The sequence below is a fragment of the Onychostoma macrolepis genome, chromosome 14 (assembly GCF_012432095.1).
Source record: "Onychostoma macrolepis isolate SWU-2019 chromosome 14, ASM1243209v1, whole genome shotgun sequence".
Taxonomy (NCBI): Eukaryota; Metazoa; Chordata; class Actinopteri; order Cypriniformes; family Cyprinidae; genus Onychostoma; species Onychostoma macrolepis.
The window spans coordinates 2,962,788-3,034,876 of NC_081168.1; the positions used below are offsets into that span (position 1 = coordinate 2,962,788).

General features: G+C 35.4%; 1 protein-coding gene across 4 annotated transcripts; it reads left to right on the forward strand.

Moving 5' to 3' along the window:
• Window positions 1–12,108: 12,108 nt before the first annotated feature.
• Window positions 12,109–47,043, forward strand: LOC131553787 (solute carrier family 4 member 11-like). 4 transcript variants are annotated; one of them, XM_058798674.1, is made up of 20 exons: window positions 12,115–12,206; window positions 25,231–25,281; window positions 25,986–26,096; window positions 26,679–26,722; window positions 27,834–28,053; window positions 28,223–28,304; window positions 29,412–29,535; window positions 29,748–29,951; window positions 31,575–31,659; window positions 31,773–31,898; window positions 33,513–33,626; window positions 33,718–33,850; window positions 35,294–35,367; window positions 40,617–40,818; window positions 41,951–42,057; window positions 44,022–44,187; window positions 44,442–44,615; window positions 44,748–44,943; window positions 46,199–46,368; window positions 46,767–47,043. In XM_058798674.1, the coding sequence occupies exons 1-20, from the start codon at window positions 12,164–12,166 to the stop codon at window positions 46,831–46,833; spliced, it is 2,493 nt and encodes an 830-aa protein (XP_058654657.1). In that variant the 5' UTR covers window positions 12,115–12,163; the 3' UTR covers window positions 46,834–47,043. The 4 variants fall into 4 exon arrangements, with proteins under 4 accessions (XP_058654659.1, XP_058654657.1, XP_058654658.1 ...); XM_058798675.1 differs by lacking the exon at window positions 12,115–12,206 and adding an exon at window positions 19,705–19,836; XM_058798676.1 differs by lacking the exon at window positions 25,986–26,096 and having other exon boundaries at window positions 12,109–12,206.
• The last annotated feature ends 25,046 nt before the right edge of the window (window positions 47,044–72,089 follow it).

The window sequence follows — 72,089 nt, forward strand, 5'->3', positions numbered from 1 at the left end:
TCTTCCATGTTTTTAATTTATGAATTAAAGTTACCCTGTATGTTATGCCTTATTCAAATACATTATCCCTTAAATATCATGCATACATTTTTATTCATATTGCGTATTCTTTCCAACTTAAATGAGGCTGAGAATTTTGTAATAATGACTCCCTAAAGCAGAAGCTTCCTGAAGGCACCACGAGTGCAATCACATGCATCTACTTAATTAAAGCAGTGCTTTATTCAGCTGTCTATTTAAATATATTTACATAAAATACTGTCAGTTAGGTATACATTTGTTCCAATAGAATTCTTATATACATTTATTTTTAATTGCCCAAAATACCCCAATTAGTAGCATATACAGTACAGCAATACAAAAATATAATTATTTTATTTTATTACTTTTGTTACGGTTATGATCTTTATAATATTTATTTATATGTAAAATGCACCAAACAACCACTATATCAAAGATTCTTACAACCTTTTGAATCTTCTTCTACTCAAAACTTGTTTGAATTTGATTCAGTGTACAACAAATTGTTCCCTTTTCATGAAAATTTGTGTTTTAATGTGTCTATTTTATTAAAGAAATACAACTCATTCTCACTCCCAAGGCGTCAAAAACTGAAGCATGGTCAAACGCCTTTCGTGTCACTATGAAGACGCCAAAAGTGCCCCTAGGCGTCAGTATATGACAAAATAGGATCTCCATTGCTTTCAATTGCTTGCTTTATGCGTCAGGTCAAGACGCTTATGGAAAATGACAACACGTTCTCCTCCGTTGTTTTCAGTTGTTTGTCTTGGTTTAATGGTTTGCATGCATTTGTAAAAAATCGAAATAATTTTATATACATTTATACTTTTATTGGGGCACCTAACCCCACCCCTACCCTAAACCTACCCACTTCTGAACAACATAAAACACGTAACAGGCAAATATAAGTGCAGTCACAGGTATTTACTGCAAAAACTGACCATAAACAAGCAGTATAAAAGCATTACAAACAAGTCGTGTTGCATTCCAAGTCTTCTGAAGCCATACAAAGTCTTTATGCGAAGAAGAGAGTAAAACACAAGGTTTTAATCGTTGAAAATGATCCCGCTCTGTTAACGTGCTCGCATCTCATTCAAAAAAAGATACTCCAGTCCCGTAGCATAACGCATTCGGTCACGAGACACACAAGAGCCAATAGCATTTCACAACCAAGGCTGACGTAAGGCTTCTTCTGTCGGCATTTTTTGAATTTTTGTGACAGAGTCAGACTGCAGCACACAGGATTAACGGCGGACGGAGACGGCGATCGCGTCTATTCCTCTCACAAATCAAATGTTTTGCCTCGGAAGACTTGGAATATTAATATTTTTTAAATAAATTATGACGGTAGTTGTATCTGCCTGTTATATCTTGTGTTTTATTGACAAATGGTAGGTTTAGGGGCAGGGGTTGGGTTATGTGCTCATAAATGTGTAAATAATGCAATATAAATAAAACTGTTGTGGCTGTTTATATTGAAAAATCACACCCCAACATATATGCAATAATGGCAATGTTATTACCCAATATATAATTTAACTATGACGATAAAATTCCCAGTATGGCGTCGGCATATTGACGCTAAGGGTTTCCTATTTAAAGCAACGGAGGACCCTGCAAGTCGAAAAATGACGCTAAGGGGTACCTTGAGCGACAAAAAGCAACGCCAAGTGCTCCTGACCAAGCTTCAATATGTGACGAGTTGGGTGTGAGAATGGGTTGAGAAATAAGATATGAGAAGCTGTGCTCTATATAAAGTTGGTCCTAGTTAGGGGTGTACAATATTCAATTAAGTTTCCCAGAGTCAGTAAAGACCCAAAATCCAACGAATTCTCAGTTTCTTCCAAAATCTAATTTTGTCAAATCAAATAGTTTCTTTCTTTAGTCTCTTTAACTTCAAATCAGTCTGTTTCCTTTTCCATAAGTCAATTAAGAAAAGTGAAAAATACAGTTCAACAATAAATCCACGCCACGTGGATGGGCAGTAGAGCAAAAAAAAAAAAAGAAGAAGGTAAAAATAGGTCCGTTAGACAGTCCAGGAAGACAAATTTCCCAGTACTTTCAACCGAGAAAATTAAGAAAAAAAAAAATAAGCTGAGACCCCACCTCGTATGGCAGTAAAGTTTATTTAGTCAATTGAGTGTCCAGTTTCGTGAGGGCTCGCCATCAACTGATTTCCAGAACTTTCAGTTCCACCACAACAAAAAACCTGACCCTCGAGGCATCCTAGGATTGTGTGGTGTATAGTGTAAATGCAGAGTGTATAGTGTGCCATTTGGGACACAACAATAGTTACAATAGGGCTTCATGACATACCCTAGCCTATATGCTTTTGGTATTTTGTTACATATGCGCTTTAGATCCTTTCTCGTGTTCTGGTTCCACCACACTGAAGGTCATCAGGAAGGACATCGTATTTTTGGAGGCCTCGCTCAGGCTGGCAGCAAGGTGGAGCTCTGGTCCTTTGCCTGTAAACGCCTTCCCTTCCCAAACCCCGCTCTCACTGAGCTGGAGATCCACACTCTGATCTCCTTCCACACTCACTCTTCGGGCCCCTGGGACTTGTACACGGAATTTCACCCAGGACGAGGCCTCTAGCCGTCCCACAAGAGGTTCATACAGCACACTGCCCTTCTTCCAGTCTCTGTACATGCGTGGAAATGGAGGCCACTTGTTCACAGAGGTGTTCTTCAGGATGTAATGACACAGGAAGGTGAATTCTTGTTTGAAGGACGTTTTTCCAAAGAGACTAAGCTTGTAGACTCCAGACTCAGGTAGGCTGATGCTTATGGTGACTTTGCTCCCATTGTGAGTGAAGAGGATGTGGTTTGAAAGAAGACTTGCTGGTTGATCACCCTGTTCTTTATTTAAATTGCACAGGAGATCTATATCTTGAGGGTTTTGGAAGGTGATGTCGCACTTTCCTTGCTGTGTGTAAACCAGAGCTTCTGTATGACTGAACTCGAAGAGGCCGGCCTCCAGAGTCTGGATACCAGGACCGCAGGAACTGCTGAGGCCACTGGGAAAAAGCTCATTCAGGCTGACCGCACCAGCTGTGCAGTGCAGAAGAAAGTTGCCTGCATTCTCGAAGCTGTCTGCTTCATTCGCCCAGTCCCTTACAAACACAGACAGACGGTAGTAACCATAGTAAGGACAGAGGACGTTACATGTGAGTTGGTCAGGCTCAGGCTGAATGGCCAAGCATTTCCTGGCTAAAGTCTTATCTAGGTTCTTATGGCTCAGTTCACACAACACCATAAGTGGTCTTGTAGTCTTTAAGACTAACCTAAAGGATCCAGACCCTAGCGAAATGATGTCATTCCCATAATTGCAAGGCTCGAGTCCTAAACTCTTCGCGTCTGGTTGCAGACCCCAGCACACATGGGGATTCTCGGGCAGCTCTTCTAAGATCTTAGGTGATGGACATTTCAGCTGGAAGGAACAGATAAAGGAGATTGTTTTGGGTGTTTTTCCAGCAAAAAGCTGGAGCTCATACGTGCCAGGCTTTGGGGGCATGAGACGTAGCTTCATGCTGTTCTGCGTGCTGGTGAGAAAGCCCATGGAGTTGCTCAGCTCTTGTTGTTTTTCGCCGCTGAGCTGGGAAATCCCATAGGTGAAATGGACGAGCTGAGGGAAACTCATCGATACCGTCGCCTCGCCGTTCTCTGGGACATGAAGATGGAAAAGGTGTCAATTATTTACAGCAGTATATCAATTGATGGATCAATGACATGAAAGTCATCTAGTAGTTCATTCAAGAATATATTAAAGATGTAATTGATACCTTTTTTATAATGACCGTGTTTGTATTTCTGAAGTCAAATGTTTTTATTTGGGTACATATAGTGTAGAATATTAGGGTCAACAACTGTCCTATGATCATAGCAAAAAATAATTGGAACGAATGAAAAGTGTAGTTTAAGAAAAAAAGGAGGAAATTATGTCATAGAGAGGAACCCTGCAGACCTCAGGCCAGTTGTTCAAAAATCTTAATCTGGATTTGGAAATCCCATGTTTTGCTGTCCAAGATCAGCTAATCCATTTTATTTTTCTGCTGGTCTTTCAAAGCAAAATTGGATTGGGTCACAATGATCCAGATGCACACTTTTTCTACATTACAACTACATTTGACTGGTTCATCTCTGATGATTGTGCCAATGTAGTCTACAAACACACTGTATTTAATATCAAGATTGGATTTTGTGATCTCATCCAATTTCAGAATCCTTTTTTTTTTCTTTTGAACAACCCGTTTTCAAGATTTGATACAATTCAACAGCCAAAATACAATCAGATTATTTTTGAACAACTGGCCCCTCATGATTATTTGATATTTTATGACAAGGCAAGGTTAATTCAGATTGTGAAATGTTTTGTTGTGTGGACTAAAAACTTGGTTAAATTGATTTAATTTATGAATTATTATTTTTAATATATTTTTACAAATGTTTATTAATTTATTTCTAATGAATTATTACTCATTATTACGCATTTATTGAGAATTATATGAAACAAACGTGATTGCAAAGAGCTAATGCCTAAGATAATAGCATGTGTGTTTTAAACTTGAGTTACCTGTAACTATAAGGAAGTGTTTCGGGTGAATGAGGGTTAAGTTCAGTCTGTAGAAGTCAGGACTTTTGTGCACCCCCTTCTCAAACTCTTCAATGTTAATGGGGCTTTCCAACAGCAGCCACTCCTCCTCTTCAGGATAGTGATTGGTGATGAAGTTCTCAGGGTCGGTTAGGAAGTAGAACTCTTCATATCTGAAGTTTTAATCATTTTCAATATGTAATTTTCAAGGTCAGTGTATTTAGTGTTGTATATAACTGTATGGCCGAAAAATATATATTGCATGCAATTTTATGTCAGTAATTTTTACTTAATTTTATGAATATTATGTTGTGCATGATAATATACAGTAACAGTGATCTGTTCTGTAGTCCAGTCTTACCTCTTTATAAAGGCTTTTTTGTCTCTGTCCACATATCCAGCGCCCCAGCAGGCATCCAACAGGTACCATTGTCCATCCAGACACACTGCATTCCAGCTGTGGGTGGTTTCAGTGTTCCGGAAACTCTTACCGTGCTGGTAAGTACCACCTTTACTATAGCCCGACAGCTTTCTGCACTCAATGCCAGCTTCCCTGAACAGATAGTGTGATTAGGCAACCACTTCATAAAAATTCAGTGTGACTGCATGGAAAAAGGGTTCAGTTCTGTAGTTCAGTGTGTGTGTTAGACAGAGACCACCACGTTGGGCACTTGCGTCACAATTTTATTGAACAAAAATCTTCCGCTTTAGGAGCAATTGGCCATTATCCATTAAATTTGTTTACCCAGCCCAATATCAACCATAAATGTTAAGGTTACACTTTGATTATTTCTTCTTTTAATCCTGTCCAATTTATCAAGTTGTGCTGTTCTTGTTTTCCCAAAAAACATCACATCTACCTGTATTATGTTTACCTATTACACATTTAGTCACCTCCTTTTTTCTATATCATCCTAAATTATATGTCTCTTTGATTGATGTATTAAGCTGTTCCTATAAGATTGTTTAATTTCTCTCTGTTGATTTCATCTGCATCTCTTTTTTAATATTTGATTCAAATTTATTTATTTAAACTGTTTGATAATCTCTGGAATGTGTCTACACTTATGGAGCCCTGAAGCAAAAGATTTCCATCAGAAAAAAAAGAGACTTTTGTGAGCGCATTACTTTTTTTGTGCATAGATGGAGGAAACTATATAAAATTGTCGAGCACCGCAATGATTGTTTCTCATTAGCAGACGGCTATCAAATAATGCAGGTGCTTGTCTCAGAATTCTGTTTTCAGAGCCACTTTTTACATATACATTTGATCATTTAACAGACACTTTTATCCAAAGCGACTTATACATGACTTATGTGTTATAAAAATCAGTACTACAAATTATACATTTGTAATCAGATTTAATCTATTTGATGTAAGCAGTGCAGTGTAGTAACTAATTACATGTAATCATATTCCAAAAACTAAGTACTTGTAATTGGATTGTTACATTTTAAACTATTCATAATCAGACAACAATTACTTTTTTATTGATTACATGATTGTATATCATTCACACAAGTCTGTCTTTGGAAGGTTTTATCTTTTAAACACATTAAAATGCACAAATTGATGTATTTATTTTTTTCTGTAGAAGAGTGCTTTTTTACTATATTTCTATCTTACCATTTTGTTTGATATTTTGTTATTTATTGCAATAACTTTCATAAATAGTGTGGAATCACCAGACTCTTTTCGGATAAATTGCTTGGGTTACCTGCACATCTGTAAACAGACGCTGGAATAACCAGAGCACACAGCTCGTCCAGTCAAAATGACCTGCTCAGGAGAGAAAACCTTCTCAGAGAACCCCAGAAGGCCCTGCACATCATACTCTGTAAGCAAAACACAGTATCTGTTACCAGTAACTTGTCAAAAGCACAAGTTTTTTTTCCAACTTTACAATAACCATTCAGACTACATGGAGTATTTTTTTAAAATTTATTTTAAAGCATCACCTAATGGCAGTTCCAACACATCTTACTGTCTATTTCTGCACTGCAACAATGATTCATGATTTTTATAAGGGAAATGGTTCTTATAAGAGAAGCCAACATTTTCTAAGAATATACAAGACATCATGCACTGTAGACTTACCATTAAGGTTGCAAAGGGGTGAACATTTTCAGTAAATGTCCATCATCTTTTCAAAAGTGTCTGAAAATTTTCAACATTTTCTAAAAGTTTCAAAATAAATAAATAAATAAAATCTTGTTAAATTTTCTAAAGATTCTTGAAAATTTCCAGAAATCTGCTGGAAAATTTCAGCGCCTTTGCAACCCTACTTACAGTATGTCTGATGTTGAGTCCAATAAGTAAGGGCCAATATGCATGTGCTAAACAAATGTGCATGTGCCACGCAAACCAGCAAAAAATAAAGAAGCAAACATGTAGGCCTAGTAGAAAATGTATCTGTATCTAAGTTGATTATTAGCCTACCCTTGAGAGAGAGCTGGTTGCTGGTTGGTGAGCACGCTGTGCTTATTCCAGAACGTGCATGATGTATTATTATAGGTGATATTACTCTTGCCAAGCTCTGATTTCTGAGAAATGCATGGAGAGGCAACAGCAATGATTTGATTTGCGTTCTTTACATTCATTCACTTTATACACTCATTATTGCGTGTCTATCTATAATATTGCGCTGATCCCCTGGCTCACCTGTTATCTAGCAAACACCAAACTGTGCCAGCCTCACCCGAATATTCAGGCAGAATTATTCCTTGTCCGTTATTCGTATTTGAAGCCATTATCCATGCCATAAGGTATTTGGCTTCGGGCACACCCCTAATTATTACATTACATATTTAAATTTTACATGCAACATAGATAAAGTCATAGAAAGTAACAGATACACGCAATATTGTAATCCTAAAATTCACCTTGTAGGCCTACTTGCAAACTCTGTGCATGCATTATAGTTAATAATTGATTGTTTCCGACAGCGCAGACTAGTGGTTGAAGTAGCCGATCACTCGACTATTCGACTAGTCTATGCAAGCCCTAAGATACACCAAGCTTTTATTGGTCAGAAGAAAAAGTCAATCAAAACAGTGAATCTCAAAAAAGAAACAAACCCTTGATTGCAGATGTGTAAGTTATTTTTTGTGCTTGAATATGTGTGTGTGAGAGAAAGACAGAAACTGACCAATGTAGTGACAAAGCCAGATCCAGATGGCACGCAGTTTGTCTAAATCACTGCTTGCCCCCTCTGTGATTGTCTGGGTGATTGCTTGCACCGAAAAGATCTTCCTGATTCTGAGCTGCAAATTACAAATCCAAATAAACATGAATCAAGCTACTCTCTCCTCCAAAAACAAAGACATACTCGTAAGACATCTGAGCTCTCTCACCTCTCTTCCAGCATTGATTGCGTGTGTGTCAATCTTGTGGAAGACCTCAGGGTTCGGTATTAGGTCCTTTTTAAGTTTTCTTCTGGGCCCGTTTAATGTTCGTTTTTTTGAGGAAGTGGTTGATGATTTCCTTGAGTCTTTCTCTTGGGTCATTGTGTTCTTCCTCTTCAATCTATAAGTACCATTTTCTTTGCTTTCTCTGCGTTTAGCCAGTGACCTCTGTTCATCGCTATCCGTCATGTCCCCCTTTTCAGACACAGAGCTCTTGATTGGCTCTTTTGCATTGACTGATTGAGGTCTTGCTGTCATTTTACCTGTTTTCCCATCAGTGATTGATGACTCACTGGTCTTAAAATTCCACTCTTTAAGCACGACAGCATCTTCCTTTGGGATACCTTCAGCCTGTTCTTGTTTGGATTGAGTCGTCTTCGCAGTTTCCTTGCAGTCTTGTTTGCTTGGTTGCTCATGTTTCGGGTTTGGCTGTGAGGTTAGAGTTTGAACAGGGGGCTCCCCTGATGCCTTGGAGCTGCTGTTGGTCATTTTGTGGCTGTGGTGGTCACTGCGTTTAGTGTAGAAGCAATTAAAGCACTTCATCTTTAAACACATCTTTAAACACATCTCGTCCTTTACTGTTTAGGCTTTAGACCTGAATGATGATACCACAAATTGTGGAGCTTGTTGACCAGAGGTGTGCTTTTACTTTTCGTTGCAATAACCTGATGGATGATGAATGGGGAAAAAATAAATACAAATAAATTCCTAAACAAAATCAACTGCTGATTCCAATAAGTTGTTTAAATAAATCACCTGTTGAGTATTTGCAGGTACGAGTTTAAATCTTCTCAACTAATTTTTATTTTTTAAAGTAAATGCTTACATTAAAATAATCTTATTTGTTTAAATGCTTTTAAGTCATCCTGCGGCCCCCCTTGGAAGTTTGCTGAGGCCCCCTGTTTATGAACCACTGCTCTAAAGCATCATACAAGGAAGTTTTGCACAGGCAAGCATTCACAAAGAAGAGACTGTATAGTTTAATATAGTAAAAAAAAAAAAAAGTAAAAAAAGAACAAATAAAAAAATGTAATTTACAGTCAGAAACCGTGAACTGATATTGCCAGAATTCCCTGCGTGACACTTCACATTTGTACCTGTGTACATTAGGGTTTTACGTTACGTTCTTATGTTGTTCAGTGAATGTTTATTGCTTTATTCAAGTGTCATGTGTGTTACCAGAATAGTGTTTTGTGTTTCTGTGAATTGCTCCCACACCTTAAGTATATTAGCAGTTCATCACTACTTGTAATGAACTTTGATTCTTTACGTGGCATTCTCTGTTACCACTTGTGTTATTATGGTGGTTGTCAGTGTATGTTAAAGGGACAAAACAGACTTTAGTAGCAGTGTGCATTGTTCAGTTCACATGTTTACATGCAGATTTTCTTGTTTATAAATTGCAGTTTCATACTGTAAAATTTACAGTTTGATAGATTAGATTTTCTATATTTTTACAAGATTATTCTGCCAATCACAGCTGCCAAAATAATTTTGTAAAAACTACTTTTTTTTTTTTTGTTAAGTGAAAGAATAAAACCCCAAAATACTTAACTAAAGCTCAAACACAATACAATATACAGAAAAATATGCTCTGCCACATGCAATTTATAAAACACAAAATAATAAGAAACCATCAAATATATTTTCACATATACATTAATAAACATCTTAACAACAGTATAGTTCTTTAACTGGCATGGATGGCCAGTATAACTAATAAATGACAGAGAACAGCAGAAATCCTCCTTACCTTTCCACAAGGAAACAGAACTGTTGCTAAAGAACAGCTCCACCCTTGTAAAGGAGGATCACACAACAATAAAACACAGCTTCCTCATAACGCTGGGAGGACATATTACATCTTTTCCACATCATATGCATAATTATTACTGAGGGCATATTTTAAAGGTTTTAAAACAGCCAAGCAACCCAAAATAATCTGTTTGGTTCAAAATAAAAACAATAGTTGAAATTATATCCAGTGTAATTACCAAAAGGCCTTAGAGTCATGTAGATGGCAAATAGAAGAGATCCCTAAAAGCATTACTATCCCACAACCCTTGTCCCTGTACCACACTGACAGATGCTTTTAGAAATGTGTGCCATTATGCTCTTGTTCTGAGAATCACAGCTCTGTGGTAATCACATCTTTTCACGAAGGCACTTTAATAACTTCATCTTCCTCAGTGCATAATGAATAAATGCACTTCTTACAGGTATGGCAATTACCGGACCAGAGAAAGTGACTTAGGTGGCGTGCACCCAGAATAGTATATCATTTCATGTATTTACAACTGAGAAATTGGTTTTAGCAACTATTGGCAAAAACCTTTAATATTAAAGGGAACACGTTTCTGAGTATACATAAATGTGTAATTAGTTGTTTAGTAAAAGACATGATGCAAATATAGAGTTCAGATGTCAAAGCCACCCTGCCATCCCTGTTTTTTAATGCATCTAAACCCGAAGCGTGAGGTGAAAGTGAAACATCCTTATCAAATACTGATGATTTCTGATGCTACATGTTTTACTCCAGTGAATATTTCTCAGGATGGGTTAATGTTTGAAAGTCAAAAACCCTGTTAAGCATTGAAATGTTATTGCATTGGCATGCTGTATGGGGTAAGTTACAATCAAACCTCCCATTAAATAATTAATTCAGGCTTTTCAGCTAAGTTTAAAATGGATATGAAACAAAAGAATTCATGAAACAGGAAAAAGTTTAAAGGTAACATACAACAATATCAAATTCACTACTTTATGGTTACTGAGATTACTGACTTGTGATGACAACCCAGAGTCTCACCTTTACCCTGTTGCAAATAAATAAAAAAGATAAAGAACTGACATGCAGGATATATAGTGGCCATAAAAATATGCTGTATACAAAAATTGCTTCTTTCTGAAGTCACTTTGAATTAAAGCTTCTGACTAACTAATAAATGTAAAAAAGGGAGGAAAATGTAAATGTGATGCTCAAATACACTGCATGTATTTTGTGTCCTGTTCTTTTGAATCAGTGTAATGAAATGGCTTTGTGTGTAACTTTGTGCTCTTCCATGAAAGACTGTTATATACACACTGCACTGGGCTGGGATGTGTAGCACTGGCAATATGAGCAGATGACATACCTAAAAAATACTAGGTCTGAGGTTCACACATATGGAGTCGAGACACTGAATAATTATTTCAGATTGCACACAATTTCTAATAATTTTGTAAAATTTACACTTGAAGCACAAGATGTTTTTTTGCATAATTTTCAAATCTTGCTGGAGAACACGATCATCAGGTTTTGTACAGCTCCTGTGCTGCTGTCATTAAAGGAATAGTTCACCCAAAAATTACAATTAGCTGAAAATGTTCTCACACTCAGGCAAACCGAGATGTAGATGAGTTTGTTTCTTCATCAGAACGGATTTGGAGAAATGCAGCATGTCATCACTTGCTCACCAGTGGATCCTCTGCAGTGAATGGGTGCCGTCAGAATGAGAGTCCAAACAGCTGATAAAAACATCCACAAGTAATCCACACCACTCCAGTCCATCAATTAATGTCTTGAGAAGTAAAAAGCTGCATGTTTGTAGCTTCAAATCATAAGAAAGAAACCAAATATATTTTGAAAAATGGTTACTTTCCACTTAAATTCATGCTAATAAAAATTCATGCTAAATAGAATGTCAAGACTGCATATATGAACAAGATTTCCTATTACGTTCAAAACCGTAATGAGAAAATCAAAAGAATCAGACTATTTTAACTGCAATATCAAATTGCACCTGTTAATAGTTGCATGTTTATATCTAAAATTATAATTATTGCATAAATTAAATGCTGTGAAAAAAATATGTAAAACAGAACACAAGAAGTATAGTATTATTATTATTTTTACCTGTATTTTGAATTTTTGCAATTCATTGCGTTGTGTTTTAGGGTTAATGGAAATGTCCGTAAAATTAATGGATAATGTCCCAGCAGAAAATGACCAGTACATTTCCCCTTGCACTGCTCTGTCTTGTATTTCTACGCTTCTGTTAAAAGTTTAACAAATGTGGCAGTGTAGCTAAGTATTTAAGGTAGTCTGTTAACCTGCAGGACAGTTCATTTCCCCCTCACACAGATTCAGATCCTCTTCTCAAGAATGGCAGAAATGGCAGAAGTCACAGTGAACCGTTTGACTGCAGGTAGGAGACACCTGCATCCTAGTTCTTAAAGGTGGTTGCTGATAGCTGTCTTTGTATGAAAAAACTAAAATAAAATTATATATATATATATATATATATATATATATATATATACTGTATACAGTATGTGTGTGTGTGTGTGTGTGTGTGTGTGTGTGTGTGTATATATATATATATATATATATATATTGATTTATATTTATATTTAAAGGTTCTGGGAGATCTATACTATATGTTCATGTTTTCATGGTACACTGAAAAAAAATGATTAATGGAATTCACTAAATTTTTTTAAGGTAAGTGGTTGCAATCAGTTTATTTGAGCTACATTTAAATAAACAAATTTAGCTGACTAACTTTCAACATTTTTTTTTTTAACTTAAATGTAGCTAAAATAAATTGCTTGCAACCACTTACCTTAAAAAAAAAAAAAAAAAAGTAGTATAATTTTTTTTCAGTGTACAAGCGTATTACTTTTTTTCCAAAGCACAACAAAAAGTAAAAATGAATGCACATTTTCATAATAACATTCATTATATGTAAATATATCCTGTGTTTTTTTTTTTTTTTAGTTAGCTTTATTTATTTATTTGGTGCAGTGGTAATGGTTGACTGCAGTGTATGTGCATTACCTGTGCTTTTTCTAGACTCAATTCATAGACATGATTCATTCTTTTCACATCTTTGCTTGAGAATTGAATTTTATACATTTTCATTTGTCTTTACATTGTGAGTCATGGTTTACGGTATCTGTCTGACTGTAAACCCTAACAAATTGATTTTTTTTTTTACATTTGCGTAAAAATTGTTCCCTCAAATAAACTGTGTCTTGCAAGGAGTGTAGATAATCTAAATGGTCTCTGAGGGCTATTTATTTTCATTAATGAAACCACTTGGGTTTAAAAACTGATATTTTACAAGGGAAATCAGACCATATTTTAACAGGTAGAATTCAGTGCATGCCACTTCAAATCATAGCAATTGACAATAAAGTAATTATAAATATTAAAAAAAATATATAAATCGAAATAAAAGTGACAGACAATAAAAACAGGCAACCAGATACTCAAAAACAGAGTATTATAGACAACAGCATAGAGTTTAGTAGGGACGCTAACACATGTCCCTACCAATATCCAGCGACTACAAAAACTTGTGTATCTACTGTTATTATAATTTCGGCCGCATCTGAAATAGGTCACACCATTGATATTACCTGAGAAGTTTTAACATACAAGAGCCGAAGTGTTTAAATCATATGCGCACACTCAGTTCAGATGAATGATAATGTTTACCCTTTTTAACTTTAAATTGTTCTGCTGTTTTGTGTTCATCTGCTTCTCCTATTTGCTCTTTTTACATTGAAAATCACATACAGACTGATACAATCAGATACAACAATAATTTCTCAAATATTTATTACAATATACTGATAAATGTAACATTCACGTCAATGGTATGAGATGACTGGATGATTTCAACTGATTTCCTATTAAGCTGTCACTAGTTCAATATGAATCAAGTGATTCACTAACAAAAACAGATCAAAAGAGTCATTCATATTCAAATTTAGACATCACTTGTAATGATTTTAAAAAGCACATAATTCACCAGTTGTGAAGGCTGGTATCTTTCCGTTTAAGAGAATCCTTGGTTGCTTCCCAATTTGTCAGCTTCATTCATTCATTCGTCATTCATTATTATTTATTTTATTTTTTTATTTTTCATTCACAATTTTTTACATTTGTCCACTCACCCATAATCCTTTGCAGGCATTGTAATTTACAAAACAGAATTTGCAAAAAATGAATCTGTATGGAGCTCATCCAATTTTATTATGTGATGCAAGACAAAAATAATAATAATAAATAAATAAATGGATCCTGGAGATTAATGCATTTTGCTGTTTTGTTGTAAATGAATCACTTAATGCTAAACTGTCTATTATGTAAAACACTAAAAGTTTCATGAGCACTGTTAATGATACACAAATGAGTTATATATATATATATATATATATATATATATATAAGAATTTAAATAAAAGAGTAAATTCAATATTAGTACTCAATTTAAGCTTGTAGAATTTAAAGTTTGAACTTATAAGTATATTTTACTTGGAATTGTTTGTCATTTTTAAACACAACAATTTTAAACATGACGTAAATATCAACGTCATGATCCCAGTTGTTCCCATCATGCACTTGGGCATGAATAATTAATAAGGTAATTTTTTTGTTGTTGCTGTTTTCAAGATGTATTTACACTGTTTTGTGGTTGCTTTTGTTGTTAGGTTAAGTAACTTGCTGTTTTGTGACATCTGGAGTTAATGTTTTACACAAAATGATCCATTCATACTCAAACACTATTCACTGATTGTCACCTCATTGTGTATCATGTGCCAAGTATTCAGGTCTCTGTGTTCATTCAGTTAAGAACTATATTGAGTCAACATATTACCTTAAAATGAATAACGCGCTGTCTACTTGCTTACATACGTGCTTGTAACTTAACCACATGCCTTATAGGCATTTATTTATTTTTTTCCAGTGCTATTGAGTAAAGTTTACAAACCGTGACTGAGTGAAATGTACTTGAGTATTGTAGAGTAAACTTTAAATAATTCAGGAGAAATTACACATCAAACTCTACCTGGTCACGTTAAATTTAGTTAAATTTACTCAAATTTACTTATTTCCTTTAGGCAAGGCAAGGCAAGTTTATTTATATAGCACATTTCATACACAGTGTTAATTCAAAGTGCTTTACATAAAAGGAAGTGAAATAGTCATTAAAATAATAAAAATAATAATAATCACAACAATAAAAAAGTGATTTAAAAATTGATTTAAAAAAACATTTAAACATTTAAGAACAGAAAGTGATTATACATAGTGCAATCAGTTCGGACGTAGCACAGTGCTCATTCAACAAATGCACAGCTAAACAGATGAGTTTTGAGTCTGGATTTAAAAGTGGCTAATGTTTTAGCACATCTGATCTCTTCTGGAAGCTGGTTCCAACTGCGGGCGGCATAATAACTAAAAGCAGACTCCCCTTGTTTTGTGTGAACCCTTGGTATTTCTAACTGACTCGATCCTAATGATCTGAGTGGTCTGTTAGGTTTATATTCAGTGAGCATATCTCCAATGTATTTAGGTCCTAGGCCATTGAGAGTTTTATAAATGAGTAAAAGTACTTTAAAATCAATCCTAAATGTAACTGGAAGCCAGTGTAAGGACCTGAGGACTGGTGTGATATGCTCAGATTTTCTGGTTCTAGTCAGAATCCTGGCAGCAGCGTTCTGGATGAGCTGCAGCTGTCTAATGGTCTTCTTTGAAATGAGACCATTACAATAATCCACCCTGCTGGTGATAAAGGCATGAACCAGTTTCTCCAAGTCTTGACTGGACACAAAACATCTAATTCTTGCAATGTTTTTGAGATGATACTATGCTGATTTAGTTACTGCTTTGACATGACTACTAAAACTAAGGTCTGTCTCCAGAAACACCCCAAGATTCTTGACTTGGTTTTTACTTTGACTTTACTAATTTTAGATAACTTAGTTAAATAGATTTTACTTAATTCTGCATTTAAATTTTACTTAAAAAATATGCGTGCAAAAACTTGCAAAAGTAAATTTAACTTCTTATTTTTTTCAGTGTATATATGTATATATGTATCTTTTGAATTAATATTAACAGTATTCATGTGAGCCTCAGAAGGACTAGTACAGGAAGGACGCAGCCTTCAAAATAGGAAGCACTCTTTGTTCAGGATTACTGGAAACGTCCAGGCAGGTTTGTTGGAGCAGCTTGGAAGTAAAAAAAAAAAAAAAAGTGGCCCTTCAGGAGCAGGACTGGACAATGAACAGTTTAAACATAGAGTCTGTGTAACAAGTGCAGATGATCTCGAATGGTAATGCTTGTCTTTCATGTCTGATGCAGTGGAGTGTCTCTGTATAGCCAATTCATGCGTTTTATTTTTCTTCTCTGAACTCTAAACTCAAGAAGCATCGAGTGCCCATAAATGCATACACGACTACAGTGTGTTGTACAGAGTCTACTAGGGCTTTCAGGCCAGCATTGGTTTTCAGTCCCGGCGACTCTCAGCACTGCACATTTGTATGTTAATCTCTGCTAATGAGCTGATGATCGGATCTGTGTTAGAAAGAGATAGAAAATGTGCAGTGCTGAGGGTCCAGAGGAGTGAAAACCGCTGCTGTAAATTATAATCAGTCTGGCTTAATAAGTCACTCCGAGGTCCTTTGGCTCTGCAACAGTAGAGGGCACTGTTGACATTCACTAAAACAGACAGTCAGAAACTCTATAATCACTTGGAGGATTCTTCAGCTTCTGGCTGATGTCTCAAACGTTATTCTTCGTATATTTTTGAACCTTTCACAGACACAGACTTTGAAAATCTTTTTCAAAAATATGAATTAATGTTCAAATATAAGATGAAATATGGCACATCTGATGTGTGAATCATGACGCTGAAGGCTATTTACACTAGGCTAAGTGCAAACAGTGACAGATTCTGTTTACTCTAAATGCAAATACTGGCAGATAGTCTATTCTCTTTGCACCTCAGTTTAATGTAGTACATTATAAAAACAGCATGCAATAATAGCATAATCAGTTAGCACTTTATTTCCACTTTTCTGATATTTTCTTCATTTTCATTTAAAATAAACACTGGACTGATATTTGAGATCCCACCCTTGGTTTGCCTGGCTGGAGTGAGATATTGATGACACGGATTGAATAAAAATATTTATTTGAGGCTCCAAAAATTCATTTTGAATATAATAATACAAATTACCCAAATACTTGGGCCTAGTGTTGCACTAGAACACTAGCACTTTTTAGGAACTCTCCCTTTTCATGTTGCCCGTATATGCTGGTTTGCTAATAATGCGGTTAATATTACCAGTCAGATTTCTTATTTCTCAAGTCCAGTGCTGGTTAGAAGACCTTATGAGCAGATTGAGCTATTTATTTTGCTATGTCTTGTTACTTGGCATGAGATTTAGTTGGGAAGCGTGAGATTGTGAGGCAGAGTCTAAAAGCATGCATCATCCCAAATGCGGATTATTGTGATGTTTTTATCAGCTGTTTGGTCTCTCATTCTGACGGCACCCATTCACTGCAGAGCATCCATTGCTGAGCGTAATGCTAAATGTAATGCTATATTTCTCCAAATCTGATGACAAACAAACAAATCTACATATTGGATGGCCTGAGGGTGAGAAAAATTTCAGCAAATTTTCATTTATGGGTGACCTATTCCTTTTGCACAGTATATAATTTGAGGTGTGGTTAAATGTCACTATGTTGAACATAACTCTCCAGCATGCATATATATACATTGTTAGTGAACAAATTGAATATTCTAGAGAACAAAGAGTTTATTTTCTGTAGAAATGATCCAGTACATACAGTACGTTTAATAATGCATGTATGTATGCAACCCTATTATTTAACAAAACACTTGCAGTATGACTTGAAGTAATGTGATAATTGTTGGCTAAGGTGGTGTTTGAGTCATCTGATTATGAATCCTGTCACAATGCTGCTGAGAGTCGCCCCCTAGCAGCAGCCAGAGGCGGAACGCACTGCGACGCTTCAGGAGGAGCAAACGCTTCACACCTGGGGCCTGTACATTTAACATGCCCACCAACAACTTTTACTGCCACGCGGCATGTTTTCTGCCATCATTTTTAGTGGCGTTCAATCTGCTTAGGACTCACGAACATATAACTCACAAACATTTTTAACAGAGCGCCGGAGGAGTTTTGTGAAAGCACCTCTTTGATGTAAGTTTAGACGAGAAAATAAAGGTTTACAAGGCATCTAACCTAGTCTACAAAAATAATTAGCATGTATGCCATGAATGATTACATTATTCCAAAGGAATCCAATGGAAAGCACCCATGAAGGAATGAAAGAGGGAGGGGTGAACCTCAACGATTTATTTATTTATTTGTGTAAATTGTAAAAGAATACGTTTTATAAAATGAAGTGTTGAATATAATGTTTAGTTTATGCTCTTAATTCAGTATATTCTGATTCAGTAAACTTTCGATATTTTACTCAAAAACTTACAAGAAAAAAGTTAATGGCAAGTCAAAGACAAAATTCACCTTTGCTAGTTTATCATCTGATTTTGTCAAATCTTTACAGTATTTGTTACTCCAAATGTGCAGTTCTCACTCAGTAGTCATTATTGCTCACTGTGAATATTATTAAAGAGGATATTCTTCAGTTATTCAAGAGGTGATTTGTGTAAATTTGCCAAATTGAGCAGATTAGAGTTATTACTGATGTGATGCCAGGTTAATTTCTCAATGGACTAGTAGCATGATCTCGAGTGCAAATTTTAATTATCCTTCCACCTTGCCACCACTTATCCTGCATTAATTCAAATTCATATCAGCTCTCAAATTTAAGTCTACTTGGTGGAAAGAAATTGTTTAATTCATGAAAGTTAGTTAATAGTCATATGTTTCACGTATTCTCCAGGCAGACCAGTGCAGGGCTCAATTTGGACTAAATATCTCATTCTGTGTAAACCTTTCTGGATAATTGTGTTGACGAACAATGTAATACAATCTATAGATAGATACATAGATACTGTATATACATCATCCTTCAGAAATCATTCTAATATGTTGATTTATTATCAGTGTTTATTATCAGTTTTTGCTACTTAATATTTTTTTGGAACCTGTGATACTTTTTTCAAGATTCTTTTTGTTCTTTTTTTCTTTTCTTTTTTTTGTTGTTGAAATAAATTAATACTATTATTCGGCAAGATACATTGCTGAATGTAATGTTATCAGTAATATTGTTAAAAAAAAGACTTTTGATTAAATTATGTTCTTTTGAACTTCTTTTTATTCATCAAAGAATTTCCAACACTTATAGTAAATCAGCGTATTATAATGATATTCCGGATCATGTGACACTCGAAGACTGGAGTAATGATGCTGAAAATTCAGCTTTGGTCACAGGAATAAATTATGTTTTAAAGTATATTAAAAGAGAAAACTGTTTTTTTAAATTGTAATAATATTTCTCAGTATTTCTATTTTTCTTTTTCTTTTTTTTTCTTTTTTTTTTGATCAAATGCAAATGCAGCTTTGAAGAAGACACTTCATTTAAAAACATATACATGCGTTTTTTTTGTTATACAGTATATATATATATATATATATATATATATATATATATATATGTGTAACATTGTTGCGTTAATAATAAACCTAACCCAACCAATTCATTCTTATCTATTTAATCTCTGCATATTCCTGGAATTTTTTTTTTTTTTTTACCATTCCAGTAAAGTTCTTCATTGTTGTTAGAAATGGCTTTAATAAGAGCTAATATCTTACTGTGTGAGTTGTGTTGGGTTTCAGTTTTGTCTAGTCACTGATAGGCACTGGGACCCAGAGGCAAAACAAACCCGCCCTGTTTCACTGCTCTGAGCTCACTGCAGACTCAAGTGCTGGAGGTTAAAGGTAGGGCTGTGAGCAGGCACACAGTAAACTTTGTGATGGGTTGATTGGCTACACTTCTGAGGAAAATGATGGAAAGCAAAGAAGTGCTTCATTTTGTGCCGACCGGTAAGTTGAGCAGTGTTTTGTCAACTCTGGAAACTTACAGACTCGACTGGATGCTGGGATAGTCATGCTCAGCGGGGATGGAGACCTGTAAGTGGACAGAGTTGAGCTCACTTATGAATTAGTTTGTCTCCTCATGGGCAATTTGTAAAATCATTTGTTCTGTCTGAATTTGCTTAGGCTGGAAAATTACCAGGCAAGAGAAATGCTTCTCTTTTTAATCTGTTTTGAAGGATTGTGCATTATCATTGATTCCTATTATGTGATCATCAACACTGCATATGGTATGATAATGATAAGCATTTAGAAAAAGAAATAAGAAAATAAGAAAAGTCAGCAGTTGCAGACAGTAACGTAACACTTGGATATTTTGAGTAATACTGAGATGGGATTTTCTTTTTTCTCTCTAAGAGGATTATTATCTAAGAACTTTAAGAATTCTAAGAAGTTTTTAGCCAATACTCATGTTACTTATAATATTCAGTTCATTGCAGTGTAAAATTAGATGTAAACAGGTGTAAGAATGAGTTAGGTACAGGATTCAGCTTGTGATACAATAACAAAATTTCAGATACAAAGCAAATCTCATGATCTGTATATGCTGGATGGACATGACTACATTAAAAGCACAAAAACAAATCCTGAACTAATTAAAAAAAAAAAAAAAGCAATGAGATTGCCAGAATAAATCTCTTACATCAAGCTTGATTGTCTCCTTGCTGATTTAATTGATTGGAAGGGAAAATCACCTTTTTTCAGCTAGAGGACTCTTTAACATGACAGACAACAGGGATATACATGTAATTATGTATTATATATAATTATTATTATATAAAAAAAAGCTCTCTTCACTGAGGAACCATCCATATACAATTTAGTATATTCAGTCTGTCCATCCTTAAGGAACAGATCAACTATTTTAGGGTCAGTTCCAATTTACTGTAGTTCCTGCGAAAGGTACAGACCTTTTCATGGAACTATTATTTCTGTCAACAGTGCAGGACAGCACAGTCAGCAACAGGAAGTCAGCGAGCCTGCGAACAGGAAGTCTAGTGAGGCAAGCGGCAGAGAAAGATCACAACAAGGGAGAGGGGATGTGTTTGGGATAGTCAGCAAAATATGTTTACATTTTTTACATGACGGCAATGAGAACATATTATCAGATTTAAAGATATTGTGGAGCTTGATTAGCTGAGTGGCGTTACAAGTGGGACTTTTCACTGTTTTTATCATCTCACTTGTCTGTGTTTGCTCATTCCAGACAGACAGACACAGTCTGTGCATTATTATTGTGAATTTTTTAGTAACTTGTTCTGCAAGTTAACAACTGGTACACCTCCACTTTTAGGTAGCGACAAGTGACTGTCCAGTGAGTCATTTGAATCATTCATTCAACTGATTCATTAAAAAACGCTGAATTATTCAGAAATGAAACTTGACAAAACAAAAACAGTCAGTGCTGGTAGTAACTGATTACATGTAATCTGGATTTTTGATGGATTACTTTATTACATATTATTCATATTTTACTCTCATTCTTATTTGTTTTTTCTTTTAAATTATGCTTTCTTAATGATCCTACCACTTATATACAGTTTGGGAAACCCTGCTGTAATGTAATGTTTCATGCATTCCATGATGTTGATAACAAAGAATGGAATATATTTTCATTCTCTTTGTTGTATTTGGTGTTTTTCATCAGTATGGTACACAATAATCCCATTCAAGTCTGTGTGATGAACGAGTTAAGTTCATCACATTCACAATCAGAAACAGCTAGAAGTGCATAGTAAAAAAGTAAAAATACTTTCACAAATATACTTTATATTTCTACTTTACTCAAGTATGTTTTGTTGACTTTTAAAGAGAAAATTGATACTTTTATTCTGAAACATTTCTCCAGAACCTTTTGTTACTTTCATGACTACAAAGCACAAAAAGAAATCAATCATAAATCAATCAAAATATTTGTTTTATTGTCAATTGTGCAGCAAAGCCAAATATCTATAGTTATACACTACCAGTCAAAAGTATTTGATCAGTAAGATTTTTATCTTTTTGTTTTTTTTTAAAGAAGTTTCTTCTGCTCACCAAGCCTGCATTTATTTGATCCAAAATATTGTAAAAATATTTGTACTATTTAAAATAACTGATTTTAAAATGTAAGTTATTACTATTTATTTATAAAATGTCTTTTATAAATAAAGACATTTATAATGTTACAAATATTTCAGTTATACTTTATTTCGATAGTCCACTTTAGACATTCTAATAACTATAAGTAACTTTGTAACTACATGTCAACTAATCCTCATTAATTTGCAACTACATGTCTACTAACTCTCAGTAGGGTAGGTTTAGGGTTAGTAGAACAAGTTGACATAAACTTGCAAAGTTTCTCATAGTCAGTATGTTGTATGTTGTGAACCCATCAAAATAAAGTGTTAGAAGATATTAAGCAGACAGTCTACTAATACTCTAATGACTGCTAGTTGACATGTAGTTGCAAAGTTACTTACTGTTAGCAGAATGTCTAAAGTGGACTATCGAAATAAAGTGTTACCAATATTTCTCTTTCAGATAAATGCTGTTCTTCTGAACTTTCTATTCATCAAAGAAACCTGAAAAATTCTACTTAGATGTTTTCAACATAATAATAATACATGTTTTTTTGAGCAGCAAATCAGAATATTAGAATGATTTCTGAAGGATCATGTGACACTGAAGACTGGAGTAATGATGCTGAAAATTCAGCTTTGAAATCACAGGAATAAATGACATTTTAAAATATATTCTAATAGAAAAATTTCAAAATTTTACTGTTTTTGCTGTACTTTGGATCAAATAAGTGCACGCCTGGTGAGCAGTAGAGACTTGAGCGTGTCTAGTTACAAAGTGGATGAATAATGTGATATAGAGGTGCTACAGCAGCTAGCAGTGCTAGATCCACTCACAAACGGTCTTTGAGACGCTCCTCAGCTTTTCCTCACTTATTTACATATTTGCTTGTTCAATCTTTGCATATCAAATGCAATTTCACACTTGCGAGAGTGATTAGCTGTGATTAGCCTCGTGCCTACGGCCTAATACGGTCATAACAGACTCTTTCTCTTGCGATATTGGGTTATTATTTTCTTTGGCTGCTTCCTGCAGATGCTGTCTCTAGAGCTTGAGCTGTGTTGAACACAGAACATTGCGTTAAGGCATCTATTTAAGGACTCTCAGAGAGAGTCTCATTTTGTCAGACACAGCGTGGATGTCCAGCCATTACAGGACTTGTGTGGCCCGAGGGATGATGGGGTCCTGACGTGAGACCAGAAATGACAATCTTTCCTCTAATCCCAGGTGTGACCAGATTGTGGGGTGAACCAGTGTAGCAGGGAGGGATTTCCTTGAAGCATTCACAGTCACACATCTCAAAAGAAAATCCCCGGTTTTGCAGTAGACCTAATAATTTATTTATTATTTAGCAAGCGTTCCTGTACAACGAATGATAATTTGTCACAAAGATGTAACCGAATCAATTTGTCCAAGCCTGCAGGGTCGCGAGGCCAGCGATCTGCCCTGAGGCTCAAAGCGTCTAATGTGAGGACTGTTATAACAAAGCAAGTTATCTGCTAAATTAAAGATGGTGGGATGATGGTGAAGCCGTGGTCATTGGTGATAGAAACACCATGTGCTAAGAATATCCTCCAGCCCACGATACGATTTTTGTGCAGAGAATGACTTCTTTATCCCATCCACCCTGAAGAAAATATGTGGCCGTAAGCCTTCCATGCATGACGCTATGAGGGCTGGGGTAAATTGGATGAATTTTAACGATGGGAAATTTTCATGAAATCCCAGTCTATTTGAGGGCCTGGAGTAAGTGTTCGGGTAAAAGTCAAGATCCTGAATTTATAATAGTGACTCATGACTGCTCTGCACTCTATTCTCTCTTCAATGCCATAATAAGGCTCATTGCAACTGTTCATTTATTATTCATCTACTTACAGTAGACGGAGTTGCATGGAATTTCCTCCTCACATTTTCACTACTGTAAAGCATACGAGTGCCTTGTTTTTTTTGTTTTTTTTTTGGTAACACTTTAGAATAGGGAACACTCATTCACTTTTAATTCAGAATTTTCTCTCAAAATTTGCTGCTTATTAATGGTTAGTAAGGTATTTGTGAAGTTTAGGTATGAGGTGGATTAAGGGATCTAAAATATGTGACCCTGGACCACAAAACCAGTTTTAAGTCGCTGGGGTATATTTGTAGCAATAGCCAAAAATACATTGTATGGGTCACTGTATGATTTTTTCTTTTATGCCAAAAATCATTAGGATATTAAGTAAAGATCATGTTCCATGAAGATATTTAGTAAATTTACTACTGTAAATATATCAAAACGTAGTTTTTGATTAGTAATATGCATTGCTAAGAATTCATTTGGACAATTTTAAAGGCGATTTTCTCAATATTTAGATTATTTTGCACCCTCAGATTTTCAAACATTAGTATCTCGGCCGAATATTGTCCTATCATAACAAACCATGCATCAACGGAAAGCTTATTTATTCAGCTTTCAGATGATGTATCAATCTTAATTTCCAAAAAAAATTACACTTAAGACTGGTTTTGTGGTCCAGAGTCACATATGGTCATGCAGAGTAAGACATTAATATGAGCTTTATAAAGACTAACAAAGAACAAGTATGCTAGTAATATGCATGCTAATAAGCAACTAGTTATTAGTGAAAGTAATTGGTCCTTAAAATAAAGTGTAACTTTTTAAATTCCTTCTCAGATGATTTAGATTATCATTACTGTAATACAATATAAATGACTGTGATGCAATGTATGGTAATTTAAATCAGCATAAATTAAAAGCAGTGCAAGAAATACTACAATAATAAAACAAACAAATAATATGAAGTAATTACATTATCATAATGATTTTAAAAATAAGTTGAAAGTCACCATGAAATCAAATCTGACAATTCTCTCTCTTTTTTAAATATTCCAGAGTTTATTATAAATTATTCATAAATGTACATCACATATATATATATTTTTATTATTCATTAGCAACATCCTGTAACCTGTCACTCATGAGATCCAATTAACTCTAATGGATGAACAGGCAAGACAGGACCATCATAATTTCCATTCCAATCCATGTGATATAAAATCATGATAGCATCTTAATACAAGTCCCAAAAAAATAGTAGTGCCACATCCAAACCAGCCCAGTACTTTTTACTCCTTCATTTGAAATGTGGTGATGTTGTAGGCTAATTCCTCTTCTGACCACTGAAATAACTTCACACTAGCACACCTTGAAATACTGTATATGTAGAAATGCATTTGCATGACAATGTTTAGTTGATCAATTGAGACCTGTTTCTTCCACAGACGCTTCATCACCTGGGCAGACAAGAAATGGTCACCTCTTCCAAAGGATGGGTGAGAACCAAACATTATTTAAATAAGATTTACCATGCCAAGTTCAGTTAGCGAGTTCTCATGTCAACTGGCAGACAAACAAATCTGGTTTACGAAGGCTGAGGGTGAGATCCGGCGTGTGAAATACTGTAAGAGGAAACGTCTTGATCATACGAGCGTGAATTTATTAAATATAACCGGCTCAAATTCACCATAACGCACAGTAAATAGCATCAAAACCGCAGACGGCAAGTAAACAGACTTCACAGCACATCACCCCAACAGCTGCAACCTCGGTTTACTCCTCGAGTAGTTTAGCTCATGTCATGATTATACTCCTCCATGCAAAGAAAGAATTTATTGGGATGGCTATGGTTATATTGCTCCATGTGCCTGATTTTGGGCAGGTTTTATTTTATGAGTCCATGGGTGCATTGTGTAGCTTTAACAGATGCATATATTTTTGAGGGGGCTGCATCTGCAGTCACGCCATAAATAGCGTTAAATAAATATTTCTACGCTCGAGATGAAAACGAGCATGATTCATTGAACAGGAAGTGAACACCTCTCAGCCTCATATACAAATGCATGGTGCTATATTTCATCTACCAGCTGCAAAAGGTCACGTCAAACCGAGTTAGGCAGGGAAATGAGATTATAATAATCATCTTAAAGCTAAGAAAGGCCTACTTAAGGAGCTCTATTGTGACATGTTGATGTCTCAGAGCTGCGAGAAACAGAGGACAGCGGAGAAGAGAGCCGGAGGAAACTAGACACGCTCGCCGTCCCAACGGACAGAAGTCACTACGAGACGAACATTCAGACGAGCATCTCAGGTCAGAGCGTGTTATGCATCTGAGCGCTGCTTTGGATCTGTGTGTGATGTACGTGTGTGTGTGTGTGTGTGTGTGTGTGTGGGTGGGTGGCTCAGATGAGATTCTCTTTGAGAGTACTTCAAAAATCTCAAAAAATCATTGTGATTGTTGCCCGAGGTGTAGACGGATCCCGGCAGTCTCATCCGTCTGCAGCAGCTCTGCCTCCTCCACGCCGATCAGAAATTCTCTGTGTTCACTTCGGGCCTTAAAAACAATCAGTATTGTTTTCATATTTGGGCTGATGTGTTTACAGCATTGGGGAAGCAGGCTGTGCCAGGTCTTATTCCTAAGTGACTGCGGTGTCAGGGTTCAGGGACCACAATGCACTTCTGACGTGTCTGCGCTGCAGACTTGGAGACTCTTTGACTATTTATAACCAGCAAGACATAATACAGAGAGTTCAGGGCTCCGAGATAATGAAGGAAAACACTTCTTCTGGGAGGCCTGGCTCAGTGGTCTGTCCTTCAAACTCATGCATCCATGTAACAGCACAAGGGTTTTAACAATTTATCATTTTTTCCCTTCTTTCCCTCCTATGAATAGACGCTGATGCTTCAGGATTTGGCCTTCTACATACATCAAGAAGAGTAAGCCTTTCTTACTAAGGCTCTTTCATCATTTAAATCCATTGTTTAATTGATGTATTTATGGCTGGGCTTCCTCAGTCGTGCATTTCTCTCATGAGATGGAATGCATAAATATTATACATGTACACTTCTAATTCAGATATTTTTTTACTGTTTTTGAAAGAAGTCTAATATGCTCATCAAGGATGCATGCAATAATACAATAAAATCAGTAATAATGTGGAATAATATTACAATTTAAAATAAATTTTCTATTTTAATATATTTTAAAATTTCAGCTATTTATGACGGTAAAGCTGAATTTTCAGCATCATTACTCCAGTCTTCAGTGTCACATGATCCTTCAGAAATCATTCTAATATGCACAATATTTTTTACTGTATTTATGATCAAATAAACACAGCCTTGGTGAGCAGAAGAGACTTAAAAAATGTAAAAAAAAAACCCCTTAAAAATCCTACTTATTCCAAACTTCTGATTGGTAGTGTAAAAAAGTGTAGCGTAGTGTAAAGAAAAAAGAAAAAATAAATAATTATATATATATATATATATATATATATATATATATATATATATATATATATATATATTCTTTTATATATAATTTAAAAATATATATTATTTTAATACAATAAAATTATCGTGAATAATTCCAGTTATTTTAAATTATCTTAGTATTTTAAAACAATTATATTAATTAGTATAATATAATGTTGTATTGTTTCTTTAACGTGTATATGCATATATTTATAGCTTTGCATATTCAATATGCAAGCCACAAACAATACCATTAATAATGGGCAATTTATTTCAGTGAATTGGTTTGTTTGGACAAGTTTTGTTTCAAATAATTGATTCACTGATTCAGAATCACTCAGTGGTCCAGTTAAATAAATATCTAGTAGTCTTACAAACATTCAAATACACTACTATTATGCTTCTGTGAGCAATGCCAACGGGTTCACTTTGAATAAAAGTATGTGTAAATGTAATGCAAATGCTTTGCGAACTGGTTTAAATGCTTAATTAAAAAGAACCATATTCAAAGAATCATTGTTAAATAGGCTTCGTTGCCAAGCGACCCCTTTAGAGCTCGTCTTTCTTGCTGCAGTATGTGAAGCTGGTGAATTTCCAGGAGGAGGTGAGAGCTCACCGGGATCTGGATGGGTTCTTGGCCCAGGCCAGCATCCTGCTGGACGAGAGAGCGGCCTCCCTGGATGAAGTGCTGCGCAGAATGCTGGAGCATGTGGCCACGGACGGCCAGAGCAGCTGCAATGCGGAGGAGGTCATGAGCGCTCTGTTCACAGACGCCGGAGGACAGGAGGCCAACGGTGAGCAGCGGGCCGTCTGCCCCAGGGGCCACAGGTCATCTAGTCTAGCAGTCCAGAAATCCAGGGCAAATACTCAGAGGATGAGCTTAATGGAAGACCCAATGTCTTTAAAAAAAAAAAAAACAGGGAATGTGTTTTACTGTATTCTCTCTCTCTCTCTCTATTGAAGTTCACCTGTTGACCGAAACCATTCAGGGAGTGACAGCGACAGCCACTGGAGTTCGCTACCAGCAGTCCTGGCTCTGTGTGCTGTATGTAGACATAAAATGTCAATAAATAAGCACTTAAAATACATTTTATCTAAATCTATTTTTGAAGCATAGCCATATGTAGTCCCCCTGTATTTATTTATTTTTTTCCCTCAGTAAAGCATACGGTAAATATCTAGTATCTCTTTCTGACCAAGGACCCTGTTACATTTTGAGCCTATAATATACATGCATATAGTGCAATGTTAAAGCATTTACATACTTTTATGTATAATTATGGTGCTACCATTAAAATAATAATTGCACTTTGCGCATCTACAGTAAATTTACATAAAGCAATTAATGGTGGCCAAAAGTTTGCAATAATTACGTTTTTTTAAATGCTTTTTAATAAGCATTCTCTTCTGCTCACCAAGGCTGCATTTATTAGATAAAAATACAGCAAAAATATTAATATTTTGAAATATTGATATACATTTAAAATAACTGATTCTGTTTGAATATATTTTAAAATGTAATTTATTCCCGTAATGGCAAATGTGAATTTCCAGTCAAGAAACATTTATTATTTTTATCAATGCTGAAAACAGTTTTTGCTACTTAATATATCTATGGAAGACATGATGCATTACCATTCACAAGTTTATGGTAAGCTTAAAAAAAAATATATTAATATTTTTATTCAGCAAGGATGCCATTAAATCAATCAAAAGTGACAGAAAATACATTTATAATGTAAAACAACAACAAAAAACCTATTTCAAATAAAAGCTGTTGAACTTTCTATTCATCTATTCTAAAGCATCCAAAGCAAAAATATTAAACAGCAAACACTGTTTTCAACATTGATAATAATCAGAAATGTTTCTTGAGCATCAAACCAGCATATTAGAATGAGTTCTGAAGGATCATGTGACACTGAAGACTGGAGTAATGATGCTGAAAATTCAGCTTAGATCACAGCAATAAATTACAAATTAAATTGTAATAATATTTCACATTGTTTCTGTTTTTATTGTATAATTGATCAAATAAATGCATCCTTGGTAAGAACTAAATATCAAATATGATCAGCCTAGCCTATCTATCTGTCTATTTAATAATTTAGATACATTTAATCATATATAAGTGTGTGCCCTCTCTATTCAGCTGTAACGTGAAGAGTCTTCAGAGACGCTGCGTCTGTGTTTCGCGTCTGGAGCGGCCGCAGAACTGGGGTGTGAACTGCTGTGAGGTTCGCTATGTTATCCTCATCCTGGCACCGCCGCGAACAGTAAGCTGCTCCTTTCACCCACCTATCATCACCTAGAGTGACAAAAACACACATTTGTATTATCACTGCTGTGTGCTAATTTGCAATTGTTTCAAACCTTGTCAATTTTTACACTTGTAATCTTCAGGTTTTTTTTTTAAAATCTGTGCTACTTCTAGCATCTCAGATCTATTTAAGCCTCTATTGTAATTGTGCTCTTCTTTACCCTGCAGAAAAGCACAAAGACCGCCATAGAGCTCGGCCGTACGTTTGCCACCTTGTTCTCAGACATCTCGTTCAGACAGAAACTCCTGGAAACGAAGACCCAGGAGGACTTCAAGCAGGAGCTGGTGATTCAAAGGCAGCGGCTCTCCACTGCCATCCAGAAGCCCTCGCTGGAGGAAGAGACCGACCCACACAGCAACAAACCACTCAAGGTCTGGAGCCCAGAGAGGCTCGGGGCATGTAAATGACTTGGCCAACCAATTATCTGCTCAGTCTGCCTGTTAACTTAATGTTGGGTTTTCTCTGTGGGCCGTGAAGTGCACTCTTCACGCACACACCGCCCTCACATTATGCTGCACTAGTTGTGCAACCCATCACAAAGCTCATCATGTTACCATTTTTGAGTCTTGGATTGGTGCTTTTCATTTATTAACACACTTAGAACACTTTAAGTACTTTGATACCATAGCAAAAACTACTAGCCTAACTAATTAAGTTCATAAACATCATTAAAGACCAGTCAAAATCAGTAATAAAATAAGAGCAAATACACAAATTACAAGCATATATGAATACAGTAAAACATTACAAATAAAGTCCGTAACAGTAGTATTCAGGCACAGAAGTGTAAAATAAGACTATAGTATTCAGTAGTACAGTATTCATTCAGAAATTAAATACAGATTAATCTTTGTTAAAGCTGTGTTTTGTTGTTTGATTAGCATTGATGATGCAGACAGCAGCAGGTATTTATAGGCTGCTGTTTCTTTAAGACCAAATGCACAGACCTAATCTAATGCACATCCAGTTTCTTTCTCAACAGTTTACATTCACTTAATACATCACCGACTGTGTTTCCTTTTCGACAAATACAGTGCTTCATGGGCATCGGTTTGATTTTGGCATTGGTGGGGACGTAACGGCAGACAACAGACATTGTTTAATCAAAATGATTGCTTAGTAGTTTAGTTGTGGCTGGATATTGGTAGTGACATGTCATGGCATCCCTACTAAACTCTAATGTTTTTTGTAGTGAGAACTATTAGACATATTAGATAAACCTTTACCCATCCTACCTTTAAAATTGTGATTTTTTTTTTTCTCTTCCATCTCAGAAATGTTGACCATCACAATTGTACCCAACAGTTAAAATCATAAAACATCTTGAAATGATCTGAATACTGCAGTAATGATGTTGAAAATGCAGCTTTGATCACAGAAAAAAAAAAAAAAAATGACAGTTTACAATATATTGAAATAGAAAACAGTTATTTTAAATAATAATAATAATTCACACAATTTTTGTTTTTATTGTATATTTGATCAAATAAATTAGCATGAGACTTAAAAAAAAAAAAAAAGTGCTACTTAAGTAGTTACTGTAAATGTTAAATGATATTTTCCTTGACCTCCTGAAGGTGATGATCTGCATTTTTGCAAATGTTAAGCACCTCCCTTCACTTACCATTGGTTGGTTGTTTGAAAAATGACTCAATGTTCATGTTTCACAGCCTCCCCTATTTGTAGTAAGTGTACATTGTATTCTGGCACTACATTCCCTATAATGTAATTATTTCAGAAATTCAAGAACATATTTTCTATTATATTTCTTTTCTTACTGCATTTATAAAACTGCAGATATAACATTTCAAGCGCAGTTGTTTTGATGTGGCATCTGGATCACAGATAAATTACAATTTTCCATCTTGTGATATTTTACAACAATGTTAAGGTTTACGTGTTTATGCACTTAGGATTTAATGAGCTCTGTGTTCATGTCTTTGAAAAACATTATCAGCATATTTTTTCACTTTTAAATCTCCTTTTGTACCCAGGTAAAAGATTTCCTCCAAGCAGGTCATGGCATTTATGAAGACCTGTGCCGCAGGCTTCCGTTGTACCCGTCGGACTTCACAGATGGCGAGTCTCTGTTTCCCTCAAGGCTCTGGTTGACTTCACTTTTACTAAGAATAAGAGAAGTCTCTCTGTTGCTCAAGCTGAGGTGTTTGTTGCTGTGTGGTTTCTCTCTCCAGGTATTCTGGACGCTAACAGATCTTTGCTGAAGTACACCACCACAGCCATCTTCCTCTACATCGCCATCTTGCTGCCGGCCATTGCGTTCGGCTCTCTGAATGACGAGAGCACGCGAGGAGAGATAGGTGTGTGCTTAAATTATAAAGCTAGTCATTGATAGTCATTAGCTGGTTATAGCTGGCCTAGATGGATGATCAGCTGGACTACATTGATAGACCATCTTGGACCAGAAACACACCAGCTACACTCTTAAAAATAAAGGTTACAAAAGGTTTTTTTAATTTTTTTCTAATGCCATAGAACCATTTTGGGTTCCTTAAAGAGCCTTTTATTGAACAGTTCTCAAAATAACTTTTTTTTTTCTTGGTACACTTTTAAAAATAAATATTGCAAAAGGTGGTTTTCACAGTGATGAAATAAAAGAACCATTTTCAGTTCCCCAAAGAACATTTCAGAGAACAGTTCCTAGAAGAATTGTATTATTATTTTCCACTATAAAGTACCAAAATAAAGATTCCAAAAGGTTTTTTGTTTGTTTGTTTGTTTTTTTGATGTCTTAGAACAGTTTAGGGTTCCTCTTTGCATTCCTTTTAGTGAACATTTCTTAACTCTCTGTGCCTCTTCATTTTTGGGTTACACTTGGTAGCTTTGTGGTCAAACGTGACCAAAGCCTTGAAATGTAACTCAATGTAAATGTAATGTATATATTTGTTCAATAATATTTTTGGTTATTATTTAGAATTTTGAGGGGATTTGAGGAAGTCTCAATCCAATGGAGCTAAAGTTTATTTGTAAAACATTTTCTGTCAAAAGTGACTGAAGACGCCCAGACGGTTAAACATTTGAACAATCCAAAGAATCTTTTCCACTATAAAGAACTTTTTGCAGAATGTAAAAGTTTTACACTCTTAAAAATAAAGGTTCTTCAGTGGCATTGATGGTTCCATCAATAACCTTTCACATCCATTTAATCTTTCCATTGCACAAAAGGTTCTTTATAGTGGAAAAAACCTTCCTCAGATTTCTAACTCTTTCCCTGCCAGTTATTTTATTTATTTATTTATTTTTAAGTTGCCAGCCTCCGCCAGCATTTTTGATCATTTTCAGAAGTTTCATGGCCCCCTGAATGTTTTGCTGTATGAATATCTGAACATGCAGTGTGTCAAAACAAAGAACTAGCCTTTTAAACAAAACAAAAATTTTATTCTAGTTTCATGTTTTCTTTTTTTAAATCAATATTTGATTGTGGGTGAGTTTCATTTAAAAAAAAAAAAAAAAAAAACTTGAACAAAAAAGCTGAGAAAATCATGTTTTTTTCAAAGACTATGTCTGGATGGGATTCAGATCGGTGATCAAAACATAGATGGAGTGGATCGCTTTCATCAACCCCTCCTAAGCATCACCGTCCTAAATCACTTCATGTGACTGTCGACATTTCATTTGGTAACATTAGGGAGTTTTGATTTATATGCTGTTTAATGTTTGATTATCACATTATTTTACATATCCATCTGCTTGTTTCTGCTTCTTGTTTCTGCCTGTGTTCTGAGAAAGGAGCTGATCACTGAAAGGTTCTTTGAGAAACCAAAACTGGTTCTTCGATGGCATTGCTTTGAAAACACCCTTTCGGACCCTTTATTTAAAGGTTCTTCATGGAACCATTGGGGCCAATAAAAAACCCTCATTTTTAAGAGTGTTTCCTGTTTATTTGACTACTTCATTTGACCTGTTCTTTGCAGATGTACAGAAGACTATAATTGGTCAGTGCATTGGAGGAGTGATTTACTCTCTTTTTTCTGGCTCTCCGCTGGTCATTCCTCTCACCACTGCACCTCTAGCCATCTTCATCAGCGGTGCTGTATCTCTCTTATAAAGAAAGTTGGGCTGACTGTCTCTCTCAGAGGCCTTTATAGTTGTTTTCTCTCTTTTGTTTGTATACTGCAGTGATCAGAGGCATCTGTGATGACTACGACCTCGATTTTCCTGCTTTTTACGCCTGCATCGGCCTCTGGAACAGTTTGTTCCTCATACTGGGAGGCATCTTCAATGTCAGCCTGTTTATGAAGCTCTTCAAACGGTCAGTGGAGAAGTACTATGTGTTTATCTGCCAGGAATGTGATTTTACTTATTTATATGGATTTTTATATTTTCCGACCTGAGAAGTACAGTATGATGAATTACATAAATAGAAAAAATATGTTTGGTGGTAGGAGGTGAGCAACTGTTTGAAGCCTGAATAATCACAAAATTACCTTGAACAATTATTAAACAACCTGCAAAATTCTGCATTTTGAAATATGATATGGCTTATTGCGTTTATTGAATCACAAAGGCTGAAATGTAATTATTTAAGTATATAGTCTGCCTCGATGCATGCATCACAGTGAAGCGCAGAACTGTGTTTTGTTTTGTTTTTATGCATGCTCTTTTTTTAGCGTCTCAAAGCAGCTTGGATTACAGTAAATGCTTCTCCACACAAAGTTTGGATTGCATTTAAAAACACAAGATATGACGTTTTTGTAATGAGAATCAATTATTAATTTGTTGTCAAAAAAGCTCTACAATCTCTCTGTGTTCTGGTTTAACATCTGAAAGCAAAGAAATTAAGATTCATTATTGAAATTATTATAATTTCACTGCAGTGTAAAATAAATTATTGCCATTATTAGTATTATTATTTTCATTAAATACTGATTTTTATTTTACAGTATAATACCATTGTTGCAATTTTATAATTTAATAAAAAATAAATACATTATTATTATTGTTATTATTATTTAAATGGGTTCCGTAAAAACAACAGAATCTGTCCTGAAACAGCTGAAGTGCTATAAAAAAATATATATATATTGTCCTTCTTTTTGTCCTTAACTGATCACTGAATGCCTGATGTACATAGAAAAGGCATCACTGTTATGTTTTTCACATTGCAAAATTTGTTCTCCACCATTTGCATTATATTACAAAGTAAAAAAAAGTAATGTAAATTTTTAAGAATTATACTTTTCTAAGCAATCAGATTTACGTCCCATAGACTGAGGCACAGAAGGCATATCTTGAGATCAGAATATTATGAGGACTTGGAGATGATTTTTCATGGTCTGAGTCAATTTGCAACCAGCTGGTAAGATAGCAACCACCTAGAACACCCTAGTGATTGCAAAGCTTAAAACACCGAAACAGCCTGCTGGCAACCACCAACAACACCATAGAATTGTGGTGGAGAGTTTTACACAAGCATGCACCTCATTTGCTTGAGAAAATGTAACAATCTAGTTGTCTTTTATTAATGTATGAAATCTCCTCAGGCAGACACCAAATTCTGAGATATCTCGGACTCCTCTGCTCTGGCCTCTCTCTGTAGCATAAACATCCATCATAAATCTCTGCTGTCTTGTCGTGTGTGTGGTAATCTCTGTTCGTGGCATGCCTTGATTTTGTTGTTATGTCTTGGTTTGTGCTCTGTTGCTTTGATAAAAGGGAAGATGAGTTGTTCACTGTGTGCTATGTGTCCTCTCAGCTCCACAGAAGAAGTGATAGCTTTGTTCATCTCCATTGCCTTTGTGGGCGACGCTTTGAAAGGCACCATAAAGAGTAAGTTCAGAGCTCTGATATGTAAAAGGACCACAGGCGTTGCTGAAACTAATATCCAAACTAAAGCAGGCTTGTAATATCTCAGAAATAAATCATTAATGATGATTTAACAACAGGGAAGTGAGTGAGAAAGAAATGGGGAGAGAATGGAAATGTCTTGATGCATTTTGATGATATTTCCATTTTTTGTGGTTTAAAGGGATATTTCACCCAAAAATGAAAATTCTGTCTTCATTTACTCGCCTTCATGTTGTTCAAATCATGTTCTTTAAATACTTTGTTCTGTGGAAACATAAAAGAAGATATTTTATAGAATGTTGGTAACCAAACCATTTTGGACAAAGAAAAATAACATGGGCACATTTCTCAAAATATAGAATGACATGGAGATGAGTAAATTATGTCTGAATTTGAATTTTTGTGTGAACTATCCCTACAAAACATTACAGTACCCAAATATTTTTAATTTGTAATTTGCTTCCCATCGTGGCATTCCAAACCTGTATTTTCTATCTTACTCCAAGGAACATAAAAGGAAGTGTTTAGCAAAATGTTCAAGCAGCTCTTTTCCAGCTCTATTCAGTGAAAGTAAATGGAAAACTGGGACTGTTAAAAATAATAAAAATGCATAGAGTGACATAAAAGTTATCTGTATGACTTGTTTTCAGCAAATAATAGGATAGGGCTGTACAATATTAACCAAAAAAAAAAGGTATATATTTATTGGAATTTTTTGGATCACTATAATTAAACTTATTTTGCTGAGCGTGTTTTTGTGCTGGTACCTTGGCTAATTTAGGACTGTGCTGAATAAATACATATGACACTAAAACTGCTAGTAGGTAGCAGCAAGTCTCTGTCTTAATGAGTGATTCATTGAATCATTCATTCAAATGATTTGTTCAAAATGGCTGATTCATTTAGAAACGAAGCAAGTGGCCACCGCAGTGTTGATCTGAGATGCACAAATGTTCTGCTCGAGCTTTATTTGGAGCTATTTTCATTGGCAAAACAGAAAAAAGACAGACAATATTGTGTTTAAAATGTAACTCACTCAATATTAGCTTCTTGTTTGTTGAACTGTTTTATAAAATAATAATCACATTTGCATTAATATCACATCACACTCACACACTAATATTTAGGAAAACAGCCGTTGCTTGTGTGATATTACATAACTATGTAAATATAAATCAAAAACCCATACAGGGATATTTTTGCTATCATAACTTGAATTATATGGGCATATTAACTGCATTCTGATATGTTTTTATCACACAGTGAATACTTTTGGACTCTTAAGACGTGTTTTTGTTTTTTTGCAAAGTGAGTGACATAGTTGTTTAGCGATGTGAGCTGACATCATGGAGTATGTGTTATGATATTATCGCAGATGCTAATTATTGCACACCCCTATAATAGGGTACACTGTAAAAAATCCAATTAACACAATGTTGGAAGGGCAAAAATATTTAAGTTGAATTAATTTTATAGTTTGGGCTTAGCTGGGAAGACATATTATATTAAGTCTGCACAAATATATTTTAAAACCATTAAATGAATGGTTATTTTCAAATCCAGTCAACATTCAGAATGCTAAATGTTGACTAAACTAATAAAAACAAATCCAGCCAAAACTGAGATCATTCTGCACGTGAACGCGCCTGGGTGACTTCGTGGGAGAAACAACGCCACTGTCTTGTGAAACTCATGCGTCAGGTAAGTTGCACTAATAAATGTAATTTTTTTTAGACTAAATTTAACGAAATATCAAGCATTTTTTTTTTTTTTTTTTTTTTTTTTTAGTGGACATTTAGAACACTGTAAAAAGTGATAAGTTGACTTAACTTAAAAATATTGAGGAAACCCGTTGCATTAAAATGATTATGTAAATTATATATATATATATATATATATATATATATGTGTGTGTGTGTGTGTGTGTGTGTGTGTGTGTGTATATATATATATATATATATATATATATATATATATTATTTTTTTTTAAAGTTAAGTGAACTTGACAATTCACTTTACTTATTTTTTTAAATTATTATTTACTTAAAAATTTTAAGGCAACGGATTTCCTCAAGCTTCTTTGAGTTAAGTCAACTTATCACTTTTTACAATGAAAGTGTTTTATGAGTTGTATATCTGAAGAAAAAGACAGTGTATAGCCGTATTACTATACAACTGGAACCGTACCGTTCTTAGAACCGTTTGGCCCGATAGTGGAAAAGCGGCTATGATGTCAATTTCAGGCGTCAGTAAAGTTAATCAAGTGGCGTAAATATGAAATATAAATGTGTAAATGTTTTATTTAAAACGTATATATTTATACACAAACGTACGACATATATAAAAACATCGAATAAGCGTTGTATGATATGTCAATCCGATCTCATGAAAGTGCGTATAAATAGTACGCCAAACAAAAACGAAAACTCGTGGTATTGATACGCAAAAATGGACTTTGGCGTAATATTTATACCTATTTTCTTGAGACCGGGCTGTAAGTGAAGGGAATGCCACAAGTAAAACACTAAACACTAAATATCAAAAGCTGTGTCACTATAATGAATTTGATATTCATTATATAATTTGATATTCATTATAGTGACACAATTGTTTGATATTTTTGTGTTTCTGTGACGTGAAAAGATAATGAAGAGATCGCGCCTCTTTCTCTCTTTTATAAGCCTTTATGCTTAATACGACTAACATTAACCGAAATCTATGAAACGTGTAACTTAATGTAAACCACAGTAATGCGCTCATTTGAAGTTAACATGGGTGTGTTGAATGGGTTGTGTGTAAACTTTTGCAATTGTCCCGTGAAGTAAAAAGATGACAAACGTGACTAACAACAAAGCACCAATGAAACCTTTGGCCACACCCTGATGGAGAAACAAAAGTACATTTTAAGTTAAAAAAAATAAAAATGAAATGATGCCTTTTAAATAATTTACAATGTATCAATATCGGTTAATTAAATTTGTGATGAAACAGAAGTTGCAACCTTTTATTATTATTATTTTTATTTTTTTGGCACAAATCCATTCCACAATCTATTGCACAACAGGGAACATTGATGCTGACTGGATTTGTAATAGAACATGCACATTTCATATTATAGGGCTAAGTTACCTCAAATAGCACAAAAATAATATCAAAATATAACGGTCCTGTCTGTTGTTGATAAATACCAGTGGTGACATTTTACAAATTGATTGATCAATTGTCCCAGTGTTTACTGAGCCATGATCTTTCCCAGTGCAGGGACTCGTGTGCACTATCTACTGATTCACTACTTAGGGAATGGACTGAGATGCTTTGAACGGCCTTGTGAAACAATTCAGTTGTTCATTTTCGTTCGGAACGAAAAACTTCTCCTCCGAAGCGCCATTCACAAGACCAGAAACGCAGTGTAACGTTAATCTGCCCCGTTTGAAAAGAGTGACACTTCACCGTGGCTTAATTGCCACCGTTCCAAGATTTCAGATACAACCCAGTCAGTTCTTCCAAGGCACCAAACACTGGCCCGTGACCAGACTGCTCCACTGCAACTACATAGTGTGTACTTTCAAGACTAGGACTTTATTGTTTTCATTCCAGGTAATATGTGTAAATGTTTAGAGTTTTTACTACAATTATAATGTGCTTTACTGTTCTCAGTGGCATCTACGCTAATATTAGTCTGTTTCATTCTTATTCCAAGGTCACCGTAGCCTCCAGATCCAGTCCGTATCCAGATCAGACGGTGGATCAGCACCTAGAGATGACCTCGACAGCCCTGAATGTCAGCGGAGACCATGTCAGCTAGATGAGCCCCAGAGACAGATCCCCTCCAAAGACCTCGTTGGCCATTGGGACAAGACCACGAGAACCAGACGAGTCCTCTGCTCAATCTGACCTGTGTTGCAGCCTAGAATTAAACCACGCCATGCTGGTTTCTCCCAAGTTTTCTACTCAATCTCTGTCACCGATGGAGTTTTGGGTCCTTGCTGCTGTCATCTTTGGCTTGCTTATTTAGGGACACTTGGCTGATTGCACAGACACTATTGGAAGAGAGCTGAACTGGATGATGTCAACACTGAATCACCAATGAACTGACTTTAACTGGAAAAATGACTTGTTAATGTTCTCTTGCATTATTGACAAACTATTTTCATGTTTGACTCTGTAAAGCTGCTTTGACACAATCAGTATTGTATAAAGCGCTATGTAAATAAAGGTGACTTCATTTTATATACTGTAATACCTGGTTCCTTTTTTTTTTTTTTTTTATTCTGCCTCATTTTAAAGATGTAATTGTGAACAGTAATAATATGTGTACATTTTTGTTTGCTAACATTTTGTTTAGCTTGTTTAGTTTTTTCTTAGTTCATTAAGAAAGTTCAAGTTTAAACTGAATTTTGCAGTTGTATTACAGATGTAATGATTGTCAACGGGAGCTTTAAAGGGACAGTTCACCCAAAAATGAAAATTTGCTGTTAATTTACTTACCCTTAGGCCATCCAAGATGTAGTTGACTTTTTTCTTCATTCCTGTATGTTTAGTTTGTATGAAAAATGTTATAAATGGAGATTGTTATTAAAGGCTATTATGTGTTCTTAAGTGTGTGTTTTTTAGTGATTGATAAACACAAGTTAATAATTTTTAATAATTTTGTTAAACTATAAAAATGTTTATATAATTCCCCAGCAATTTCTTATGATGCCCAAATAATAAATCTTTGTTGAGGTAACATAAAACACGTAGAGTAAACGGTTACATTTTAATTGGCATAACTTGCTGTAGTCTTCTAAATGTTTGACCAATTAAAACATTTTAGTTGAATGGACTATAAAACTAGTTCAGTAAAGGCTGAGCAAACTAAAAAAATAACAATTCAGATAACACTTTGAAGTCAGAAATTGACTGAACGTATAATTTCTGTGGAACTAGTTACTAAATAATAATTAGTTGAAACCGCTTGGAATTTTTTACAATGTAACTTAAATTTTGGTATTATTATTGCTTCAGAAGAGCCCCTGTTTCCATTCACTTTCATTGAATGGAAAAGAGCAGCATGAACATTCTGCCTAAGATCTCTTCTAATGTTTCAGAAAAATAAAATGCATTTGGAAAACCATAAGAGTGACTAAATTATGACCGATTTGTTGTTTCTGGGTGCACTGTTCTTTTTAGAAAAACATTTATTTATGATTCACTTAATTGCTGTCCACTATATCTCTCTTTTCTCTCAGTATTTCATAAATATTATCATGGCCTTACACTAGTCAACGGAAGCACAGAGGAACTGCATCGTCTGGGTGTAATACCTCATCACGGAGGCGTCTCGCTGCCTGCAACAATGGTTCTGTGCACCAGGGAGCGCCCTATTCTCTGCCTGCTGCTGATGCTGGGAACACTGTGGCTGGGCTATGCCCTCTTCCTCATCAAGAGAAGGTCATTATAGGCTGCTTATGTAATCAGCATTAGTTGCTACTGCTTGGTCATCTGATCTAACATACTTCTCTCAAACTAAATTGATTTCAAGTAATACAGAATGACTTGGCCTCACAGAGAGGAAATAAAATAATTCATCATGGTCATATTACTATGGAAGCCTGCTTCCATCACTGAATAAAATAAAAATAAAAAAGGTAATAGTGACTCTTTATCTCTCAATTCTGTATTTTAATTCTAGTTTTTTTTTCTCTCTCTTAGTATTGTTTGATATAAACTCGCAATTGAGAGTTACTAAGTTAGAATTTTGAGATGTAAACTTGCAATTCTTTTTTCTCAGAATTGTGAGTTTACATCTTTCAAATTTGACTTTTTTCCCAGAATTGTGAGTTTATATCTTGCAACTGTGATTTTTTTCCCTAGAATTGTGAGTTTATATCGTATGATTCTGACTTTGTAAGAAGCAGTTGCGAGTTAGAAAGTCAGAATTGTGCGATATAAACCCGCAGTTGTAAGAAAATAGTCTTTTTAGTCATTTGCGAGTTATAAAGTCCAGTTCTGAGGAAAAAATGCAAAATCTCATAATTCTGAGAAAAGAAGTCAGAATTGCAAGATATAAACTCACAATTGCGAGAAAAAAGTCAGAATTGTGAGGAGAAAAGTCAGAATTGCAAGTTTATATATCAAAATTCAGATTTCCTCGCAATTGTGAGTTTTCTGACTTTATTCTGAAAATTCAGAATTCTGACTTTATAGCTTGCAATTCTGACCTTCTTCTTAGAGTTGTGAGATACTCACAATTCCCAGTTTATATCTGGAAGTTCTGACTTTATAACTCACAATTGCCAGTTTAAAACATGCAATTCTGACTTTTTTGCAATTGCGAGTTTATTAGTCAATTCTGACTTTATAACTCGCGATTACGAGCTTACTTAATTCTAAAAAAAAAAAAAAAAAACTCAGAATTGCGAGTTCGTATCATGCAATTCTGAGAAAAAAATGTAGTATTGTGAGAAAAAAAGTCACAATTGTGAGATAACAAGTTGCAGTTACTTTATTGTATTTAGTGGCGGAAACGGGCTTCCATATATTACTCACGGTTTAAATCTTCTACTTTCCTGTTTCTTTCCAGCCCATTCCTGCATGCTAAAGTCAGGGAGGTGGTGTCAGACTGTGCGTTGCCAATATCTGTGGTCATCTTCTCCTTCGTGGGCTCCTACCTGTTCATTGACATTCAGCGTGAGTCCTCATGTCAAATAAATAAATAACTCCTTTAATGATCATATAGTACTTTTGCTTATATCATAATTATCACAAACAGACTCTGGGTTAGGTGCAATTTCATCCCGCAATAATGTTGAATGTAATAATTATGCAACCCATCAGAACTCCATCAGAACATTTTGTCATCATTTACCTGCCATAATGTCATTCCAAACCTGCATAACTTTCACAAAAGGAAATGATTAGCGGGATATTTAATGGCAATTAAGGCTGTCAAGTTTGAAAAATGATAAAAAGAGCAACATCAAAGTAGTCCATATACACAATGTGCTTTATATCAAGTGTTTAGAGACATTGTGTGATGAATAGATTGAAATTTAAATCATTTTTTGATAATCATACCCTAAATTGTAGTCTCTTTCACACTTCCACACATTTAATATAAATACACATAAATAATTCATATTAATTTGTACAATCGTATTCGTATGTTTTCCTATAAACTGCTTACTCCCCACTGATAGTTTTGTTCTTGGGGTGGACTATCATGCTTTCCAAAAAATCTCACATTTTTTGTACGTTTTACATAAAATACTTCGTAAATGTTGTTATATACAGTGCTGGGTAGATTACTTACAATTGTAATCTGTTACTGATTCCAAATGACATAACAAAAAATTTTGATAGTAATGTAATCCGTTACACGTTTTAGGTAATATAATTGGACTACTTTTTGATTATTTTTAGATTACTTGTGACCTAACTCATTTTATCCCATTGATTTAAATAGAACAATATTGTACCATCTTCATATAAAAATACAAAGTGAAAGAAAATATATCTCATTTGTTAACAACATGAAGTGCATTAAACATTACGTCAACATTTCTTAAAGTGGGGTTTATGAAGGATCTGTAGGGCGTGTGTGGGTTAAAGGAAAAGCTAATAATTAAATAATAATATTTAAAATTAAATAAAATGCTTTTAAAATAATTACAATCAAAATAAAATGCATACTAACAAATTTAAATGTTTTATTTGTTCGCCTGCATTCTACATGTGACCATTAACCAACGTCAAAGAAAAATGCAAATTTGCTATTGATTTATTACTTTGAAATCTCAGAGGGTACTTCAAGTAAATATATTAGGTAAAAGAGATTCAGCTGACAAAAAAATAATATGTAATCATGCAATCAATAAAAAAGTAACTGTAGTTGGATTACAAGTATTTTCAAATGTAATATACTGTAATCTAATTAGAAGTACCTAATTTTTGGAATCTGATTAAGTAATCCAGATTACATGTAATCAGTTACTACCCAGCACTGTTAAATCGTTAAAAAGTGTATATTTTAGGCTGATCCAACCAATGCATATGGGAGTCTCAGGTTTCTATGGGAAGTGAATTGTCTAACAATTTAGCTTTTTTAATATTAATATTTAATATTGCATATTGCATGTTGTATTTTCTACCATTCACAGCAATACGAGTAATACATGTTAGATACACTCTTAAAAATAAAGGTGCTTCCCGATGCCATAGAATAACCTTTTTGTCTAAATGGTTCCATAAAGAACCTTTAACATCTGAAGATCCTTTCTGTTTCACAAAAGGTTCTTTGTGACGAAAGAAGGTTCTTCAGATTATAAAAAGTTAAGAAACAGATGGTTATTTAAAGAACCTTTGACTGAACGGTTCTTTGTGGAACCAAAAATGGTTCTTCTATGGCATCGCTGTGAAGAACCTTTTGAGCACCTTTATTTTTAAAAGTGTATTATACAGTCTTTGATTCTAACTTGACACGTCACAGCAGGACATTCTGATCAACTGCCATTGGTGTCAAACCTTTTGCAATCCATTTTGAGGTGACAGGTTTGAATGTGATTGAATGCTTTAGCAAAGTGAGTAAATATTTGCAGAATTGTCATTCGTTTGGTGAATTATACATTCAATTCTTCCAATATGTTGATCCACAGTTCCAGTATTCAACTACCAGAATGAAGCCCTATTCAAAGTAGCAGCTTTTGACCAGCTGACAGGGATGAATGTATTAAGTGCATGTGGTCTTGGCTTTCTCCTTGCCTTGCTCATCTTCATTGACCAGAATATTGTGGTGTCCCTCACCAATGCCCCAGAGAACAGGTATCCATGCAGAAAATCAAAAATTCTTTCAGTCAACAGTTTTTGTGGTTTTGTGGTCCAGGGTTACATTTGAGTTTAAACATTAAAAGTTTGTTTTCATGCCTCTGTGCCATACCTTCCCTATTTTCTAGAATGATGTTTTTTTCATAGATCAGTGAGCCATCTTTCACAGTGTCAGTTCAGCGTAGACAGTCATGGTACGACGAGAGACGCTGTATGATCTCTTTTGGTGTGTGTGCGCGCTTGTATTTCAGACTGCTAAAGGGAACGGCGTACCACTGGGACCTGCTGCTCTCTGGGTTTATCAACATCCTGATGTCGGTGCTGGGGTTACCATGGATGCATGCGGCTTTCCCACACTCCACACTGCATGTGCGTCAGCTGGCGCGGGTGGAACAGCGAGTGGAGGGGGGCCACCTCTATGAAACGTGATCGCAAGCACCTACAGACACACTTAGAGAACATGATACTCACAGATGATGTTTAAGTATGAGAGTGTGAGTAACACATCAAGTGTGATTAACAGGAGTTGTAAAACACGTCCTTATGTGTGCCTGCAGGATAGTCAGCGTGAAGGAGACACGACTTACCTCGCTGGCTGCGAACATCCTGATTGGTTTGTCAGTGTTTTTGCTGCCGGTGCCTCTGCAGTGGATACCGAAACCCATTCTCTACGGCCTCTTCCTGTACATTGCTCTCACATCTATTGATGGAAACCAGATGTGTGACCGAATGGCCCTTCTGCTTAAAGAACAAGTAAGAGCTTTGAGAGCCAGAAATAATCATTTAGTGGTGTATCTTTGTTCAAATGTTTTTATTTATTTATTTTTTTTTATACAATTTTTATTCAGCAAAGATGCATTAAATCGATCAAAAGTGACAGTTAAGACATTTATAATGTTCAAAAAGATTTCTGTTTCAAATGAATACTGTTCTTTTGAACTTTCTATTCATCTGTGAATCCTGAAAAATAAAATGTATCACGGTTTCCACAAAAATATGAAGCAGCACAACTGTTTTCAACATTGATAATAATCAGAAATGTTTCTTGAGCAGCAAATCAGCATATTAGAATGATTTCTGAAGATCATGTGACACTGAAGACTGGAGTAATGATGCTGAAAATTCATCTTTGATCACAGGAATAAATTACATTTTACAATAGATTCATTAAAAAAAGTTCAAGAAATATTTGCCAATGTGTACTAAAACAAAAATGCATCTTTCTCCATTGATGGCTGTTCAAATTAACCATAAACTGCTAAAAGCAGTCGATGAGTGGCACTGTATATTAAGAGCACCATCCATTACATCTCAAGTTAATAAAGTCAATAAAGACACTTAATACAAGCAGTTAAACATTCACCGTAACTTAGTTTATTTAAAAGCTGTACATGTTCCTCTGGGTTTCAAACACAAGACTTTCTGACCTCAATCCCAGTCTCTAGATCACTCAGCATTTATCAATGATACATCATTTATTGTGTAATTTAATAGTGCTGACTTCAGATTGTACAACCCCAAGGAAAATCAATATATCACTATACTGTACTATACAGTTGAGTGAGGGACTATCTGTGATTGCAAAGAGTCGGTATAAATCCTATGTTGCTTTTGAATCCCAATCTATTCCAAAACAATGCAGATTTACAGGTTTAAAGTCAACATGAAAGCATCAGCAACAGATTTTAAAGTAATATGATGAATTTCTGAGGGAAACGAAGGACATCTGAGATTTTGTACTGACAAGACACATCAAGAGTCAGACACCTGTCACAAAATTAAACTCTTCACAAGTGTATGTTTAAGATCAAGTATCTTCTGTGTCATGCTGTGCAGCGTTTTAGTGTTCAGCATAAACAGACCATCAGCTTTTTGCTGGAAATTCTCCTTGGTTCGTTCATGGAATGTGTATTTGGAAAGTAAATAAGATCATATTAGCTTTCTGTGTTGACTAATAACTAACACAAATCTGTCACTGATCATTCTTATCTCAATCTGTGTTTCCAAGACGTCGTATCCACCTACTCACTACATCCGCAGAGTGCCGCAGAGGAAGGTGCATTATTTCACAGGCCTGCAGATGGTTCAGCTGATCATCCTGTGTGCGTTTGGGATGTACCCTCTGCCCTATATGAAGATGATCTTCCCTTTACTCATGATCATGCTCATTCCAATAAGGTATGCCATAGTTTTTATATCAGAACGTCACTACGCTTTTAGAAAAATAGCTACAGTGCTGTCACTGAGGTGGTATCCTAAGGTATGCAAGCAAAAAGGTACATCTTTTTACCTTTTTACCCCTAAATGGTGCATATTAGTACCTTAAAAGTACATATTAGTACTTAAAAAGCACTTAGTATCTAAAGTGTACACATTAGTGCAATTTGAAAGGATACTATACCTTTTTTCGGAGTGTACATTTACAATGTCTTTAACATTATAACAGAGCAGCTTGTCTTACTGTCTTTTTTTTTTTACTGTATTTGTGTGTATAACATCAGATTTGGTATCCTGACGGATTAGGCAGAAAAAGGGCCAAATAACATATATGCCATAACATAAAATTTTCTTTGCAGGAACTACTTGTTGCCGAAGATTATTGAAGCAAAGTACCTGGATATCATTGATTCTCAACACATGTAGATGAACAAATAAAAAAAAGGGACTGTTCAGAAACATTAACACTTTTAAAGTGCAAGGGAGAAAGTGCATTTCCTATTTGTATTCTCATTAGAAAACATGGTTTTCTGGCTGTGAAATGTGCCTTCGATGTGTTATGAATTCATTCTTTATACAATGGACCCTGACATTTTTTATTTATTTAGTGGAATCATAAACTCTTATTTTTCCTCCCATGATTCTCATGTGTCTCTTTGTTCAGTCACAGCACGGATCTGGCACTAGAATATGTGGTGAACATTATTATTATTTTATTTCACTATCTGAAACTGCACACAGAAATATTTGATCAAACAATACAGCAGATCAAACACATTTCAAAACACGAAACACAATCTCAGCACATCTCATTCAGAGCTAACCGATCATCTACCATGTTCAGGTTTTATACTTTTAACTCTGTGATGCTGGTATCCGCTACTGTAGACAAAGCTTTAAAATCACATCCTCACCAACTCAACCTTTGAGTCTTACCCATAATACAATATGATTTTTCTCTTTATAGGTGTTTGTGTTTCTGTTTCTTTTCATTATATAAAATGTATAGTATATTCAAAATGACTGATGAAAATAGTGATACAGCAACCTCTGAAAAATTTACCATTATTCTCTATTGCATTGGAGAAATGTGCACCACTCTCAAAATGCATTAATGCATCATTGTGGAGAAGAAGATTGGGACCAATTATGTTCTTGTTTTTACGTAAAGAATATATTCATTTAATAAATTTAATTCAACATTTCATGCATCAGAGAGTTACATTTCCTGCAATAAGGATAATCATTCTGACATGTACTTTTTAAGACCAAATGATTTTGTCATGTCTTTTTTGGTAAATTAATACCTTTATTCAGCAAGGATGCATTAAATAGATCAAAAACCGATGGTAAAAACAGTTATAAATGTTACAAAAGAGTTATTTTCAACTTTATCAAAGAACTTTCATCAACTATTCATCAAAGAATTCTGAAAAAGCGTCACAGTTTTTTCGTTTTCAACAGAAATGTTCCTTGAGCATGATGCAATTTGACAGTAAAGCACAAATCTTATGACTAACTTAAAATTATGAGAGGCTATAGCAGTGCTGGATAGATTAATTGTGATAAATTGGGGTCTGTTACTGATTAGTTCAAGTTCAAGTTCAGTTTATTTATAAAGCACATTTAAAAAAGGCCACTGGCCGACCAAAGTGCTGTACAGGTATGAATAAAAAAAGAAAAGTTAAGCACACTAATGGCAGCAAAACAGTTAAAACAGCACACTCTTATAGATTAAAAGCAACAGAGAATAAATAAGTTTTGAGACATGACTTGAACTCAGACAAAGTGGGAGCCGATCTAATGTAGAGTGGGAGCTTATTCCACAGAGTCGGGCCGGCCACTTCAAAGGCTCGGTTACCCCTCGATATCTGAAGGACGAGTTTATCTTTGGATCTAAGGCCTCTGGTGGGAGAGTAGGGGTGAAGTAGATTGGATAAATAGGAAGGAGCTAAAGCATTTAATGATTTATATATCAGTAATACAATTTTAAACTCAATTCTAAAATTAATCGGAAGCCAGTGAAGGGATCTCAGAAGGGGGGTAGCGTGATCAAATTTTCTCTTTCCCTTCAGAAATCTCGCTGCAGTATTTTGAATGACCTGTAAGCGTGCTGTTTGGGACTTGGATATGCCAAAATAGAGGGAATTGCAATAATCCAGGCGAGAGGTAATGACAGCATGGATAGCACTCTCCAAGGAGCGCTTTGGAAGACAGGATTTGATTTTAGAACGGAGAAAGAAAAAAACTGGACCCAATGACCGCGCTAATCTGCTTGTCGAATTTAAGGCAACTATCTACCAGTACACCTAGATTCCGTATTTGGGGAGAAATTAATTGATTTAAAAATCCAAGGTCAAGTTGATTTCTAGGCCTGGATTTTGAGGGGTTAAAAACAATGACTTCTGTTTTGTCTGAGTTCAGAAAGAGAAAATTCTCAGCAAGCCAAGCTTTCACATCCTCAAGACAGGCTGTTAGGTTATCTATTCTAGAGCGCTCTTATTTTTCCTAGACACATGCATATAGGGTAAATTTACCTATTAAGCTCACCAAAATCTACATTGAGACATTTTTAGTGCACACGATATTGGTTTCAGTACAAAACGTTATGTTAAAATAAAATATCAATCTCTAACACAAAAATATTTAATTTTATTTTAAATGACAAAAGCATTTCAATTAAGATATACATCATTAAATTCAAAAAGTCTGGCTGTGCTTAATGCGTACATTTTTGTACCCTTTAAGCACACCCCTGTTCCCATTAAGCTCACATCATGCTTTTTAAAAATTATTGTTTATTTTAACGAACATTTTTAAAGAATAATTGTAAAAATATATTTTTTGAAGGTACAAAGTCAATCACAAAAAAAAAAAAACAGAACACTAAAATCAAGCAACAAGGCACTCAAGTCGATCAGTTATATATTCATAGTGAAGTGTCATCTAAGCACATTGCAGCATCTATACCAGTCCACATTCAGCTAAGTAACACATTCAAAAATCAAATAAAACAAATAAAACATTTAATTCATGGAGATGAGCACAGAAACTAGCCTCATTATGAAACCTCTTTTTAAATGGATGTCAACTTATCTATAGTCTCTTAAGGCTGGAATACACTACATGATTTTTGCCCCGATTTTCCACAGATTTACAGTCTGGAGAAGCTGATGCTAGCTGCCAAAGATCAGAGCCAGTCTGTAGATTTGAGTTGACAGAATCCATAGAAAATCGATTAACTTAACTTAAAGTGGCAACCATAAGTTAATATTTAAAGTCTGTTTATGAAGTATTTACATAGACGTTCAATATGGAAGAGCTTAAAGAGAGCACACTGAGCTTAATTAGAGCAGCAACAATTTCTTATAAATTTCATGTAATATTTATTAAAATGAGAGGATTTTGCTAAATAAATAGTCATGTATTAAGTTCATACATATTTTAATATGAACAACAATTATTAAGAATATCTATGAAATTATACTTTTTCTTTTTGATTTCACACCGAAGCTGTGTGATTTTCATAGTAGTGCACCCTTTAAGCTCACCTTAAAATAATATGAAATCTTTAAAAATTACAGCACTGTAAAATGACAGACCAGCAATAAACTGTCAATTTATAATATTATGGATGTAAAAGTACAAGCCAGTAATGCCTGTGAAGTAATATGTTAGCGTAGCACACAATCTTAGCTAGTCATCTAACTGTGTTCTGTAGCATCTGCGCTATGTTGCTAAAACTATATTTTGGATCTAATGTAATTATTTCCCACATCCAAGTTCCAGGTTATAATATGCAAAAGTCTAAACATCAATCTCTTAATTTTACAATAAGTAGTGAAACTTACCCAAAATAAAAGCTTAAACCTCTAAAAAACCGCACATTTATGGGGCTCCTCGTTTGGTGAAAGTTTTTAGACAGCTTTCAAAATAGCCGCCAGACAGTGTGAACATATGGAGACCCATATCTCAATGTGCAATTATCTGATTGACTTAAAATTATAGGAGGTATATAGTAATAAACATATCAATTGGTTAAGACATCAAGTAGGATAATAAATTAGTTTTTCTTTTTATAATTTGATCTCAAAAATGGAAGTGTGCTTAATGGGTACGCAAGCTTAATAGGAACGTTTACCCTAGCTTTGCATATCGTCGGCATAGCAATGAAATGAGACATTATGTTTCCTAAAAGTGGAACCTAGCGGGAGAAGATAGAGAGAAAAGAGGACAGGAGCTAAAACAAAGCCTTGAGGCACACCACAGGATAGATTGCGAAGAGAAGAAGAAAATCGTTCTATTTTTACAGAGAAGTGTCTATTGGTTAAAAAAAGATTTAAACCAACTTAAAACAGCCCGAGTGTCAGTCAGGAAGGTCTGGAGCTGTAAAAGCACAATTTTTTCTAATATCTTGGAAATAAATGGCCAAATGGAGGTCGGACGAAAATTTGATAAAATAGAGGCATCGAGTGAGGGTTTATTTGGTACAGGTGTAACTGTGGCAATTTTCAAACTAGAAGGTACAGCTCCTTCAAGCAGAGATTTGTTAAATAGTGACACCATTCCAGGGCTGACAGTGTCAAATAATTGTCTCAAATAGTAAGGATGTATAGTGTCTTGCGAACTAAAGGAGAGTTTAAGTTTAAGCATTACTTCCTTTACAGAATGTAGAGAGACAGAATTGAAAGAAGACCACAGGACAGGGGAAGTCCTCTCTGTCTGCATTTCCAGATCGGAGACCTGAAACCGGGCCCTCAAACTAGAAGCTTTATTGCCAAAATAGCTATAGAAATCCTCACAAAGTGCCAAGGATGGGTAGTGAAGAGAGCTGATAACAGAAAAAAGAGCTTTTGGGGTGTAGTGATGTTTCTCAATCAGTTTAGAAAAATAGGAAGCCTTGGCTTTCTTAACAGCATTCTGATATGATGATAAGCAATTCTTTAAGATCTCATAAGAAATCTGCAACTTGTCCTTTTCCCACTTCCTTTCTGCTTTCCTGCATGACTGTCTCAAAGAACGAATACTATGATCAACCCATGGCTCCGAGTTAGATGTAGATTTTGGCTTAAAAAGCTTTAAAGGAGCTGTAAGGTATAAAATATCTGTCCAAGCATTATTTAAGACAGTAAAATGATTTTCAGCATCAAGATCAGATAATCAAGTCTCAAATGATAAAAGAGGGTTGACCTCATTATAGAGCTTGACAAAATCCTCACAAAAATTAGGCAAATATTCACGGGCTTGTGTCCCATCGGAGGCAGGTGTAAGATAAGGCAGTGGAAGGGACAGTGTAAATAGGACAGGAAAATTGTCGGAGATAAGAAAATCAACAATTTCAACTTCAGTTATAGATAGACCATGTGACAAAATTAGGTCCAAAATGTGTCCATGAGTATGTGTAGGATGATTAACCCACTGCAGCAGGTTAAAAGAGTCAATGATGTTTAAAAACTCAGAGGTTAGTTGCTTAGAGGGGCAACAAACATGGACATTAAAATCACTTAAAATAAGGATGCGATCGAGTTTAGTGATCAAATCCCCTACAAATTCTGAGAACTCTATTATGAAGTCTTTGCTTCGATGAGGTGGCCGGTAGATCAGAGCTAAGACCACAGGTTCAGACCAGTTCAGAAGTAAAATCTGAGCTTCAAAACTCGTGAAGGAGGCGGGAGATAGCAGTCGGCATCAAGGTCTAAAAGAATCTTTAGCAATGATAGCTAACTCACCGCCCCTGTCTGATGATCACGGAGCATTGTAAAAGTGATAGTTGGCTGGAACAAGTTCAGAATATGAACTGAGGTCCCCTACCTTCACCCAGGTCTTGGTGATAAACAGAAAATCCAGGTCGTGAGCAGTGATGAAATCATTCAGGATGTACATCTTGTTCACCAGAGAGTGAGCATTAGTCAGCGCAATTTTTGGGGAGCGTAGAGTGGCACGCGATGCAGATGCTTTGCTCAGAGGACAGAGGTTGGCAGTGTTTGCGCCCTCACGGTGCGGCTGGATGATAATCCGAGGGTGGAGATATTCCGCTTGAGTCAAAGAGTTAGGAGAAGCAGGAGCAGAGGCAGGGGGGTCCGTCACGATTGATCTGAGCCAACGGTCACCAGGGTTGGCTGCTCCAGCGCCGTGAAGCGGTCCGACACCATAGCCCGTGACCGAGGCAGAGAACTGAGTACAGCCAGATATCCAGCTCTCATGAAGGTCTTGAGCTTCGAATGTCCAAGAGGGTCTGACGATCGTACATGAGAGACTCAACATAGTTGTTGGAAAGGAGGGCACATAGAAACAACCAAACAATAAACAAAGTCGAGAGCAGTAGATGGCTCGCCACGTACACAGGCGCCATCTTTCTTTGATTACAAATTACCTGATGGAAATTATAGTTTGTAATGTAATCTGGATTTGCTGGATTACACATATTGGGTAATGCATTCTGACTACTTTGATTACTTTTAGATTACTTTTGATCTAAAATATATTTGAATCTATGTTAACAACATCATGAAGTGTATAAAACATGACATTATGCCAGGGTTTCCCAAACTGGGGTTCATGAATAAACTACACAATTTGTGAGTTGATAAATATATGTAATCATAATATCTATAAGAAAAAATAACTTATCTGATTATGAGCATTTTAAAAGGTAATAATCTAATTACAAGTACTGTTTATGTTATCCAGATTACATGAAATCAGCACTGCAGATTAGTGATATTAATATTTGTTTCCAACAGTTTGTGTTGCACCACAATGCCTGTATATAAAATGAATACAAATAATTTTGCTATTGATTTGCATGAAACCTCCCAACCTTTGATAGCAGATTAAAAGTGCATCTAAACTTCTAGATTTCCCATTTTAATGTCCATTGTTTTGGTATTTATAGAGCAGATTTTAAGAATGGCACATGCCCCACAATGCTTGTGATTCATCTGAAAGTTGTGTATCCTAGCAACACGTGAATAAAAGCCCACCAATGGTGAGCATGAGCTCAGAGGAGTCAAGAGGGCTCGTGTACTGCAGACTGATGAGGAGCTGTTTACATGTAATCAAAGGCAGGTCTCTTAAGACACAAGCCTCGAGCAGTGCTGCAGAGATGCAATCACCTGTGTGAGCCTGACTAAATAAAAGATTAAAGAAATTTCCATGTGGTTTGTCTTGAAGTCAAGAGATGAATAACTAGCAGGTAGGCCGATAATATTGTTCTCACAGAATGGCAAAAATTTGTCTTCATTTACTCACTTTAAAGTCATTCGCAAGAGGAGTAGTTTAGGAATGTCAAAGCTGCTCATTCCCATATAATACAATACAATACAATAGTAAACAGTAGGGCTTTTCTCATTGCGCTTAACCCCACTTTTGACCCTGGGTAAAGGTATGTTTCTGTCAAGGACTGTTGGTTCACACAACAGCCATATTTTCAAGACCTCTGGACATTTGAATTACGTATTTCAAACTAGACGAAAGTTTGTAAACAAACTTTGATGTTGGCTTGACAAAGCCTCGTTTGAAAGTTTGAAATAACTTTAAAGTCTGAAGGTTTTACTTAAAGCTAATAACAAGTTCTAGCACATTGCAAAAATGTTGCTAACATGTTTTAGCATGCTGCTAGCATGGTTTATTGCTAGCATGTTGCTAGCATAATTTAGCAATTGCTAGCATGTTGTTGTTTTGCACATATTTAGAATGATTTAGCATTTTGCTTGCATGATTTAACATTCCTAGCATGTTTAAAAATGTTAGCATGGTTTAGCAGATTAACATGTTTTATAATTTTGTTTGTAAACTGTTGGCATTAGTTTACTCTCTGAGATTTGTCGGGCGTGTCGTGCTGCATTCAGAATGTGCAATGCTGGAGTTCACTCTTAAAAATAACGGTGCTTCGCGATACCATAGAACCGGGATTTTCAAACCTGTCCTGGGGCCTGTTTCATAAAACAAGTTTACCAAATAAACCAGGCTTATTTAAGTTATTCTGACTTATTTTTAACCAATTCAACTGACAATAAGTCAGACTAATTGAAATAAACCTGGTTTATTTGTTAAACTTGTTTTATGAAACAGGCCCCTGGAGGCCCCCCTGCCCTGCCCTGCCCTGCACATTTTGCATGTCTCCCTCATCTAACACACCTGATTCAAATCATAAAAATTCGTTTATGAATAGGATTAATTGTTAACCCCATGGAAATTATGAGCAGTGTGGATTGTGAAGCAATATGATTCCATTTAGAATGACCTTGGGTTAACTATTTCAAGTGTTAAAAGCCTTACTGAGTCAGACTTTGAAAAAAACACCATAAAACAGCTTGTGCACAAGTCATACAATAGCTTTGAGTTACTGAACACGGACTGAAATTAAAGATGTTATTCATTATTTATCTTCCCCTCAGCCGTAACTCTCAAATCTCACATTTCAACACGTGCAGTGCTCCCCAGACAGCTAAAAAACACATTTGCACAGCCATTATGAGAAAGCTGTGAAATGAAAGAATGGATTTTTAAATCCCCTTTCGCATCCTAATTGCCCCCTAATATGCTGTTAATTTATTGCATATTTTCATTCCATTCATTTCTTCTCTGTCCTGATATTGATAGTGGTTTTTATTTGATTTTTAGGCCTAAAAATCTCATGAGCTAAATGAGCACAACGAATGACTTGAATTCTTCTTCATTCCCCTTAAATGAATGACAAAGCGTGAAACAGCCAGTTTTATTGTCTTCATCATAGTTGCCTGGGGGCAATCAATAATCACAGAAATCTTCACATCGGCCTCATTCTTTGATGGTATGCACACATTATTTGTCTAAAATGATAAATGGCTGCGGCAGTGTGAATTCTTCATGTATTGTAGCAAATTGCACTGTAACATCGTATTTGCAGAGCGCAGCCACTATTAAGATCAGCGAAGTGATTTCAGCCTCTTTATCATGAAGAGATGTGGCACAAAATGGAAAGAAAATAGCATGACCTAGATTTTAAACAAGCCATATTGTACTGTGTGCTTCAAAAATTCTCCTTTTATTCTACTTAATGCAGAGTACAAACTATAGAGAGGAGTCTTTTTTGGTCATTTTCTTTGTGGGTTTTGTGTCATAAGTACAAATTTAAGATTATTCACAGTGCATCGTCGGTGGCTGTATTGGGATCATTTACATAACTGCTTTGCAGCGAGAGGAAAACATGTCATCAGCACACCCCCACCCCTCTCACCTTCTCATCTCTGTATGGAAATTAATGCCTTAATCTTCCCCTTTGACATTCAACAGATAAGGTAATCAATGAAGCATGCTGTCTGTTTTCTCTTTCAGAGCAAGGTGTGTGTGTGTGTGTGTGTGTGTATGCGTGCACTAAGTGCTAAAAGCCTCAGAGTCCTTGATGAATTCACTTGTCTTGTGATTTCTGTTCAATTTAAAGTGCTGCCACACACAATAGATCACCAGACAGCCTAATTTTTTTGTTTAAACATAAGATGTCCACATTTCAAAATACTCTTTAACAGATAAGGTTCTTTTGAATTTCAATTAGATGCCAATATACTGTCAACAGTACTGGCTAGATTACTTATAAATTGTAGTTTGTTACTGATTACAGATTACATCAATGAAGGTTGCACATTTTGAGTAATCTATTCTGAATACTTTTTTTTTTTAACCTAACTTGCTTTAAACTTACCATTAAATGTACCACATTGATATAACATAAGCATTAACATTACTATCCAGGGTTTCCCCAAACGGGCTAATGTAAGAACTGCAGTAGGTTTGACTGAGTTAATGCAGTCATAAAAATGAAAAATAACAAAAATATTTTAAAATAAAAACAAAGTAAAGCACTTGAACACTAAAAATAGACATATTTAATTATTTACTGCATGTCAATGGGACATTAACCAACATCAGAGAACTGTGAACATGCAAATGTCTTGTTAAATTATTGAAATATTGATTTAGGGATATTTCAAGTAAATATTTAAAGTCAAAGAGGTTTGTCTAAAAAAAGTTTAGGAATCCATGTACATGAACAAACATGAATAATAAACATGAAAACAGCAATGATATTACACATCCAAAGTTTTCATAGCTAAATGATATGACACAGTATATCTAGAAATGAAACTTTAAATGGGGGGCGGCATAATAACAGAAAATTGATACATTATGACTAATTTGCTGCCACTGTGTGAATAATACTATATGTAATCGTGTTATCCATAAAAGTAACCATAATCTGATTATGAGCATTTTAAAATGTAATGTAATTATGAGTACTTACTTTTGGGAATCTGATTACATAATCCAGAGTACATGTAATCAGTTACTACCCAGTATTGGCACTAGACTACTGATTGTGTCACTCTAAATCATTTTACCTGGTTTGTATAGTAATTCGACATTATTATCCCTGTCTGAAATGGTCTCATGTCTGTGTTTTAGCATTCTCAGCATGTGAGATCTACACTTGACCTGTACTTGAAATGCATTCATGCCACCTGACTGTAAGAGCCATTTACACAATATATCTGTTAGTTGTCTGCATGCTAAGAATGTAAATGTTGGCAGGAGAAATGTATGGTTATGTTCATAAATCTGACTTTTGCTTCTGCTTCAACTGGAGTCAGTTCACACAAAGGTAAGAATTAATTATGAATGGTGTGATTGTTAAAGGTCATTTGATTAAGCTGTTTTCAAGTCCTGACCTGAATACCAGATATAGATTGTGTGCAATAGTATCTTACATACTCTCTTCTCTGTCTACACCAGATTATTTGATATGGTCAACAGTGCTGGAACATATGGAAATTTGGACCTTTTCTTTACCCGTACTCGACTCATGTTCAGATTCTAATTATCACTCTCCTATGTAGTGGTTAATCTTAGAAGAAATTAGCTCCAGTCTGCAGTGTCTTTGACATTAGCTGTTTAATTTCACATAGCAGCTGATGGTCCAGATATGGTATGGATGATCAAGATTCATGGCAAAACAATGTGACTAGAGTGTGAATAATGGGGGTAGGGGTTGTTTAAAGGGATAGTTTGCCTAACAATTAAAAATCTGTCATCCTTTACTCACCCTCGCATAAGACTTTTGTTCATCCTCGGAAACAAAAATGAATATATATTTTAATGTCATTTTTTTCTGTTTATTGAAAGTCCATGCAACCAACATTTTTAAGCATCAACAATTTCAGAAAGACAATGCAAAAGTGATCCATGTTAACAAATATAACATACTTGGATTAAACCACTAATTACTGATTGTATTTTTTTTTTTTTTTGAAGCTTGAAAACTTTGGTTTGTGTGAACTCTCAGTGGTTGGACAAAATAATGAAAGAATATAAAAAATTGAAAGAATGAAAGTCATACAGGTTTGGAATGACATAAGGCTGAGTAAATTACAATTTTCTTTTACAGTATAGTATAGATTTATTTTTACCCAATAGTCTTTTGGGTGAGCTATCCCTTTAAGATAGTGGATGTTTGGTTAACTGTGCTAGTGTGCATGCGATGTTTGCATAAATAGATTTTTCCCTGAATTTTTTTCTATGAAAATTAATGGAAACATCTGCTGCCTTAAAGTCATTGTACAAATTTCACAGTGAATGTGGATATATTAAGCTTGAGCAAGTAACAGAAAAGGAAAGGAACATCAACACTTTGTGTGAGGTGTGATTAACCACAAATCACACAGGAAATTAGTTCTGTATAAAAGTATGCTATTAAGAAGTTCCTTTAATAGAAACCCATGTTATCAAGACAGCCCTTGCTAGTTAAGATTTCTTGCACTAAAACAGTTACTTCACATGACTGATTTTCACCCTGTGATCTTTAAACACTGTTTTTGCTATTGTACCTTTAAAACTTTAACATGTAAATGATGTCTTGCATGTTGTCAGTTTGCTGTCAGGTGCAATATAGTTGTTGCAGCGCCATACTTCACATCCTGTTACATTTTCAGGGTAGGGGAGATATAATTTAGTCATATTTATTTTTGTCCAAATCCAAAAATCTGCCACATGGGGGCAGAAATGCATGTACTGATCCATAGTTATGAAGAGAAGTGTGTTCTGCAGACTTTACCCACAGCTGACTTACTGGAAGAATTTTATTTTCTTATTCAGGAATAATAATAAGCCCTACTTCATCTTTATTGCTTTATAGTGACTGTGTGGGCAACTTGATGAATACTGAATAGACACAGATATGTAAATTTTGGCAGTCATGACCTTAAAACAATAAAGATTTAGGATGAACATTAGAGTTTGCGAACATGTTCAAAGAGGGTGGAAAAACTTATAAATTAAAATCTAGTAAATTTGGCACCTTTAGGTGCATGCAGTAGTTTGGTGCTAATTTAAAAGTTGTACACATTATTATTATTATTATTATTATTTTAAGAGTCGTCTGAATATTCCTCACATAAGATATTTTTCAATAAAAGGGTCTTATTAGGGGATGTTAACATGTCGCATCCTTTGCGCGCTCAAGTCCCATATTTCAAATGTAGACGCACAGAAAATCAGTATTTTGGTAAAGTTAATAAATTTAATAATCACTCTGTTTAACTTTATTTCAGCATGAGTAATGTATGTAAAGTTTTTTTATTTTTTTTAATAAATAGTTTTCAAGTCCACCTACAGCAGCTCCGTGCACAAATCCAACGGCTGCACATCACGTTTTAAAAGATGTGCCAAATGCATTTCGAGGCCTCAGTTAAGACAAGAATGCTATTGAAACTTAATCAAGCTAACGACAAATTCATATTACACCATAAATATACACAAATCCTAATTAAACATACTATGTCAATATGATATCAATTGGATGCCTAAAACATGAACTGAACGTCAAACATATTGGCCTTCATATACATTAAACCAATTTCAGTGTGGGATAATCAGCCGCTGTCAATATGTGGGGTACTGAAATCGCTTTAATGAGCGCTCAATGTTCACTTTCACTTTTGCAAACATGTGTGTAACGGAGCACATTTTACAAGATATTTATCAATGAGTTCAGGATCTGCTGAACAGCAAATCCTCCACCATGGTCTCGTCAGTCATCTTTCCATATAGGCTACTCTTGACCCATGATCAGTCAAATCTGACTCATGCAGCTTGTGATGTATGCAGGGTTGTCAAATCTGTGTTTTTTCCTCACAACTGGGCTCCTTTTAAACTATTGTCGTGGGTTAAAGGTTTGAAATATTGCATAAATTACATTTGACTGAAATGCTTGTATTGAAACATTTTGCATTTTACCTATGATAAAACTGCACTATATGCAGTGCTTGAAGTGGAAAAAAGAAGTACTGAAGTCAAGCTGCGATACCAAACAGGACCACAGGGAGACAACTAAACCTACTATACGGACCCATTCAGAATCACTAAACCTCTGACCACCTTCAGTCAGTGTTTGTTATAAAACACTCTTGCTTTTAAGCCAAATACACGCTGAAAATAATAATTTGACGACATATTAATGTAAGTCACTATTCTCTCCGCAATCTCTGATTAAATCAGCCATGTTTTCTCTGCATTAGCGCTGTTTTGAACTTTACTGTCTGAATTCATTTACCGGATCCTTGGAGTTTACCAGTTTAAAATGATGTGATCGCAAAAGCCAGCTTCTTTTCATTTTTAAGGTATTATTTTTCGTTATAAAGTACTGATTCAAATTAGTAATCAATAATTAATTATTATTCTGCTACTCTGCGTGCCTCTCCTGACATGCTCTGGCACCCCACACATCAGGTAGACCGATTCCGCTAGAATTCGTTCACGTGATTGGTCAAGATGAGAGGTGACCCCACCTGGGTAGTGTGATTTATATAGTGTCATTTCTAATTACCCAGACACTGACGTTTTTACTCAGAGTACGGGCAACATGCCAGAAGTGTACGCACAAAAAAGTGCAGGTACGCTAATGACTAAAATACACTTCAAGCACTAACTATATGTTACATTTTGTGAAGGAGGGCCATTGAAGCCTTTGAGCTGTTTATGATCAGTGTGCATAACAGTGACCTTAAAATATGTATTTTATGTATGGAAATGACATTTGAAATATAGTCATTGCGCTACTTTGGGCTGTTTTTGATTGTCATGGGCTAGTTTTGTCCCGCAGATCTGGCAACCCTGACAGTGGAGCGCAGAGTAGACGCTTTCAGTTTAGTGTAGCATACCTTTACCAACTGAACTAAATTAGATTTTTATTTCGACGAAAAAGCAAAACAACAGCTAGGGCGTTGCCACGGCAGACAAGTAATGTAATCGTGTTGTTTGGTGATGAGAAGAGGGAAAATTTGAAAATTTCCGCAGGTAAAGCACGCTTTTCCCTCCAGAAAGCAGAAAACGTCTGAAGACAGAAGACAAGTCTGACAAAATTAAAAACAGGCATAGGTGCAGTGCACACAAGGTGGAAAGATTTGATGATGGAGAAAATCCTGAGTGGTGATGCCCAAGATGAATATTTTTTATTATTATTATTGGACAGGTAAGGTACTAATTATTGTAATAACTTTATTACAATAATTTTATTATTAATTACAATTATGTAGACTGCTCTAACACCATTGGAACATTACAAACACGAAGAACAGTGATGCTAATACTAGCTAAGGAGCTACCTGAATGCACCTGCCACTTGTTAACAACTGCATTTTTCAAGCAAGGAAAGTGAAATACAACATGAATATCTTGTGTTAATCACACCTATTCACCTTTTTTTCTGAACTGGTGCAACTTTCTGGAAAATATGGAAATTATATTGTGCTGTATTATTAAAAAGTACACATACAATGGGGACCATTTGCACCAATTTAATATAGTCCTCTAGGTTTTGATGCCAGGTCTGCAGCATTTAACCAAAAATCCATTGACTTACTAACTTCTGAATACTAACTTCTTCCTGAGTTTTGGTTTACAAAAATGCATCATCCCTGCAGTACTCTATAGTGTTGTTCCAACACAATGGGAGCTGTCAATAAAAACAGGATCATGGCGCTGTGTATTCACAAAAGCAATCCATTACTGGCACGTACTCCATAGTAGTCTACCTACATCCAGCTTGCAAACATTTTTTAGGTCTAAAGTGCTGATTCTCCCAAAATTCCACATACTGATTCTTCTGCTTGGGTCTTTCTTCTGGCCTGTAGCTGATTTAAAACACCTTTTCAGCCCTATAAAGCAGCCAATGGCCTGACCTGTTACACTGAAGAAGCTCACCAGTTTTACAGGCTCAGCATTTTAAAAGTACAACATTTCAACTAAGTGTACTGTTGATGAAACAAAAATGACTTTGATCTCCTCTAATAATAAAAGCAAACCTTTTTTCCTATAAAAATCACTTGTGTTCATATAAACACTCTTGATTTATCTTGGTGCCTTCATGCATTTATAGCTCCTACTAATTAACACAACACATTGTTTTAACAGAAACATTCTTTTATCTGTGTGAATTCATGCACTTCGTGGATATATTTGCCCATGACAGATTTGCTCCTCACAACTGTCATGAAGCACATTTCATAATTTGGTGTTGAATGCATATCATTTTATGTGATTTTAATCTTAAATCTTTGACCGTTTTAGATTTCACTTTTTGAAGCAGTTTACATAATATTGGATCTATATATGTATTAACCCTATGAAGCAAAAGCAAAGAAATTAAAAGAAGAGCGTTTGGTTTATAAAATACCGTTTAAAGGGGTCATATGACGTTGCTAAAAGAACATTATTTTGTGTATTTGATGTAATGCAATGTGTTTACGTGGTTTAAGGTTCAAAAACACATTATTTTCCACATACTGTACATTATTGTTGTTCCTTTATGCCCCACCTTTCTGAAGTGCACCGATTTTTACAAAGCTCATCGTTCAGAAAAACGAGGCGTGCTCTGATTGGCCAGCTATCCAGTGCATTGTGATTGGCAGAATACTTCAAGCGTGAGAAAAGGAAATAGTCCTCCTTTAAAATACGCTGCACACACTCAAATATTTGGGTTGAACTGCTCTGGAACATTGTTGTAAATGCAACATAACCACTGAGGATTTCTAGTTGTGTCCTCTTTTGGAAGCCCAAACAAAGTACTTTTGCTTTCACCACGAAACACAGCGTCTCCAGGACATGGCGCCGGCGGCAGCAACAATACTACAGCGAGAATAAAAGTCTCGCCTTCTTTAATTGCGTAAACATTTGTGTGGTGTTTTGCAAATCTCCCCACACCGTGACGTAGACATGTGGGGGCGTGTTTGAATGAGCCGTTTTAGGGGGGGCGTGGTCTTAACTTTTATAAAGAATATCTCTTTGGTTTTGAGACTTTAGTCTTTGCAACTTCAGGGATCTTATCTATGCACAAACAGCTTGTAACACTCCAAAGAGAAAGGACAACTTGACAACTTTAAGAGTTGGGGGTCAGTAAGGTTTGATGCAAGGATGCATTTAATTGATCGAAAGTGGCAAAATATTTCTATTTCAAATACGTTTCATTAGAGACTCCTGGAAAGAAATGTATCATGGTTTTGTTTTCAACATTGATAAAATGTATATTGAGCAGCAAATCAGCATAATAGAATGATTTCTGAAGGATCATGTGACACTGAAGACTGGAGTAATGATGCTGAAAATTCAGCTTTGATCGCAGAAATAAATTACATTTTAAAATATATTAAAATACAATACAGTTATTTTAATTGGTGTAAAAACAAACAAACAAACAAACAATACATTTTTTAAGCTGTATTTTTGAGAAATGTATTTTGAATAAATGCAGCCTTGGTGATCATAAGAGTCTACTTTCAAAATACATTTAAACATTTTCCAATTCCAAACCTTTGAACAGTAATGTATTTTTTAGGCTGCACAATTATGACAAAAAATATATAATCAGAGATTATTTCCTGTCCTTGAAACTGAAACTATTAATCAATTTAACATTTAAAAAACAACAACAACAACAACAACAACAACTTTTTAAAGAACACATATTGTTTGGAGTTAGAATGAAATGCTGTAATCAACACTTTTTCACAATTAGTTAATAACACCAGCTGTTAATTATCTCATTTATTTAGTTGATTAATTCTGCAGCCATAATATATAAGTAGTTCATGGAGTCCACTAGATATTTTGCACATGCACTGACCAAAGACACAAGGGAGTTTCTGTTGCCCTTTTAAATTAATTTGCAGTTAATAAAAGGAGTGTTCTTGTTTCGGGTAATTATTTCAGTGCCCACGGTCTGTAAAACACAAAATCACATTTTCAGTAGTATAATGCAAAAGTCCATGAAATAAGGCTTCTTTAAGGGGCTGTAGCTTAAGAGATAAGAGACCCACCATAAAAAAAAAAAAAAATGAAATGGTTTTTCAGGTAAAAAAATAAATAAAAAATCCTTTCCTTTATGTGGCAAGAGTTACAAATATTTACATATTCATCTAAATGTTGCTCCCAGCAGCGTGCTTGATATCTGGATGTTTGCTAACAGTAAATTGCAGCTAAGGTGTTTTTCTTTTTACCCAACTTTTCCATGAATATATCTGGGCCTTCAGTGTGTGACAGGGTAGTTGTTATCTGAATAACTATCCACTTCTTCTGTCACCCTAGTTGAACATTTGTTTTGCAGCCCATTTATGAAATTATAAGCAACTGCCACTGTATTTTTATTTGCTATTGTTTTGTAGCCAGGGCTTGCTAATGAATTCATTATCCGGTCCCACTTATTATTAGGTGGCCTTAACTACTATATACTTACATTTAAATTAATAATTTGGTACAATGCACTTATTGTGTACATACATGTTTTTGCATTGTACTTATATTTTTTTAAATACCTATATGTAATTACATCTGAAATTAATTTATGTAATTGCATTTATAATTACACTGTTGACCCATCCCTTAAACCTACCCATACCACCAAACCTGACCCTAACCTTACCCATATCTCACCTCAATAGCAGCAAAAGTGTTTTGCAATACAATATGAACACAATAAGTACATTGTACTTATTTTTTTGATGTAAGTACATAGTAGTTAGGCCACCTAATATAAAGTGTGACCCATTATCCTTCTTTCTGTCTAAAATGTCAACATAATACATCAATACTAAAACATGTGTTCAAATACACGTTCGCACACTGGTCTGAGATCTGTCCAAACTGTTTTTAGCTGTGCAAACTAGCTGCAATTTTAGCAGCTATGAGCAACAACCAATGAAACCGCGAGAGCAGCAACCCATAAAAATCAAACTGCTTTCCACATTTCTACCAAAATCTTTTTCATATTTTCATATATTCATATTTTTACCATCTGAGATTTACTAGTTCCAAACAAACCCACATTAGATACCCTGCATCACAGAGTAGTGACGTTTCATTCCTGAATTAATCTATGGGTGCTTCTAATTTCTTATTTGTGCATCCTCGTTTCCTTTCCTCACTACCTTTCCTCACGTCTTAGCTCCACCCCCTTAGGATATGAGGGAAGGATGCAAGGAAAGGAAATGAGGATGGAGGAATCAAAGGATGAACATTGGAATATTCTTGACCACTCAAGTATCACTTCAGAGCGTCATCAGCTGTGCTAAAGGGATCTGGCCTTATATTGTTAAAGTTCATTCTTTAAGGCATTCGTAATAAATATTAATAAAGCAAAATGCCCTGTTGAAATATGTGACATGTATGGTTTACTTAAACTGCAAAGGTAAAATATAAATGTAAATTATTACGACAGATGTGAAGGGGGAGGAGAATTTATGTGCACCAGTTTTTTCGCCAAAAAAGACTGCACCTGTGTATCCTCGCTCATGACTCCTTAGGAAGCCACCTCACTGCTTGATCCTCGCCTCCTCACGGTGCAATTAGAGAGCTGAGATGTCCTACAAGTTGGTTGAGCTCGATCGGTTTCTGGGTCATAGGATGGAGGACGGAGGAGCGAGGAAACGAGGAGGGATATTAAGAAGCACCCAGTGTTTTTGAGTAAATCAGTTAAGTGAATAATTCAATGACTCACTAGACCATTGGTCTCAAACTCAATTCCTGGAGGGCCACAGCTCTGCGCAGTTTAGCTCCAACCCTAATCAAACACACCTGATCCAGATAATCAAGGTCTTCAGGATTACTAAAAACTTCCAAGCAGGTGTGATTTGGAGCTGGTTGGAGCTAAACTCTGCAGAGCTGTGGTCCTCCAGGAATTGAGTTTGAAACCACTGCAATAGACCATTGATTCTTTCCTGAATAAATAAAGGTTTTTGAAAGAACCGTTTGAATCAGTCACTCAAAGTATGTGCTTATTTATGTCTTGTGTGTTATGAATTGGTCAGTGGAGGATACTGAATATTTACTAAATACAGTATTTGCTAAAAAAAAGTTATTCTGACATACATGCCAGCTTTCTTTATGTCTTCGAAAGCTAGCTCTGGTGACATTATCGTAGCGATTGAACTCACCAGTGCTGTACATGTAATGTGGGCTGGCATTAATGAAAGGTGAGAGGTGTTGTTTCCTCTATATGGCAACAATTTTCCAGTGTTTTGACAAATGGTGGGGTGAAATGTCCTTTAAAGTGGAACAGGCAGCATGTCAGCATATTTAAAGCATACGTTTCTAATGGAATCATTAAAATAGTACTAATAATGGCAGCTTAGAACATCAAACATGAATATGTCCTCTAAGTACTGTAGCGAATTAGCTTAAAAAGGGAATTATTTATAATTAATTATAACTGGTTATAATTAATAATAAATATTTAGATTAGATCTTAGAATTAACTGTAGCAGAATTGATATTACAATTACCTGATCTGTCCGTCCACCGAGCAGACAATATAATTATTTATCAATTCTAGGAAGATTACTTTCCTGGCCAAGGAACAATAGCCTTCCTACTCATACAGTTTTAGCAGTAGTTTAGCACGTAGCAAGGAGCAATCATTCAGTGACTTTGAAATGTGAGCGGAACACAGAGACAATCAATTGTGAATATAAGGGATTTAATAAACGAAACTATAACTAACATACAAACAAACTAAGCAAAACAAAACATATATTTATAGAATGAAGGAAAGTAAGGAAAAGAGAGAGAAGAGCAAAGAATGGCAGTATTTCACATCAATTAACCACAACCCAAAATGAGAATCATCAAAGACACAATTCACCTTAAAAGGGGTTCAAACTTAAACACGCATCTAATCAGTTGTAAATGGTTACTTGCATTGGTTTGTTGCTGAATAAGAGTCGTGATGCGGTAGACGAGGTTCTCGATGATTTCTTTAGGAGGGAGTTGAAGAAGTCCACAGCAAATCCACAAAGTTGAAGGTAAACACTGCCGGAAGGTTAAACTCAAGAAGAGAGTTTTGGAGTGTGTTTGTCTCAAGAAGAAGAGTTTTTGAGCCATGATTAGTCTGGGTTCAGAACTTTTAATGGTTCATGGCCGCACCTATTTGGTAAGTGGAGATTGCTGATTTTTTTTGCTGATCTGGACCGCTAGTGCAGCTTTTAATTCAAAACATAATAAGAATTGTGCGATGCATTTCATGATCACATAGTGTACATTATTGTGTGAGAAATAAAGAGAAGATCATTTTGATACCAAGAAGGTAATCTCCAAATGATATTACAGAACAGATACACTCATACACTGGAATATAGGCATTTAACGTCTAACTAATACAAGAAAAGGGTTTTAACCAAGTTAATATAACAGGGGAATATACATACAACACATGCATATAGCAGATACATTTATAACTGCTTAATTATGGCCTAAATAGAGAAAATGTCTTTAGGTGTGTGTGTGACGTGTATTGGAAATTGCGAAGACAGACAAATGGTCTGGTCCCTGGCACGGGGGGGTCACCCCCCCTTCTGTGGAATGTGTTTGAAGCTTGATACAGACGATCTGTTTAGCATCCTTTTGATAGTGATAAAGACCATCTGCAATTTAGTACCCATATAAATGTAAACGCTGAGGCCAGGTCAGTAATTTATATGCAAATGTCAAAAGGCTAAAAGGTTTTTTTTTTTTTTAAACAAAGTGTAATCAGCCATCACTGATCCTAGGCAGACGTTACAGTACATAAATCATTGTTACTATGATATGAAGAGAGCAGTAGTGTCAAATAATGTGTTTACTAGCAGGATGCACTGGATGATTGCTTCATAAGGGCCAGTTAGGTCAGTTTTCTCTAGCGTCAGAAATTCATTTTGGACTGATGAAAAATACTCAACATTACACATTAGCTGTTCATAAGTGTTTTGACTTCTAACCAGACAGTTGCAGCCAGAACGAATTGAGAAAATTGTATTCTGGGAGCAGAAGACTTGAATCAACCAGAATCCAAAGCAGCTCGGGATAGATGGATTCATTTGGCGTTGAGGCTTTGCGAAAGATAAGTGCCACTGGAGCCTTTGTTTTTCCCCTCAGGGCTGTTTTTTCATCAAGGATTTTAGATGGGCTTATGTCTGTGTAAGTCCCCTGCCATTCACTTGTAAAAACCCTCATCTGTGTTTTCGAAGTGTCTATTGATTTGATTGTACTGCAGGGCCTGGTCAGAGTTGACCCCAGCAGAATTCGTTTTAACCGCCGGAGGCTCTATTCACAGACATCATTACCAAACCAAAAAAAAAAAATAATCAACCCCCATTTGGCCGAGACTTTTTGTGGAAGCGAGCATTGTCACCATAAAGTGCTGTTGACCCACAAGGCCAATGAAGGAATTGAGAAAATATGTAGATTAGAAAAGACACTGCCCTCAGCAATCTCTTTTTGGTCGTGGGCTTGTCTGTCAAAGGAACCTTTTATCACATTCTTCTTCCAGCATGTACCCTGAATATGCAGCATGTGCTTCTTCGCTCCAAGCAATTCGTCTGCAGGAACCTAAACCGGTCTTCTCAGTCATTGCATGCTCAGTGTGATCTCTATGGTTCGTTCTTCATAAGGCTTGGAAGGCCGACCATATGCACAGTGACTGAGTGAGAACACATGTTGGTAAATGGTAGATCACATCCTGTCATCTCTCTAGCATCTCTACCACTGTAATTGGCTCCCTACTGTTTATTGCAGGGACTTCGCCATTCGCCACAATAGAGCAGCCGCTGTTCTGGTGGACTCTGGGATATACAATGGCTAAAATAATCAAGAATGTGGACATAATGAGTGCAATTGCGTTATTTTTCGAAGCAAAGACTTTTTAACTGTACGTATCAGCAAGCGTCAACAGACTGACAAAACAGTGCCAGAAATAAAGACCGCTTCCCACAGAAACAGAGGTGGGTAGAGTACCCAAAAACTGTACTCAAGTAAAATTAAAAGTACTTATAGAAATATTTACTCAAGTAAAAGTAAAAGTAATAGTCTGAATAGTTACTTGAGTAAGAGTAAAAAAGTATCGGTTAAAAAAACTACTTGAGTAGTTAGTTACTAGTTACTTTGGATCATATACTGTATAGTCTATTTTTGTTTAGATATATAGATACAATTTGTGTAATGTGTGTGTATACACACACACACACACGCTGCCGTTCAAAAGATTTTTAATGTTTTTTAATGTAATTTATTTCAGTGATGCAAATCAGAATTTTTATCAGCCTTTACGCCAGTCTTCAGTGTCACATAATCCTTCAGAAATTATTCCAATATGTTGATTTATTATCAATGCTGTTCTTTTTATCTTTTTATTCATCAAAGAATCCTGAACAAAATGTCACAGGTTCCAAAAAATATTAAGCAGCAAAACTGTTTCCAGCACTGGTAATAAATCAATATATTAAAATGATTTCTGAAGGATCATATGACTCTGAAAACTGGCGTAACAGCTGATGAAAATTCTGATTTGCATCACTGAATTAAATTATATTTTAAAGTATATTAATTAATTATATTATATATATAAAACCTCTGACACGGAGAATAGTGAAAACTCCTCACATAACCGCTACCGAACATCTGAACATAACGAAACAAATGCACTAACGTGGGTGTGGCAGGTGTTCATTTCATACTCGGTGACAGCTTATTTAATGTATAAATTACACATTGTATTTAATGAATAAGGTACATGTATAACAAACCGGTAATGTCATAGTGGTATCGTGTACTGTTATCGAATGTAGCCTATCTATACCTGTGGAACCATAGACAGCACACGCGGTGTTCATTTAATAAAGATCTTCATAGCTAGCAAACAATAGCCTTTGAAGATTTGCTTTCAATTGACTGCAGATCCAAAGCCACGTCTTCAAGGCTCTTGATGTTCTTAAACTTTCTGTTACAACTCTGAGTGAGAACCGCTTCAGACAACTGAACCGCTTCAAATCATTCAAACTGATTCGCAAACCAATTCACTGGTCTGCCAACTGGTCTGATCAAGCCTTTGAACAAAATTGACTCAAAAGAATGAATCATTCACGAACGGGCATCGCTCATTACCCAGAGAAAAGTAGACTGCACGTTTGGAATAAATTGAAGCATTTTTAACTTGAACTGCATTAAGATAAAATAACGAGAGGAGCGTCGTCCACAGTAATGATGTAGAAGTATTGTTTTTTTCACTAAAAATGTACTTGAGTAAGAGTAAAAGTACCCATCTTTAAATATACTCTAAAAGTATTAGTTACCCAAAAAATGTACTCAAGTAAATTTAACGAAGTAAATGTAACTCGTTACTACCCACCTCTGCACAGAAATGGGCTTGAGATGTGACATGTCAAAAGTGTGATAATTATCATTGTATCTATTAGTAATGTCATGTTACCCAGAATATAGTATCTGTTGAGCCAATTAATGCAAGCTGAACTGATGTTAGGTTAGAATTTTGAATTGACTATTATGTTGGTAGAACTGCATGATATACAGTAACCCTTTTAATGATATTCAATATGTATCTCAATATTTATATCTTTAGTCTGAAGTGAAAAGAGTCCCCCCCCCCCCCCCCATCATTTCAACCGAACAGGCAAGTTGGTTCAACATTTTGGGTGTGCGTGTCTAATAATAAATAGTCATATTGATAAATTTTCTTCTACATAGTACATTTTAATTCATACAAAATGTGTTTTGGAAAAAAAAAAAAAAAACATTACAATCTTTGTATGCTAAATATGTTGTGTTAACAGAATCAATGTGAAAATATGAATATTGAAGAAATCTCCCAGCCTTAGAAATCTATTTGATTTAGCCTACCAAAGAAAAACATGTCAACTAAATGTAACTAAATTCAGAAAAAAATAGTTTTAAAAGTGTAGCATAGGTTGTGTTTCTTCATTTTCATTTCTGCACTATAGGCTTTCTGAATGAACAGCACAGAAGGTAGTGACCTGAAAAGTTTTTGAAATAATCAAGGATTTGCCAACAAATTTTTGAATCATACTTCATGCCTTTTGCTTCACTGAATTAAATAATAAATGATTACAAATTTGATGCCAGCTACAATCTGATCGAAGTGCCCAAATGTAGAATATGATGCAATTCTTTGCTATGATTTTATGTTTTTTTGTTTTTGATATAAAGCAAAATCCTTGATCAAAGTCTATCGGACCTACACACATAAACAGAAATATGTACAAAAAGCAAGTCAAGGCTTGGATGCTTATTTATTGCTTTTTTTGCATTAACTCATTTTCTCTACTAGCACTGGAAGTGTGGGCGGGGCGTATCACATCCCTTTTTTCCAAATAATCAATGGGGAAATGACATAGGGAAAGATGAGTTATTTCTTAAATGTATTCATTTTTCTAAATATACAGTATGCTTTCTAAAAGTGAATTTTGACAATGTTTGAGGGCCTCAAAGCAAAGGCCTCTAACAGTTATGGACCAAAAGCCACAAAATTACAATTACTCAATATAAACCCATACTCAAAATTGGTGCTCTGCTTTTAACCCATCCAAGTGCACACACACAGCAGTGAGTAGTGAACAAACGCACACACACAGTGAACACACACCCGGAGCAGTGGGCAGCCATTGCTCCATAGCCCAGGGAGCAATTAGGGGTTCGGTGCCTTGCTCAAGGTGGAGAGAGTGCTGTTCATTCACAATCCCCACCTTCAATTCCTGCCGGCGCGAGAATCGAATTGGCAACCTTCAGGTTACAAGCCCGACTCCCTAACCATTAGGCCAAGACTACCACTTAGTAGCCATTGTACTTACATGAAATAAAATGTACTTATGTAACTAAGTTATGGAACAGCCTGTAATTACAGTTCGTAATTATGTAGATGTAATAGGCAGCTACTGTTACACATATGTACCACAGTCTGTTACACAGCTACTAGTGCACTTAAGTACAATCTTGATACACTTTATTTTAAGTAGCTTATGCCTGAGTAATATTATGTAATTGTAATGTAATTAGAAAAGTATTACATGTATTTAAGCTGTGTACTGGTGGATTAAATCAAACTAAGGTGCAGCTGGATAAGGTGTACAGTATGAATTTAAATATGTGTAACAGTAGCTGCCTATTACATATACATAATTACAAACTGTAAGTACAGGCTGTTCCATAACTTAGTTACATGGTAAGTACATTTTGTTTTATGTAAGTACAACTGCTACTACTAAGTACTTAATTAGGTAACTACTCTGTATTATGGACACCTTAAAATAAAGTGTTACGGTACTTGCATAGTAAGTATATGGAAATAGGACTGTAAAATAAAGTGCACCATTTTA

What these genes read in the sequence shown, in the direction of transcription:
- LOC131553787 (XM_058798674.1), top strand. Translation starts at nt 12,164, where the DNA reads ATGGCAGAAATGGCAGAAGTCACAGTGAACCGTTTGACTGCAG. An exon ending in CATTCAGACGAGCATCTCAG is followed by an intron (nt 26,097 to 26,678) that starts GTCAGAGCGTGT and finishes TCCTATGAATAG; the next exon opens with ACGCTGATGCTTCAGGATTT. An exon ending in TTTATGAAGCTCTTCAAACG is followed by an intron (nt 33,851 to 35,293) that starts GTCAGTGGAGAA and finishes GTGTCCTCTCAG; the next exon opens with CTCCACAGAAGAAGTGATAG.